This window comes from Lynx rufus, unplaced genomic scaffold, assembly GCF_022079265.1.
Source record: "Lynx rufus isolate CCGP_SWC_20201006 ecotype Redwood Valley unplaced genomic scaffold, mLynRuf1.p SCAF_9, whole genome shotgun sequence".
Classification (NCBI taxonomy): Eukaryota; Metazoa; Chordata; class Mammalia; order Carnivora; family Felidae; genus Lynx; species Lynx rufus.
Window position 1 is genome coordinate 14,362,171 of NW_025814897.1, and position 71,720 is coordinate 14,433,890.

Consider the following 71,720-nt stretch of genomic DNA (forward strand, 5'->3'; position numbering starts at 1 on the left):
ACCCACTTAGCTGGGAAAAGCAGGGCAAGGATGCTCAATTTGAGAATGTGTTGTCTCTGACTGATTCAGCCTCCTGGGTCAGCCCTTTCCTGCCATTTGGGGCCTGGTTAGGGCCTTTGCAGCTAGAACCACCAGCTCCCCAGGAATATGCCCCTGGCCCCTCACCCAAAATAGTTCTCAAAACCACTGGGGTCAGAGTAGGAAATAATGCCACAATGCTACAGACTAAATGTTTGTGTCCCCTGCAAAATTCATATATTGAAATCCTAACCCTCAATGTGATGTGTTAGGTGGGGCCTTTGGGACGTGCTTAGGTCATGCGGATGGAGCCTCATGAATGGAATTAGTGTCCTGGTGAAAGAAGCCCCAGAGAGCTCCCTCTCCCCTTCGGCCAAGTGAGGACACAGCAGGAAAATAGCCATCTATGAAGCAGGAAGTGTCTCTCACCAGACACAAAATCAGCCAGTACCTTGACCCTGGGCTTCCCAGCCTCCAGCACTGTGAGAAATAAATGTTGTCTAAGTCCCTCAGTCTATGATATCTTTGTTACAGTATCCCTAATAAATTAAGACTACATGGAGCTAACACCTTTATTCTACATTACCTACTGAACTCAAAGTTCAAGGACAGGAAAGCTCCATTCATTAGTGGTACCACCATCATTTTTGTCAACCACCATTTATGGACACAGTGGGCAAATGGCCCCGAGTCAGATACTGGCTCACCTACTCCCAATGACAGCATACACAGGTGCATACAAGTGTGTGGGAAGGGGGTGTGGGGTGTGTGTGTGTGTGTGTGTGTGTGTGTGTGTTGAAGCCCCCATGGGGTTGGAAACAGAGGCCCCTGGTATTATTCCTTGGTTTCCATCTCTTGTTGATTAAATCTTTGCTTATCTACCTCTTCTGTGGACAAAGGGGTTTGAGGCCAGAGATTTAACCATTAAGTTAAACAATAAGGCAATGGATCTTAAGCAAAAATACTTCAGGAGTTCCTCCAAAGAATGTGTGAGTATTGAGAGCCAAGGAATTGGGAATTATTCTTGCCAAGTTTTTGGCATAGGCCTGAGCGGTGATGCTATCTGTCCACAGCGTGGAGTAGGAACAAGGAAGGGATAAGGAAGAAGGAGAAGAAAATTTGACCCTCTTAGATAACTGTCTATCTCCTCATTAGTCAGATTCTCTCAAGTAGTTTGGAATCATGGCAATTTCCACCCTTAATCATCCTTCACTTAATAGAACTTTAGAAGTATATGCTAATAGCAAACAAAGGTGGATTTGGGCATGTCAGGTGTTTGGGACTGGACAGAGAGCAGCATCTTTCTCTTGGGGTATCAGACAGTAGCCAGTGCCCAGCAGATCCACAGAGCTGTATACAGTAAACACAGAGCAAGACCACACGGATAGGCAGGTGATGATGTACTGAACAAATCTAGGGGGCACCGTTCACCTTGTGCTCCTGCAGAGTTGCATATTCATTGTGACAGTTTTCCAGCAGATGGCAGTGATGTGTCTTAAGGAAGGAGCCCTTATTTATAATTTGCACCAAGCCCCGCATAAGCTAGGGGCCATGCTGCAATACCCAGAGTGTGTGGTTCACCTACTTGACCTTGACTTCTTTTCTTTAGAGAAATGGTACCGGGAATACAAAAACGGCCAGAAGGCCACGCCATCCCAACCTGCATCCATGTGACATGCCCACTGTCCTGGCCTCGATTTGAGATAGAAAAGTGGCCTGGACTGTTAGCAACTGAGTAGCCGAGAGTGTTCTAACCTCCATCCTGGTTCCTGACTACATCCTGGTGTGGAGGAAAGAGCGGGGAATAAATGTCTTTCTCACTGCTCTGTCCCCAGAACCCAGCATATTGCCTGACACAGAAAGGGTGCACAATACAAGTTAGTCCAGGGAATGGATGAATGAACGAATGAATTCTTCAACAGATACCTGCGGAATGCATGGGTGAGTATGTGCTCTCCTATCATTTGGTGCATTTACTTCACCAGTCCTTAGAGAGAGACAGCAAAAGCAATGCCCAGGGACTTCTCTGAAGGAAGGCAGAAGCTGCCAAAGTGAATTCACTTAAAAGATCTCTCACCAGGAAGCAGCCCCTAGAGAGTCCCCTTTCTGGGGGAGCAAATCTCTTCCTTAATCACCACGTGCTGCTCACTGTTACTGCTCACTCAGTCCAGCTGTCTGTCCCACCTCTCAGCAAAGCCTATTTACCAAACCCATTTGCAAGTCTAAAATGTAATCACTGGCTTCCTCCTCAGAATGTTAATCTTCCAGCAGGCCTTCCCAGAGCCAGGCTGGAACCCTGGGCTGGCTAGCTGGGTGTGGTCCTGCCTTCCTCCCTCCCCGCCCCCCCTCCCCCCCCCCCCCCCCCCCACTGCTGCTGCTCAGCATTAGAAATCCACACGGACCGGGCAGAAATAGCGATCAGGCAAAAGTCTGGGCTGGGGCCGAAACACCTCCGCTGGGGATTGCCAAGGGCAGACTGGCCTTGGGCCAGGCAGCTGGCGGGGTTTAGGGAGAAAGGCTGGGGGACCCTGGGTCAGGCCTCCGGTGCAGAGGGCTCCATCCTGCTCTGCCTGACGCGATGCCTGCCCACACAGTGCGCGCAGGGCTGCAGGCAGATCTGCAGCCCAGGAGCAGCCCAGGCGCAGGGGACAGCCTGGCTCACAGAGGTACTCCGCAGACACTCAGTGAACCGAAAGGCTACAGGCAAAGTTGCTAGGGTGGAACCGAACTCATTCTTTTGTCCTGGACCAGCCAGCCTACTGTTCCTTCCAGTAGCAAGTGTTTATGGGGCACCTGCCATACATCAGGCACTGTGCTGGGTGTGGAACATACCAAAGAACAAACAGACATGGGCCCCCGTCTCATGGCACTTGTGGTCACGTGGGAAATATAAACAAGAAGTTAAATGCACTGCCAGGTGCCAGATCAAGGGCACCCAACCTGATCCAAAAGATTCCTGCAGGAAGTAGCAATTAAGCCAGGACTTGAGGGACGGGGATAGGAGTTAGCAGGCAGGGGACACTGCCAGGAGACCACAGCAGGCACCACACTTTCTAACAAGTCAAAATTCAGACTGGTTGGATTTGTGAAGGGGAGAATGGCCAGACAGGAGGGCGGGGGAGCCAGGTCCCCGAGAGCCTCCTTTGTCAGCCAGGCATGGAGTCTGCACTTCCAGGGGGGTGTGGTGTCAATAGGGAGCAATGGCAGGGTTGGGGGGAAGGGATATTGGATATTGGAGGCCAAGGCAAGTTAGGGATAAGTGATTCTGGAGGCCTATAAACCATTTCTTAGCGTACATGGCAAATTGGATCCCATTCCTTCCTTATGTGATACATACATTTGGGTATAGAAGAAGGTTACACACAACCATCCCTTACACTCCATACTTCAGAAAGGATTTTCATGTCCATCTCCCCATGTGACTCTTTTTTTTTTTTTTACCTTTTTTTAAGAAGTTTGTTTGTTTGTTTGTTTGTTTGTTTACAGTGATCAAGTGAACAGGAGAGGGGCAGAGAGAGAGAATCCCAAGCAGGCTCCATGCTATCAGCACAGAGCCTGACACAGGGTTTAGTCTCACGAATGTGAGATCGTGACCTGAGTGGAAATCAAGAGTCAGACACTTAACCGACTAAGCCACCCAGGAACCCCTCCTCATGTGATTCCATAATAAGGTGGCAGGTAAGATCACCCTCTACACTACAGATGAGGAAACTGAGGTCCGTGAGGTAAAACGACTTGTCCAAAGCTGCATAATAAATACAGTTGTATGGAGAGCTTTCTATTTTCCTAATATTATGTTGTAACACAGATTATGGACGATCTAGGATTGGGCCAGTTGCCCGGCGCTCACCCCCAGCGAGTGACGGCACAGACCCGTGCATCTTTACACCCTATTTCCAACTCGGCACAGAAGGAGCAAATGGCCATGCCAGGAGAGGACCCCCAAGGCTCTGAGGGCTAGCCCAATGCCCTCGGCATGGAAGGCTGAGAAAAGAGACCTCAGAAACCACCCTGCTTGAGGTCTGGAGGAATCCAGCAGAACCCCGACAACATACTAAACACTGGGGCCTGACTTGGGTAGGTGTGGGCACATGCCATGCCAGGCCATTAGCACCATATGGAGATCGCTGGGAATTCCAAAATCTGCACTATTTTCCCATCCCTCCCCACTCCCTGCCTCCCAGATCTGAGTCCTATGGCAAACTATGGGAGTGTACTTATGGGGCCTCCCAGAGACCCAGCTTCTGGAAACTCGACCTGTCCTGCTGTTAGACACCCTGCCCCCCACCCCCACACACACCAAGGCCAGGAGCCAGCTCTCTTGGGCGTGCTGCTTAAGTAGGAGAATAGATAATCCCACTTGGAACAGCAGTGGCAAACAAAGCCTTCTGTCTGAGGACCCTTCTGCCCCTCTTCCAGTTCCTGGGTATCCTCTCTACTAGAAATGTTTTTCTGGGCAGGGGGAAGAGACAGGGAGGGGAGGGTGAAGATGGCACTATTCTTAAGAGGGTCTTTGTTGCTGTAATTTCCATCTTTTTCCGAGGCCTGAGAGCCCCGCGGAGCCGTGAGGGCTGCTAGTGCTATGGAGACAATTGTGATATCAAAGGGAGAGGATTATGGCTCCATTGGGGAGAGAGGAGCTGGAGACAGCCAAGAGAAGATGACAAGTCACTTAGGCCCCAGGTTGAGAGCCTGTGGCAGACTGAAAGATGCAGAGACAGGTCTTGTCAATTCTGAAGGATTGTCAGTGTCACAGGAAACAATACTCTCTTTAAAAAGGAGCCGTCCCCCTGATGATTTCCAGGGAACCCAGAAAGCAGCAGCTGGTGGTGGGGCTTGGGGCAGGAGCAGGATCATGCAAATGGCAGAAGGCTGTCCTGGTCACAGCAGGTTAGCTAAGGCAGAAAGAATGGGCCTTCAGAAATGCCCGGATGAGGCCCACAAGACCTGGGTGCTCCCAGGGCCAGATGATATGCATAGACCCGCACATACTAAGGGCTCCATAAGCAATTGCTATAGAGGACAGTCACCTCCAAGGTGACTCTCAGGGCCCGAGCAATTGACCAGATTGTACTGTGGGCTCACCTTATGCGTAACACCATGCAAGGCAACTTGTAGGGCACAGAAAAATATTAGACATGGCCCTGCCTTCCAGATTGGCTGCAAATACATTTATCAACATATTTCATGAGGAATGGGTGGGCAGGGAATGGCCTGTTGGAAGGCACCCCTCGGGAGAGTTGGCAGCAGGAAAGAAGAGCAGGGAGCTAGGTGATTCCATGGAAACAATCTATTTGAATTCTCTGGGCCACAGTTTCCTCAAACATACAACAGGGCACCTTGTACCCCGGGCTCGCTCTCTAGGGTGCTGCACCAAAGGCCCTGGCCCCACCTTTCAACCAGTGTCTAGTTTCTTATCCTCCTAGAGTGGCAGGAAACAGTCCCTGGTACCCCTATCTCTCAGAATAGAAATAATGTGGGCCATGATTTATTACCAAGCAGAAGGAGAAAGCAAGCCATGTCAGTATCTTTGAGGCAGCTGGTGACATCTTCCAGAGCCCCCACCATCACCACCACTATCCCAGTCCACCACACCCAAAATAAATAGGGGAGACACATTTTCCCGGCTCTCCCCTGACACATCTAATGGATATCAGATGGGAGCGTCCGCATAGCAAATAGGAATCTAATCTATCCCCTCGTTCAGCCAAATGGAAACAGCAGGATATCCATGGCTGAGCCTCTAGCTTCTGGCGGGGGACACGTAAAAGGAAAATGGAAACAGATTACAGTCAGTCTGATATCCAAATAACAAATAGGTATCCCGGAGAGAAATTTGTTTTATTGATGTTCGGGAAGAGATCCACTGATTTCCTTGTCTGCTCTGCCTTGCCACTTTAATTGAGGAAGGTGCTAGTTAAAAGCCAAAGGAAAAATAAAACGAAAGGAGGTGCTTAACGGCTGGCAGGCATCTGCTCCCATGCACACACAATCACATGCGCACATCTCCACACACTCTCTGCAATAAATGCTCCCAACAACCCAAAGTCAGTTGGAACTGGCCACTGATTGGGCACAGTTCATTTTCCCAGGGGTTGACAGGTGTTCCAGGCTTCAGGGCAGATGGATTGCACAGGAAGGAATCAGCCACTGGGCCCGGCACAGGGGGGCTGGGGGCTGGGGACTGTTCCTTTCGGCAGGGAGTTGCTGAGACTGACTGGGGATTCAGGCAGAGAAGGGGTGTGACCTCCCAGAGGCTAGGGAGCGCCAATGGAATCTTAACACCCACCCTCACAAAAATCTCCGCTCTGGACCTCCCAAACAGGAAGGGAAAACACAGCCAAACCGTGGACAGAAGACAATCAGCGCCAGGGAAAAGAAAGAAGAAAAGGTAGAAAAAGAGCTCCAGCCCTGGATGCCTCATGCTCATCAGGGTCACAGTCTACCTCTGAAGATGCCAGGTAGGAGGGGAGATTTCTGTGATACTATCAATATAGCTTATAGGCTTTGGTTTATCTTTATGACAGACCCCATAAATAATTTACTGGTCAGTAAAAGATCAAAGAGACTACTAGAACTGCAACCTGAAACACCAAAACCTCTAATGTTTATATCACAGTTATGCCAACCATGCAAATTTCCTATTTGATGAGATAAGTTTATGGTCCTGTGCCCTAGTCCCCAAAAGGTACAATTTTCAAGAAAACAGAATAAACAAACACTGGGGCCAACAGACATAGGAACAGACATAAAAACAGAGCTGGAGTAACCAGGCAGCTGACCCCACGGGGTTAGCCATTGTAACCATGGGAAGCTGAAGTGACCCAGTCACATCCTACCCCTCACCTGCCCCAAAGAATCTCAGAGGGGATGTGCATACTTGTAAGAGCCAACAAAATGCATGGAATTAAGCTTCTGAGAACTCACTGCAGAGAAACCAATGATCTGAGTGAGTGAAGAGTGAATGGTCCCCAATCCACTTAAGGCAACACAAACATTTTCCCAGGATTGGATGTGCTTATAGTTAGGCCTGGGAATCCCTGAGGGGAAAGGCTGTAATAATTGCAGAAGGTGCCAGGCTTGGATCCTGGAAAAGGAGGCCACAGTAGGCCCTGCCCGTTCTCTTCCTGCCCAGCTCTACGCTTGTGCCCAGGTTACATGTCCAAGCTCTGTCTCCCTGCCCCCTGGAAAACAGCCGCTCCTTGGCCATCCTCTCCCTCAGGATGCACATGCTGGCAATGGGCCTGGAGTAGAGGCCCTGGGAGCCAGCTTGGGGCTGTCTGGACAGGGAATTTCAAGGTCCCAGTTACAGGGAGGGCCAGAGGGAGGCTCTCTGAAGCACAAGCTCAGGGCAAGGGCTTTGTTACCTAGGTCTGAAATGATAGCAGCCTGTAGAACAAGCGTTTGTTGGGGTTTATGCAGCACTGGCTAAAAGGGAGAGACACGGACCCACCAACAGTGACGAGGGGTCGTTAGTTCATTGGGCCTCACTGTTCACGGGCTTCCACAAGCCCTCAATCCATGTTCCTTTCGGCTGCTGGGTCATTTCCCTATTGTTCTAGTACAAGGAGAAGCTCCAAAAGCAGACAGAAGTCTCTGTCCACAGAAAGGAACAGCCCCTCTGTAAATCACCCCACTGTAATTCTCCTCTCTCAATCTCTTGTGCATTAGCAAGAATCAATTCCCCTGAGCCCAACTGCCTCCGAGCACCCTTGTCCTTGTTGCCTTACACCTTTCACAGGGCCACCAACTGGCATTTGTGGTGGGATGAGGTTGTATGGGACTGTCCTGCTCACTGCAGGATATTTAGCATACCTGGTGCCAAACCACTGACAGAGACCCAGTAGCTGCCTTGGGCACGGACACAACCAAAGTCCCCCTGCCCCGCAGTTCTAAGCATTGCCTCTCCAGTGTGCAATCCAGCCGCCTAGTTGGAACCACTGCTCAAACTACAAGTTGGGAAGAAACACATGGAACCAGACATGAAGGGTCATCCAACTGGGAGACGTGGACCTGGGAATAGATAGACACCACAGATCAGACAGAAATGGGGACAGATAAACAGTCGGGGATGGGGGGGCAGCCCGGACAATTTACTATAAACCTCACATACTCTTGCAGATTGATACAATCAACCAATTGGCATTTTATTTTCTTTAATGAGGGAGAGAAGTAAAGACACCTTTGAACCCAGCTGCCACCGTGAAAGAGACAATCAGCCATTGGCCTGTCTACCAAGGCTCCCTCCCCCTAGAATCCCTTTGGGATCTGGAAACCTGATGAGATTAAACAAATAGAGCTGTCTTTGCTCCCTTTACTCCCTCCCAGCCTGCCCTTCTCCCACCTTACGGGCTGTCCTATCCCTAATGGAAGCCAATTGCTGATGAATTGGTGGCAGGTTGCTTTGCTGTCTTCCTAAGTGGCTTCCTCCCACTTAGGGTAGGAGGCAGCTGCTGGCAGGGTCAGCAAGAATGTCAGACTGTAAATGAGCTGGCCAGCAGCTCCATTCATTAGAGAAACTCAATGCAGTGCTTTAGACCCGGGCAGCAGGCCGGGCTGGGATGAGTCAAAATGGAGGGTCTCTGGGCCTACACTCACCCATTCTCTGCCTGGTAGCACTCTGACCATTTCCCCCACTTCAAGGGAGTCCTATTCAAGAGGAGGGCTGAGGCAGGGCACTTCAGGGTCCCAGGCAGGAGGACTCTCTCCTTCCACCGAAGAGAGGGAATACAGGATTGCAGAAGAAGGTCCAACTCTCTGTGCCCTGCTTTGCCAGCTTTGTTTTTCTGTAGCATGAACCCCCCCATGGTGCATGTATTACAAGCCCAATCTCTGCATCCCTGAACACATCTGATCCAGTTGGTCATGGGGCCCAGGGCCCGGAATTCCCAAAGGATGCTCAGTGGAGGCCCCAGGTGGCATGTAGCGTGTGACAAACACCCAAGCTACTCTGGGTCCTCTCCCTCATTGTCATCTAACATTAAGGGAGAAGGCCCTTTCTCCTGTGGGGTCCACGAGAAGCCAGTTCTGCTTCCACAGCCTCTGTTCTCCTGCTCTACTCTGAAACAAATCACTTGTGACATATTCTGTGCAGCCAAGTACATCACTGAGCCTCTGGAACCGTGGGGTATGGGCCAATAAAGTATACGGCACACAGATTGACAATGACTATCCTCACCATTTACTGAGTGCCTACCAGCCAGTGTTAGCCTCTCTACCAAGCTCTTTAGATACATTATCTTACTTGATCCTAATAGCAATCCCACGAGTTAGGTATTATGATTATCCCACAGTTTTTAAAGCTAGGGCAACTTAGGCTCAGACAGGCTAAATAACTTGCCAAGGGCCACACGCGGGCAATGCTCTACTCCATGGAGCGCGGTACCTAGAACAGAGACATAATAAATACTTGCCAAATGAAACAGTGAATTAAATGCTCAACTTTGTCTTCAGTGATTCAACTTTCTAACCCCACCCTGCAGCCAAACCCGGCCAGCCAAACTATTTTGTTCACCCAATAAATACTTATTGAGCACTTACTCAATTTTGTTCACTGCTGTGAGGGGGTACAAAGAAGCAGCCACTGGAAAAGTTAATGGAAACATTCAACTAATAAAAAGTTAGCAACATTTAGCACTAACTTGAATTAATTTCAAGGTTATCTGTTTCCCCCTTCAGCTAATTAAACGTTAGTGAAATGATGCATAACTAGTTGACTACAGAGTAATGTAGCAAAAAGAACACTGGATCTAAAGTCAGGGGTCCTGGGTTCCAAAACCTTCCCAGTTCCTCAGCACGTGAACACCGGCAAGAGCCCAGACCTTTCAGAGCCTCTGTCTCCATTGCTACCTGAGACGGTGTCTCTCAACACAATCAGCACGGTCATAGCATTTAGAGAGAAAAGGCACAGGAACAAGACTTATAAATCTTAAAGCTCCAGAAACACATGAGATGGTGTTCTGGTTGTTTTTTGTTTGCTTTTTTTTTTTTTTTTTTTTTTTGAAGGTTGAAAATTAGTCCGTTGACAGTGTTTAAATTTTTTTTTTGAAAGCAATAATGGGCAATTTGTCCATAAGCTCATAAATTTGCTTGAAACTTTCCCTGAAAACAATTTGTTCTTTCCACATAATTTGCAGAGTGACAATATAACAATGTTGCTAGACGACCATGTCAAGAAGTTTTTAATCTGGTGACAGCAGAGAAGGGAAACTGTAATTAAAATAAGGCAGGACAGTGACATGGTTTAGTGCCAGTCGTTGGGTTTGCTTCTCGTTCTCAACAGCGTTCACACCTGGGGGTGTTTTATAGAAGTGGAGCACCTTTCTTTTATTATTTTTGTTTAGATTTTATCTTTTTAAAAGATTGTTTTGCTTAGATTTTATCTTTTTAAAAGTAATCTCCACACCCAGTGTGGGGCTTGAGCTCACAACCCTGACATCAAGGGCCACAAGTTCTACCGACTGAACCAACAAGTTGCCCCAGAGATCCTTCTTTTAGTCCAACCAGACTACACGTCCCCTGAAGGCAAGGATGGTGTCTCTACTATCTTTTCACCAGAGTCTCAGCACAGCACCTCGCTGGAAAGAAATGGCATAGAACTAAAAATTTCACGTTTAGGTTCGAGTTTGGATTGAGGGATTCTTTGGGGAAAAGAAGCAAAGAAAGGAGGCTAACATCTTTGGGGTAAGGTGGTTACAGCAGGTGAGCTGGGCCTGCCACATCACCACTGGCAGTTCTGATTCCAATAAGTGACCCTCACTGAGTACACTTCCTTGTCTGATGCTATGCTAGGCTCATCAAATTCTCTCAACAACCAAGAAGTACAAGGATTAGTCTTGCTTTACAGATGAGGAAGCAAAGGCACAGCCAGGTCATGACATTTGACCACCCTCCACCACCGCGTCCCCACAAGACAAAACCCGAAAACCTAAAGGGGCTGCTGAGATTTGCACTGATGACGAAAGCCCCGTGTTCCTGACCACTGTGTAATCTGCCTCTGGATGCAGCAAGCAGAGCAAGAGTCATCTTGGTTTCTACTCCAGATGAGATCGTTCTCCAACTTTCCAAAAAGGAAGAGAGCCAAAAAGAACGATATGGTTTCGTTTTTTGTTTTTGTTTTGTTTTGTTTTGTTTTTTTTCCCATTCAGGTAAGTCCACATTTGTGCAGAGAATGGCAAAGCTGAGCAACACTTGGCTTTTGGCCAGTCCGTGTGGTTGTCTTTCCACTGACTGTGACTGATCCAAGTTGGGACATTGCTGACTTAATTTTGCAAACTTACAATTGTACTAGAGACAAGGTGGGTGCCAGTGCTGCTGACGTGCAGACTCACAAGAGGTTTTCCTTGGTTAGGAATGTCCATCCCTCCCAGTCATGAAGAGAGTGCAGTGTGGAAGTTGAAAGCAGGGGGAATTACTTGGCCTGTTACCAAGTATTTTTAATAGCAGCATCCTTCAATTTGTCTCCCGTGGCTTGACCTAACCACAGGAGGAGACGGATGCCTGGCAAGCCATGAATCTTGCTCAGAAAGCCACTCTCTACAGCTGTAAATGGAACCATGCACATCAAGACCTTCGTCCGTTGACTGGCAATCGAAGGGACTCAGCAAACAGGACACGTGTGCACATGCAGACACATACCCCAGCAGTCCTAACAGCACTAAGGACCTATGGCATCTGTGGTTCCTAATTGATCCAATCTCAGTGGGGGACTTATACCCTCAAACTCTCAAACAAGGTTTTCAAAAGAAAAAAACATTATTCCACACTGACAAAGTTGAATTAATGAATGAATATTTATCATTTGTAAGCTCCCCAAGAAATCTAGTTCTCAAAACATTTCAAAAGTCTCTAGCACCCTTTTAAGCATCTTTAAGCCCTTTTAAATGGTTAAAATTTAAGTGTTGACCGTTACTTAGCTACAATGATGTCATAGATAAGACATGAACCTTTTAGCTCACGAATTACTGGCTTATCCATACCCTCCCAGTTATGAAATATTGCCTCTGCCCACAAGGAGTTTGGGCCTGGTAGGAAAGATGAGACACGTACATAAATAATCTCAATTCAAGGCATCATGTGATCAGTGCCACATGTACAGTATAAATAAGAAAGGGAGCATCTGCTTCTTGGTGGGCAATTAGAGGAGACATCCTGTAGGAGTCTCCCGGGAGAGGTAGTTGAAGAACGAGCAGGACTGTACTAGGTAGATTTGGAGGGAAAAGCGGGAAAAGGAGAAAGACTCCGAACTGGGTTAATGGAATGAAAAGTGGGCCAGTTTAACTTAAGCATGAGGTTTATGTGGGGTGACAAGTGGGAGATAGATTTGGGAATGTAAATTGGGACGAGATTATGCTGAGTTTTGAGTGTCAAGGTAAGGCTTGTGGGTTTATTTGGGACACAATGGGGAGCCGTTGAAGGTTATTGAGCAGGGAAGACAAATGATCAAATTAGTTTGTTCCCAGTCCCTGTTTTCTGAGATCATATGATTCTTTCTGGCAGATACTATGTACAGCCTAGACTGAAGCCAAAACTACTCTCCCAGGCAGCGGCTACCCTGGCTGTGCTTCCCGCCTGCTCTCATGCCCAGAAAGCTCTTGAACAAGGCCCCTTTCTGGGCATGCAGCCTGGGTCAGCTTCCCTGAGCTTCCCTCTCTAACTCCTGCTTTACTGAACACACTCCACAATTCTTAGATGAGGCTCCAGATTCCTCGGCAGCTATGATTCAGTAACCACAAACCTTTCTCTATTCCCAGAAAAATAAGTTAATTGATGATTGCCTTAATTATAAATTTTTCAACTACAAATTTATTTTTAAATGTTGGCCTCTGCTACAGCTTGCCTTTAATAGAATCTTGTATGCGATGCTACTTGATTTAGTACAAAATTATATTTTTAATTAGCCCGGGCTTTGAAGTTGGGCCCATCTGGATCGGAATCCTTGGTCTACCACGTACTAACTCTGTGACCTTCAGCAAATCAATTGCCATTTCTGGGCCTCAGTACACTCATCTGCAAAATGTGGGCAATTATGCCTTTCCCACCCGGGTTTTATAAACACTAAATGAAATTAAATACACATGGAGCGCCTACCCAAGTGGCAGGCGCTTTGAAGTACTCAGCAAGTACCCTATCTCCCACTCCTTCACCCACCCTTTCCCCGTCCTCCTCCCCTGCCCTTGGGGGTTAGAAGTGTGCTTTATACCAAGGTTGGACGTATCAGCATTTGGCGATGTTCTACAAAGAGAGAGGCAGTGCTGGTGTGTGGAACCAGCATGAAAGTTAGGTGCGGGACAGAACTGTGTTCAAAGTGTGGCAGTTCTCACCAGCAGTGTGACTTGGGTAGAGAATTTATCCTCTCCAGGCTTCAGTCGCTTCCTATGAGAAAACCTCCCGCCATGTGCAATTACCAGGACGTTCCCGCCAACTGGCACATTCAGTGCTCCTCAGCACCACGTCTCCCACTTAGTAGGGCTCAATACATGTTAGCATCAGAGGCCTCCAGCGGCCAGTCTCCACAAGTTTGAGGACCACTGGACTCAAACCTTTCCCCTCTCAAACCCACCATTAGTAGTTCCCTCTTTCTTCTTCTTTTCTCAATATTTTCCATCCTCCTGCATTCACCCTTCCTCCTAGAATAGGTGAGCAGAGTAAATGAGAAGACGCAGGGAACACACTTACCTCTGGAGGGTGAGCTACACTAAGTGCCCGAGGTATGTCATGTGTCTCTCTCCTGACTGCAGGAGCTTCATCAGCTCTGCCATCGTTGCCTCTTCCCAGGCATCTTGGGTCCCTCTCCAAATCCACACTCACAGAGCCCACAGCAGTACTGATCCTCTCATCTGCAACAACAACAAAACCCAGGGTCTTCGTAATGCACAAAAGGGCAGGGGGACTCATTTCCTAGGGGAACCCAGAGGGGTCAGCAGTCAGGACAGACGAAAGCCAGGACAGTGGGCCCAGCAAAGAAAACCCAATGGATGATTTGCTATCCCAGCTTTGTCCATTTTGCTGAAATCAAAGCTCATAGCCCTCTCTCTCCCTTAATCAAAGCAGTTGTTATTTCTGCTAACTCGCCCTGCAGACATTAATTAACTCTCTACCAACCATGGCCAGATCCCACAGAATTTGGTCCCCCAAGTAGTGCCCCTCCATGCATCGGGAAGGAGTAGCTGTTTGTCCTCTGACCCTGCATTCCCTGCCAGCCGGGGAGAGCTGGGGACTTTGGCCCCAGAATCCCAGCCTCCAAGAAGGGAATTATCTTGTCTTCCTAAAAACCAGAGAAATGCCCCTGCTAAGGGAAGGATCTAAAGTATGAAAATAATCAACAGCCATGCCGTACAAGGCTCCTCCGTGGTCCATGCAGGTCTTTGGACGCAAGAAGATGGCCATGACCGTGGTGCACAGCAAAGGGGGAACAGTCTCATCAAGGTGAATGGGTGGCCCCTGGAGACGATTGAGCCACACACACTGTAGCACAAGTTATGGCAACCTGTTCTGCTTCCGGACAAGGAGCGATTTGCCTGGGTGGATGTCCAAGTCCGTGTAGTGGTCATGTGGCCCAGATTTAGGCAATCTGCTAGTCCCTCTCCAAAGCCCCGGTGGCCTATTATCAGAAATACATGGATGAGGCTTCCAAGAAGGAGGTCAAAGACATGCTCATCCAGCACAACCTGACCTTGCTGGTAGCTGATCCCCTGCACTGCAAATCCAAAAAGTTTGGTGGTCCTGGTGCCTGTTCTCCTACTGTTAAGGAGCAGTGTTTGCCTTTATAATGAACAATTGCCATGGGACAAGAAAGAGAAAAGAAAAGAAAAGAAAAGAAAAGAAAAGAAAAGAAAAGAAAAGAAAAGAAAAGAAAAGAAAAGAAAAGAAAAGAAAAGAAAAGAAAAGAAAAGGAAAGGAAAGGAAAGGAAAGGGAAAAGGAAAGAGAAAAGGAAAGAGAAAAGGAAAGAGAAAAGGAAAGAGGAAGGAAAGGGAGGGTGGAAGGAAGGAAGGAAGGAAGGGGAAGGAAAGAAGGAGGGAAGAAAAAAAACCCTCCCAGTTTTATTCACTTTGCTGTTTACCACTCATTGACCCCCCACCTCTTAAAATCAGAAAGACCTTAGAAAAAAACATCATCTGGTTTTTTCATTTCACTGTGAGGAAATGGGGTTGGAGAGGCTGAGAGATTTGCTCAAGGACATCATAACTGCATTTAGCTGAGGCTTCCTTCCACAGCTCCCTGGGGTCACACACAGCCACTATTCTGGAAGCAAACACTGGTGCAGAAGTAGACCCTGAGTCGATCCATTACTCAGGGAGATTTATACTGAGCACCTATTGTGTGCCAGACACTGTGCTAGTCACTTTCATGTATTTTCTTTCATGGGATTGGCCTGTTCAGTTTTGGACTCCTGCCAGCATGAGCACATAGTAGTTGCTCAATAAGGTGGGCTTTCTTCTTTGTCTCAGGAGCTGGATTGTAGAATAGAGAGAAAATGGGTTTAGACTTAGTCTGGGTTTGAACCTCATCCCAGCCACTTGTCACCTTTTTGGTCTTTACCTCTCTAAGCCTCTGTTCTCATATCTCTAAAATAGAGGTGATAAGCAAATCAGAGTATGGTGATAAGTTTTAAAGTCATTGTATATGAAGGACCTCTTACTCATAGTAGGTGCTCAGTCAATTATAGCAGTTCCTGTCATTGAACATTCTGTTACTGACATCATTACCTGCCTTCAAGGAGCTGATAATCTCAGAAGTTAAGACATGCATATAGATAACCACAAAGCAAAGCAGAGAAGAGACCAGAGGTGGGCCATGGAGATTCCAAGGGTGCCCTTAAGTCTGGGGATGATGGAAGGCTTCCTGGAACAGGTGTCATTGTAGTTGAAGGTGGTGGACAGTTTGAAGGGAAGCAGTAATGTTGAGATAAGAGCAAAGATAAGGATGAGGAAGCAAGAGAATGCCCCAAGTGTTCAGCTCCAAGAGCATAGGGATCTAGAATTTTGGGAACACTGAAAGCTTAGGAGAGTGAAGGTAAATCTGGAAAAGTAAGTAGGGGTCAATTTGTGGAGGCTAAAAATTGCAGATCTCATTCTGCTGACAGTGTGGAGTCAGAAAAACATTTCGAATAGGGTAATGGTAGGAAAAGAGCTAAGACTTAAAATGAACAACTGGGCCAAGTGTCCAGCATAATTTGGAGGGCAGACATTAGAGTAGAAGCTATTTTAGTGGACCCAACTTGAGCAAATGAAGGTCTGGCATAGGCAGTCATGCGAAGAAGGAAAGATAAAAATGGCTCTAAGACAAAGATCAGAGGTAAAAGAAAGAGGACTGAGCCACAGACTGGATGCAGAAGTGAGGGAGAGGGAGGGTGGGAGGAAGTGAGAAGTGGAGATGCCATGAATCCAAGTGAAGAGTAGCAAAAGTTGGCAAGAGACATGGAGAAAGAAAGACCAGAAGGTTACCTTGAAAGGAGGGCTGGGGCAAGCTGGGAATGTAGAAGGAGCCGTGGAAAGAAAGGCACCGAAGACACACAAGATAGAGCAAGGGAGGAGGAAGGTCCTGCGTGAGGCGAGAAGCCCTCCAGAGACCCTTGGTCAGGATACACGGTGGGGAGTGGGAAGACAAAGGAAGACGCAAAAGAACTTTAAGTTGGGGAGAAGGAAAAGCGAATCTACTCATGGATATTCTCATTCATTCATAAACATCCACAGAGGGCCTACTACCTGCCAATCAGAAAGACGACCCTTCTGAGCCTGCATTAGGCTCCCCAGCAAGGTAGAGGCAAGGCCATCGGCTAAGGGGAAGGGTTCAGGGTCCTCGGGAACTTACTAAAAATGCTAATTCTTTGGCCCAACCCCCAAAGATTACCAGCTCAGCATCATTCTGCAGGTGGTTCTTTGGGAGACCACAGTGGGAGAGGCTGAATTAGAAAGTTTGTGGAAGTTTTGGGGTCTTGGCTGAAGTCCCAGATGTGTCGAGGACCCAGGCTGCACTTTACATTCAGCCCAGGAGTTTGGGGGAGGCAGTATGTGGGGCTCACTATCACTGGCATAAACCGGAAGGGAAGAGCTGGGGAAGGGAATCACTAAGGGAGCATTGCAAACAGTCCAGCTCTAATCTCCATGAGCCCTGGCACACTCCTGTTTCTGATCTCACCTTCCAACTCTTCCCAATCCCTGAAACACCTTCCAGGAGTTCCAGGGAACTAGACACCCTAAGGCGATTCCTTCGGCTCTGATATTTAATTACAATTGTATTTAACACATCCAGCAATCAGATCTGTTCAGAGGAGGAGACCGTCCTCATGATAATGCCTAATGTTTGGGGTGAATGTTACAGCTTTCAGAGCAATTTCATGCATATTACTGTACATTATATTATATCAGCTTTCCTCCAAGTATGATCCATAGACCACCAGCGTCAACATTACCTGGGAGCATGTGAGAAATGCAAATTTGTAGGTCTCTGCCCAGACCTATTGTTATCCATCACCTGGAGAGCCAGGACCCTGGAAGCTGAACTTTTAATATGCTCTGGGGTGATTCTGAATAAAACTGTAACTTGACAACTGGAGATACAGCAAAACAAAATGTTTGATCTCTGTCCCTAGTTCCTGGCACAGAGCTTCAAAAACCCTTGGAATTTCCCAGATAGGAGTGTCTGTCGTTATTCATAACAAGCTCCTTCTATTCGTACCTGAGTTTGTGCTAATAGCAGGCCCTTAAATAGTTCCAAGGGAAGGGCTGGCCAAGCCAGAATAGCCAAGAACTGGACTTTCAGTCCCACCCCACAACCTCTGTGGAGGGCAGAGGGATTGGAGATTGAATTCCATCATATGGGCATTGATTTAATCAACCATGTCTACATAATGAAACTCCTCAAACCTCCAGATACTGAAGCTCAGTGGACCTTCCTGTTGGTGAGCATATTGACGTGCTAAGGGTGATCTGACCTGATTCCACAAGGAGAGAGAATGGAAAGTCTGTGCCGCTCCCCACCCTGAGGCCATTGGGCTATTTCTGAGGTGTAGCCTTTATAATAAAATTGTAATTATAAGTATAGTGTTTTCAGAGAGTTCAAACAAATCATCAAACCCAAAGGGAGGTGGTGGGAACCCCTGGATTTGTAGCCACATCAGACAGGAGTGCAGGTAGGACAGGGACCCCATTTGTGGCTGAAATCAGGGCAGTCTTGTTGGGGACCTTGGCCTTCAAGTTGGGATCTGACCCTAATTCTGGATAGTACCAAAATTAAGTTGAATTGCAGGAAACTCAGTTGGTGTCAGAGAATTGGTGTCAAAACAAAGGAACCATAGTCTCATGTAAGCCAAACCATAATCTTGCAAGTTACACATAAATATCCTCATGTTACATATGTGGAAATGGAGACACAGGGAGGGAAAGTGACCTACCCACAGGCAAACAGCCATTCTGGAGCAAAGTGGGAATATGCATTTAGGTCCCTGGCCCCGGGACATGCTTCTTCTCTCCAGGGCACAGCTGGCTCATGGGCTACCATGCCCCCAAGTTGGAGGTAGAATCACAAAGCTTAGGGGCTGGAACCCGCCCTGTGATAGGGGAGGGGAAGGGTTACCTAATTCAACCCACCAGGGCCAACTGCCAGGGAGGTAATGAAAAAGAGCTGAGGCCCTCAGACCTCTGAAAGTTTAAATTATACCTTTCTGAACGTGCGTGACTTGTGTAATCCTCAAAGATTTGTAATTGTGACAGCCTAGGAAAATTACAGGTGACTTGAAGCAATTTAATGATAATAAAAATAAAATAAAAACAGTAAACAGCACTGCTGCTCCCTCTAATTTCCCAGCATCTTTATCATATAAATGCCTCCATTCTTCTCCCTGCGGACGATTAATGAATCTGCAATTGCCACAACGGGATGGCAGGCTCACTTCCCTAATTCTTTCTGCTGCTGCTCCTGCACCGGGGGAAGCCCCTCCCAGCTCCCCGTGCCAGGGCTCTCCCAGGCCCAGCCAGATTCCAGAAACAGCCCTGGGAGAGGCACCAGGACCTCCTCCCAATGCCAGGCTTTCCTCCCCTGCTCCTCACCCCAGCGGCCCAGAGCTGTCTTCTGCAGCCAAGTGTGTGCGGGAGCCCTGCTGATCTGAGCAAGCACAAATTGACCTTCTCTCCGGGCATCTCCTTGCCTCCCTCCTGGTGTTAATATGCGCCTTAAAGAGCTACGCGCTCAACAAGTCTCTGTTATGCAGGTTAATTCAGAGCGCAGCCAGGCTGTGATCAAATGACCTTTCCCCACTTCCCTGCTAATTTTGATGGGCAGCTCCATTTTCCTTCTCCCTCCCAGTCCCCCCTTGCTCTAAATTGGAAATCTATCAATTTTCTAGGTAAATGGAAAATAAAGACACACAGGCACAAGCAACACACTCACCTGCATACACACTAACGCTAACACTCACACTAACATGCAGTTGTTGACGCAGAGGCTAGATGGGACCTGCTTCTGCTTTTTTTTTTTTTTTTAATTCTTAATTTCCAGGCCTCAGGAGAATGTGGGAGCTGGGTCCTGAGCTGATGCCAAAAGAACATAAAGGTGCTGAAAGAGGGGTGCCTGGGTGGCTCAGTTGGTTAAGCGTCCGACTCTTGATTTCGGCTCAGGTCATAATCTCGTGGTTTTGAGTTCGAGCCCTGAGTCAGGCTCTGCGCTGACAGCATGGAGCCTACTTGGGATTCTCTGTCTCTCTCCCTCTCTCTCTGCCCCTCCCCTGCTCACTCACTCTCTCAATAATTAATAAATATTTAAATAAATATTTAAATAAATAAATAAGCGCTGAAAGAGAATCCCTTACCCACAATTTTTATTCTTTGCTTCACCAGGAGGTACAATAACAGTAACAAATGGGGGGAGCAAATAACAACAATAAAAACTAACATTTATCAAGTGCTTACTATGTACCAGTCACTTCCCTAGAATTAGCTCAATGAATTTTCTCAATACCTCTATGAAATGAGAATTATTACTCCCATTTTATTTAAAAAGAAATTGAGGCTTCAAGAGATGAATGCTTAAGGATGCACCTAAAGAGTCAGAGCAAACATTTGAACCTGGATAGTCTGGTTCCAAGGTCAAGTTCTTGCTTTGTTGCCAGTAGCACGACCTGGGACCTGTCACATGATCACGGCAAGCCTCAGTTTCCTCATCTGCACCATGAGGATAATAAGATTTACCTCATCATGGAAGATGAATTAAGTGGTGACCATCCTTTGAAAGCTGCAAATCACCATCATTTCACCATTATTATAATTATTGTGAATTCAATTAGTTAATTCCTTGCACAAATATTTCCTGACCACCTACTATGCGCCAGCCTTGCTCTAGGTCCAGGAATACGGCAGTGATCAAGACAGATAAATATCCCTGTCTCCGAGGAGGCATTCAAGTGGGGAAAACTGACAAAACACAAGTAAAGTACATAATAGATGCGGCTTACTACTATAGAGAAAATTAAGTTGGAGAGGGGGTCTAAGGAGTGACAGTAGGAGGGCTGCAATTTTAGGTTGGTCAGGAAGACGTCACATAACAGGTGTCATTGGACAAAGGTCAAAGGGAATGTGGGGAGCAAAACAGGCAGTTATCAGAGAAAGAGCATTCCAAGCAGTGGAAACAGCAAGTGCAAAGACTCTGAGGCTGAAGGAGTAAGGAGGCCAGAGTTGAGGGCAGAGGGAGGGAGGAGGAAGAGTAAGAGATGAGTCCGGAGGTGATGGGCCATGTAAAGCTCTGCAGGCTCTGATTCTACGTGCTAGGGAATGCACGAGTGCGTGGGAGAGTTTGAGCAGAGCAGTGAGATAATCTAACATTTTTAAAGGGTCAGTGTGGCTATCACAGGAGGGCAGGGACAGAAGCAGGGAGTCCAGTTAGGAGGCTGGTGCCACTAACCTACGTGACAAAAGATAGTGGCTTGAACCAGGAGGTAGCAGTGGAGGTGATGAGATGCATTTGGATTCTGAATATATTTGAAGGTAGAACCAACCAGACATGCTGATGGTCAGTATGTAAGAAAGCAAGAAGTCACCAATGACTCCAAGATTTCCCACCTGAGAAGATGGAAGAATGGAGTTGCCTCTTAGCAAAATGGGGTACAGCAGGAGGTGCAGGTGTTATGGTTTGCATTGTGTCCCTCACAAGAAACGTGTTCAAGCCCCAACCCTTAATACCTAAGAATATGGTCTTATTTGGAAATAGGGTCTTTGCAGAGGTAGTCAAGTTGAGATAAGGTCATTAGACTAGGTTCTAATAAGACTGGCATCCTTATAAAAATGGAAAATTTGGACACGGATTCACAAACACAGGTTGGAGTTGGCATGAAGGTTGGAGCCACACTGCCAATAAGCCAAGGAACTGCCAACACCTAGGACAGAGACATGGACCAGATCCTTCCCTAATTCCTCAGAGGGACCGGGGCCCTGACAGCACATTGATTCAGACTTCCAGCCTCCAGGACTGCCAGACAAGAACTTTCTGCTACTCAAGCCACTCAGTTTGCCATACTTTGTTATGGCAGGTTTGGAGGGCAGGGCCAGCAGGCCAAGCGGAGATGTGGAATAGGCAGCTAGGTAGGAGTCTGGAGTTCAAGGGTGAGGGCTGAACTGGACACATACATTCGAGAGTCATCTTCCCTGCTAGGAACTTGCAGCTAGGGCACTGGCTGTGATTGCGTAGGGCAGATAGAGAAAGGGTGTGAGGACTGAGCTCTGGGACACTCCACCAGTGAGAGGACAGGGAGGTAAAAGGCAGTTGACAAGTAGAAGAGAATCAGGAGAGGTGATGTCCTGAAAGGCAAATGAAGGAAATATTTGGGGAAGGAAAAGTCAACAGCTCTGTCAAATGTCGGCCATGAGCCAAATTTGATGAATACAAAGAAGTGACCATTGGATATAGCCACTCGGAGCTCATTTGTGACCTTGACAAGGGCAGTTTCAGAGGTGTAGTGAAGCCTAATTGGAATGGGTTGAAGAGAAAGCTGGAGGAGAGAAATTGGAGGCAGAGGCATAGACAACTCTTTGAGGGGTTTGCTAAGGGGAGACATGGGGTCAAGACCGAAGTTTTTTCAAGGTAGGAGGAGAGGTAACAGTACTTCTCATGCTGACAGAAGTGATGCTGCAGAGAGGCGGGTATTGATAAGACAGAAGACAACAGGAAGAACTGCAGGGTAACGTCCCTGGAAATCTGGTGGGGGTGGGAGAAAGTATGCACTTGACCAGGAGCATGGGGGATACACCCCAAACAGGAGAGAGGCAGGTTTATGGGCAGGTGCGTGGGTGGGTCAAAACGGTGGTGGCGACGTAGAAGGTAAAGTCAGTTGAGAGCGAGGAGGGGGAAAGGATGAACAGTCATGGGGGACAGTGGAAGACCGAGAGGTGGGAAGATACAGTGAGGTTGTTGGCAGCAGGCAGGGCCACTTGAGGTCTGGTTGGTGACTAGGGAGTAACATCAGTCACATGAGGATAGGTTTCTTCTCCCGCCATGTGCAGCTGCCCACACATAAGCTGAAAATCAGCAGAGTTGGACTTCATCAGAGCTGGGAGTTTGCTCCTCAAATGCAAAGAGAGAAGGAGCAAAGGACCTGAGCGGTATGTCAAAGAGGGACTGTAAAGATGGAGTCTGGAATTTAAGCTGGATAGGGATGAAAGGAAGGGCCTGAGAAGGGCAGGAATCCCAAAGGGTGTTTGGATCAAGGGATTGTATGTTCCAATAGGGGAAGGAGTGTTAGAGTCAGAGTGCTAGAGCTTGTGTGCTAGAATAGTGGGGGTCAGGGAATAAAAATGGGGGCTCCTCAACATGCATATCTTGGAGGCATGGCCATGACTGGCATTGACAAGGTGTAGGGTAAGGCCAAGGGAGAAGGCGGCTAGCATAGGGTGGACAACAAGAACACTGGATGAGGAGGTCAAAAGACTGGAAAGCCAAGGTACTAGAGGGCTCATATATATTGAACCCACTAAGATTTTTCAGAGAGGTGGTATTGGGGAGTGACGGTGAGCCAGGAGCTAAAATCCAGAAGAAATTAGAGCAAGCCACCAAGAGTCATAAGGTAACCACAACTCCGGAGGACATGAGTCTCCACTCTGGGGGTTCTTAGAGAGGGGGTTGACAATAGCATGAAAGCAGCAGTGTGAAGCAAGGAAGGGTCCCAGGTCACCTTCAGGCCCAGCTCTCCAGAAAATGGTGTCCTTGGGGTAGAAGCAGGGAATTTCAAAGAAGAGACTGAGAAAAGCAGGATTGCTGATGGCTGCCTGTGAGTCCCAGAGGGGCAGTAGTGAGGCTGGGGAGGAAGAGGAAATTCAGGCAGAAGAGGAGGTGTGCAGAGCCCAATGGAGGGCAGAGCCAAAGGTGAGAGGCTTCAGTGAGGTTGAAAGTGTCCAAAGCCATGAAGTCAGGACAGACGCCTAAGCTCACTGTGGGTGGTCTCCTGGGAAACCACCCCCTCCCTTTGCCTCTATCTGATGCCAGAAGCCATCCTCAGACAAACAAACAACACATGCGCCTGTAAACCAGTCCCCCTGAGCCAGGCCACCTGCCCCCACCAGCCATCGGCTCTCAAAGCGTGTGTCCATGGACGAGTCTCATTGGCTCAGACTCAGCCATGAACCGGGCCTCACCCAGAAAGAAAGCGGACAGTGCAAGTCTCGCGGCCTCTACCCTAGGAAGAATTGTCAAAATTTATGTGAAGTACCCAAATCTAAGGAGGGTGTTCAAAGATCCTGGCAACCAAAAATGTCAGGCATTTATTAGATAACAACGATAGTAGTAATTTTTATTATTATTTTGTCTAAGCTTTCAAGAAAGAGATGGGGAGGATTCCATGAAGCCACTTCATCACCAGGACCTCAGATGAGGTTTCTAACCTTCCAGCAGCAGTTGAGAACACTATTTCTATTGATTAGTGCCAAGGACTCAATAAGGCACGTGCATGTTCTCAGGTAAGACTTTAGGCCTGAGCCTTCCCAGATAAGATCAGACCCATTTAGAGCTCACTCCACAGCAAAGCACACTCTTGACTCTGCAAAGACAAGATGATAGAGGTTCCTATTTACTCAGCAGCCCCTGTGTGCCAGACACTATAATCTTCACTCAGCATGCATGATCTCCTTTAATCCTCAAGGCGACTCTGTGAGGAAGGTAGTGGGATTACCATATTATAGATAAGGAAATAGAACTTGAAAGAAAATTAGTAAGTTGCTTATGCCACCTTCCATCCTCACTTCCCCCACTACCCCCAGCTGCTACAAGGTCACCACGCATAGTTGTGCAGGTCGTGCACTGCACATCTCCACAGAGCATAATTGCCTCCGATGCAGATGACACGACCTGGAGTTGTGCAGTGCCCAACCTGTGCGTTCAAACGTAGCCACTGCTCATTTGGCTCCAAACTCCATCTCCTCACAACTATATTATAGAGTTCAGTCATCAGTCTTTTGAGTTAGAGCCCCCTTAAGGTCAGGGAAGATTTCTTCTGTGTCCCCACAGAGAGCAACACAGGGCCTGGCACATAGCAGGTGCACAATAAATAGCTGCAAGATTAAAGACTATCAAAGATGAGCATGAATGTGCTCATCAGCTCCCGAATCACGGCATCTACAGAGGCACCACTTGAAGCCGGAAATAGGTAGTTTAGAACAACCGAAAGGGAGGACAGCTACCTGGCACAGCTGGCTGTCAGCTTATAAAACTCATTAACCCCAGAGGTGGTACAGATGGCAAATACTAACGGACTCCAGGTGCGTGTAGGCACGTTCAAGGTTTCTACAACCAGAGTGGACTATTAAGGAGAGTGGCCCAGAAGGGGACCACTGACATTGTTTGAACACCCACTATATCCCTGGCACTGGGCTACATTGAACACCTTACCTTACAGACCTCTCCAGGTCTGTTTCCTTCTGTGTAAAGAAATAATATCATTACCTATGGTGGTGGGGGTCGTGGTCATTAAGTAACGTCAGTCCTTAGCACACGCCTGGGACAGTGTCAACGTCCCACATAAGTTAACTATTATTCCCGCAAGTAATAATAGCAAATGGAATTGTGTTGACAATTCACTAGTAGGAAAGAATTTCACAAAACTTCCATCTCTTACCAAGAAACTAGGTTCAATTATCCTCTTATATGGACACTTCACTGATCAAGACTTTTAAAAAAAAACCTAACCTTCAGCCTTTGGGATTGCGCATAAATAGAAGAACAATTTGATTGTTTTCCTCCCTTGTGATTTTCAGCCAGGGCGATCTTTAAATAAAGCAGCAATAGAATGATAATCTGCTCTGTGCATCCCCCACCTCCTGTCATTTCTACCAAGAGCTTTCAGGGGACCAACACAGTGTCAGACACCAAATAAAATATTTGCATAAGACTTCTGCCTTCCAATATAGAGATCTTTTGCAGAGTCTGTGGCTATCATGGTATACAGCCAACATGAAAACAGATTACTATCACTAGAAGCCGGATCACAGAGAAAACCATCCCAAATTTTCCAGCTTAGTCATGCTTGGAACCAGCTTCCTTTCCTACAAAGTTGAACGTGGCCCCTTGGAAGTCTGTCTTGCTGTACTGTGTACCCCTTGAAGGCAATGATCATTTATTTATGTGTCATTTTTTTCCTCTGGATGCATAAGACCATCATGGTGCCTGGTCCACAGAGTGAATTTTGCCTGAGAGACGATGAGAGAGAGGGAGGGAGGGAATGTATAGATACATGATGGCAAGATGGCTGGATGAAGTGGCATAGCTTAATTGACCAGAGTATCGGCTCTAAATTGATACTAGTTTCCAAAATCGGCTCTGCCATCATTTAGTTGTGCGGCCTTGAAAAACCTGCTTAATCTCTCTGGGCATCAGTTTCTTTAACTGTAACATAAGGATAACGATAGTACCTATCTTGTAAGTTTGTTGTAAGTATTAAGTAAGAGAATACATATAAAGCACTTATCCATCCACATGTTTCTTGAGCTCCTACCATGTGCCAGGCACTGGTGTAAGAACGGGGACTATTAAGCAAAACAGATAAAAATCTCTGCCTTCATAGAGTTTATATTCCAATTGGGAAAGCAGGCAAAACACAATATATTAGACAATTATCTGGTATGTTGGAAGGTGTTTTTATGGGGAACGTAGAGCAGAGTAAGGTGGTGGGAAAAGGTTTGCAATTTAACTTCAAATGGTCAGGGCGGTCTTCACAGAGATGGGAACACTTGAGCAATGACTCAAACGAGTGAGGGAGGGAGCCACGGGGACATCTAGGGGAGAACATTCCAGGCACAGGAAACAGCCAACGTCAAGGCCCTGAGGCGGGAGTGTGCCTGGCATGTTCGCGGTACAGAGACATCCGGTGTGGCTGGAGCGGGAAGGAGAGGGGGGAAGAGTAACAAGAGATGAAGTCCAAGGCGGGGTCAGATCCCCTAGGACATTATGGGACACAGTATGGCTTTGGCTTTTTTCTTTTCTTACATTTAGTGATACGGGACCCTTTTTGAGCATCAGAGGGACACGGTCTGATTTGCCCTTTGATGGGGTCACTTTGACTATTGGGTGGAGGGCCTCCCCCCTAGCCGGGGCCCAGTGGTAGCTGTTACAATCTCGGCAAACACAGTTCCCTTCTTGGGGGTCTTAGCAAAGCTGTTTGGCTCTCTAATTGCTTACACCATCTGTTTCCAGAGACGGCGGCAAAGGGCTCTGCAGCTTGAATTGACAGAGCCGGAAGCTGGCAGCTCTGCCTGACTCACCGTCAAGGTGCTCCCCAGAGCGGAGGCGGGTGGGCGTGCGTGCGCACACACGGGGACCCCCACGGGGGGAATACGGAAACTGCTCCTAGCCTTGCACATCCGCTAAGGGATGCTCGCCCCGTGGCTGTCAGGAAGGCTCTTCTGGGCCAGAGAGATGAGCATATTGTCCCCAGAGCCGGCCCTGAGGACATTCCCAGGGCTCCTCAAAACAGGCCTGACCTCTTTTCCTCCTCCTCTTCCTCCTCCTCCCCCTCCTCTCCTTCCTCCTCCTCCTCCCTCTCCTTCCTCCTCCTCCTCCTCCCCCTCCTCTCCTTCCTCCTCCTCCTCCTCTCCTTCCTCCTCCTCCTCCTCTCCTTCCTCCTCCTCCTCCTCCTCCCTCTCCTTCCTCCTCCTCCCCTCCTCTCCTTCCTCCTCCTCCTCCTCCCCCTCGTCTCCTTCCTCCTCCCCCTCCTCTCCTTCCTTCTCCTCCTCTCCTTCCTCCTCCTCCTCCTCCCTCTCCTTCCTCCTCCTCCCCCTCCTCTCCTTCCTCCTCCTCCTCCTCCCTCTCCTTCCTCCTCCTCCCCTCCTCTCCTTCCTCCTCCTCCTCCCCCTCCTCTCCTTCCTCCTTCCCCTCCTCTCCTTCCTCCTCCTCCTCTCCTTCCTCCTCCTCTTCCTCTCCTTCCTCCTCCTTCTCCTCTTCTTCCTCCTCCTCCCCCTCCTCTCCTTCCTCCTCCTCCCCCTCCTCTCCTTCCTCCTCTTCTTCCTCCTCCTCCCCCTCCTCTCCTTCCTCCTCCTCCTCTTCTTCCTCTTCCCCCTCCTCTCCTTCCTCCTCCTCCTCCCCCTCTTCTCCTTCCTCCTCCTCCTCCTCTCCCTCCTCCTCCTCCTTCTCCTCTTCTTCCTCCTCCCCCTCCTCTACTTCCTCTTCTTCCTCCTCCTACCCTTCCTCTTCCTCCTCCTCTTCCACTTCTTCTCCCATTTCCTCCTTCTCCTTCTTCCTCCATACTCCTCTTCCTCTTCCTCCTCCTCCCCCTGCTTCTTTTCCTCCTCCTCCTCCCCCCTTCCTCCTCCTCCTTTTCCTCCTCCTCCTCCTCACTCTCCTCCTTCTCCCCTCTCTCCTCCTCCTCCTCCCTCTCCACCTCCTCTTCCTCCTCTTCCTTCTCCTCTTCCTCCTCCTCCTTCCCCTCTTCTTCTTCATCATCATCACCCTTACCACTGCTTGTTCATCATTATTCTGCCTGCATCTGCGCCAGGCACTTTGCATGCATTACCCACCTTAATCTCCACAATTAACTGTCTGGGACGAGGACTACCCCTATCTCTATCTAACCAGGGAGAACCTGAGGCCTGGAGAGCTGACGTAACTTGCTGGAGGTCCCACGGCCGGCACATGGCACAGCGGGACTGTGAACACATCAAGGATGGCTTCAGAGCCTAAGCTCACAGCCATAAGGCTACCTGCCTACAACTGCTTTCTTTCTGGAGGCCAGTGTTCTTTTGGCCCATGTGGAGTGTTGTTAACACGGCCCTCAGTCCACAGAGAAGGGCAACTAGCGAGGGAGAGTGTAAAGGACAACGAGCCCTGTGCGGGGTCAATCTGGATCCCCACCACAGTGTATCCGTACAGGTCCAGACTGTGTCCTGCTACTCAATTAGGCGTGAGCATGTGCAGACAGGGAGAAAAAGAGAAGGGAGATTAGGTAAGGGTGCAAAGGTGCACCGGCCATGGACAAGGCTTACCTTATCTCAGGAGGAAGGCAGTGGAAGTGGTCAAGAGCACCAGCTCCAGAACTGAAGCCTCACTCTGCCCTTCACCAGCTGGGAGACCTTTACCTCTTCACACCCCAGTTTTCTCATCCATAAAATGGAGACAATGGTAGCACCCATCTCGCAGGCTTGTTATGGAGATTAAATGTGCTCATGCGCAATGTCATAAGAAAACCTCAAAATACCGTGAATTACAAAGTCTGTAGAGGTGTGGCTAACTTCTTATACTCAGCCCAGACAAGGCCGTCCACTTGCCGGCGTCTTTTTTTTTAAATTTTTTAATGTTTATTTATTTTTGAGAAAGAGACAGAACATGAGTGAGGGAGGAGCGGAGAGAGAGAGGGAGACACAAAATCCAAAGCAGGCTCTGGGCTCTGAGCTGTCAGCACAGAGCCCCACATAGGGCTCAACCTCACGAGCTGTGAGATCATGACCTGAGCTGAAGTTGGATGCTCAACCGACTGAGCCACCCAGACGCCCCTCACCAGCATCTTTTAAGGAGAGTTTGGGCTGTGGATCAAACAGAAAGGACACCTTGGAAGCATGGTCCCCACCTTTGGAATTAAAAGGCATGGGCCCGGGAGGTGAGGCACATCCAGGATTGACCGTATCCCAGGTTAGAGGCCTGCAACCACCATTTGGCACAGGCAAGCCCAGACTCCTGCCCCATGCGAGCTCCTTGAGGAAAAGCCTCCCAATCATTCTGGGATTGTACTGGGAATGATTCGCTCACTCTCCCCAACAAGGTCTGCTGATACAGAGGAGGCATCTATCAAGCGGCCAGCATGGTTGGGTCTGCCCTGGAGTCAAGTTGCTACAAAACACCCTGCAGAAATAATCTGGTTTCCTCCACTGAGCATGCAGGAACAGGCTAAACAAAGCTGCCCTTTTAGGGCTACCTCACTGCATAGAAGACAGCCACTACTCTCTGAAGGCCAGGGTGGGATCTATGGCATTCGCTGCTGGCTCCCCAGTTCCTGTCACAGTGCCCAGACTTTCAGCATCCGTGGAAGGAGGGAATAAAGAAATAACAAAGGAGAGGAGGAAAAACTGAGCCTTTTAATAAGTAATACCTTTGGTTTTCACCAGACCAAACAAATTTGCCAACCCCGTGGGGGCACTGACACTGGTTTCCTGGTCAGGAGAGGAGTGCAGGACACAACCTGGGGAAAGGGAAGTTGCCACTAGGGTCCCCGTCCAAGATGACTCATCTTCCCTCATGCCCGTTAACCCAGCCCTCCCCCCAGTCCAGGCAGTTCCCAAATCTCCAGGCGCTTCTCCAGAAACCCACCACTGTCAAGTATAAATAAAGCAAACCACATTATTGCATGTGCCTCCATCTGTTAATTAACAGATAAATCAGGCCCGTCTCACCAATTAAGGAAAGATATCTGGGACCACAAAACGTGACTGACTCCTCTCAGCGAAAATGAAAGGTGTTTGTCACAGGCTTTGAGGTGATGGGAGCTGCCTGCCTGTCCCTACAGCCCCTGCCTCCTTCACGCAGCCATAATTGTCTCCCCAGGACCTGTGAGAAGACCCGGGGAGCATGTATAGTGCAGAGCCTCCCCTGCCATGGGTCTCTCTGGATGTCATTGCAACTAAGACCTGGGCAGTGGGTCCAAGGTGCCGAGGGCTACCTTCGGCTTGCTCTTCCCCCCCTGCCCCCACCCTCCCAGAGTCTATGTGCATCTCTTAGGTGGGGACAGTACCTGAGGCTGGACCAAGAGGCAAAGTGGCGTTTCTTTTCTTCCCCCCATCTTTACTGAGGTATAATCAACACATTCAGATTGTATATATTTAAAGCGTCTGACTCGATACTTTGATATATGTATACATTGTGAAAAACAGAATTTAAACTGTGGTCTGAGGACCACCAGCATCAGAGTCCTGGGGATCCTATAAAAATGCAATCTAGAAAACTCAGATCGAACCCGAGCCAATCCCACTGGGTCAGAATCTCTGGCAGTGGGATCAGAATGCAGAACGTTGCCACTTTCACTTGTGCGCCTCCCCACTGGGGGTCTCAGAATTTGACAACTGCTGATACAAAACCTTTCTTTTCCTCTGCTTGGGAACTTAGATTTTCCATCATTTACAGTGGTAATAGAAAAGAAGGAACAGGGGCACCTGGGTGGCTCAGTCAGTTAAGCATCCGACTTCGGCTCAGGTCATGATCTCACAGCCGGTGGGTGGGTTTGAGCCCCGCGTCGGGCTCTGTGCTGACAGCTCAGAGCCTGGAGCCTGCTTTGGATTCTGTGTCTCCCTCTCTCTTTGCCTCTTCTCAGCTTCTGTTCTGTCTCAATAATAAATGAACTTAAAAATTAAAAAAAAAAAAAAAAGGAAAGGGAGGGGGAAGGTTTCCAGCAAGTGGAACAGGATTATAAGAGGTCCATGGTGGAGGGACTCTGGTCCCACTTCCACTGTGCAGGTAAGGGAACCAAGGCCCATGTTAGGGGTTCATTTGTTCCCCTCAGCAGAGATTTGCAGAAGTTGTCACCCCCTGGTGCCTCAGAAGGTGACGTTATTTGCAAATTGAGTCTTTACAGAGGCAATCAAGTTAAAATGAGGGCTTGAAGGTGGGTCCTCATCCATAGAACAGATGTTCTTATGAGAAGGAGAAATGTGGACACAGAGACAGACATGCACAGAGGGAAGGGTGGAAGAGACACAGGAAAACGCCATGCGAAGATTGGAGCTATGTTGTTACAGCCAAGGAACATCTGGAGCTACCAGGATCTGGGTGAAGCAAGGAAGGATCCTCTCCTACAGGTTTAGAGGGCGAATGGCCCTGCCAATACCTTGATTTCAGACTTCTAGTCTCCAGTCGTGAAACAAGAAGTTTCTACTGCGCTAAGCCACCCAGTTTGTGGAACTTTATTATAGCAGCCCAAGCCAACTAATATAGTCCATAAAGGAACACGACTTGCCTGAGGTCACCCCCCACATTGCCACCACACTGCCACATAGTCTAATTCTCACCCCTCATCTCTACAAAGCATGACCCCAAGCCCTCTAGAAATGCAGATCAGGTGCCCTCTCTAAAGCATTTTCCAGATGCAGAAAACAGAAGGGTATAGTCACTCAATGTCCAACACACAGACTTCAGAATCAATCAATTTTGCACAGACCATCAGGCCAGGCAAGTTCCCGCAGGGCAGAAGCCAAAGTGCTAAAATGGGGGGCCATCGGCACTAAATATGAGTGTCACTGGCACCTGCCACATACTCTGTTATTTCTGACCCTACTGAAATCCAAACTGGTGGTTAGCAAACACACCAAAGATCTTCCCATGGGGTCTTTCCAGAAGGACTACATATGGCAGGCTTCTCAGGCTGCCCAAGGAAGTCTGTTTGTGGGGAGAAGAAGGAATCCAGAATCCAGAAAGCTCCCCTTCTACCTTGTAGCCTCAGTGAGGCCAGCTCTGAGGAGACAGTGACAAAGGACCACTGGGGGCTCACCCAGTAGCCAATACTGTTAGTACAGAGGCATGACAACAAGCCTCATGTTGTCCTCACGACATGTACCCTCACCTACAGATCCTTCCCTCTGAAGCAAGGCCACTGGTAGGGTGTCTGTGGTTTCCAACACCCTGACACCCACTTCTACCCCTCCGTGGTATGCAGGTTACCCCGTGGCCCTTATCAACCTGCCTTGCCAGCCTCTGGTCTACAAAGCCTGGACTGGGTGGGTGGGGAGTCCACTATCAGGATGGAGAATTCCACGTGCTTTAAGAACTCTGCATTGAGGAGCAGAACAAAATTCTTTGAGCTATTGCCCCTAAATTGTGTTGTGGCTGATGGGAATAGGACACTGGATTTCTTAGTTCTGTAGGGAGATACAACCAAACAGAAGGCTAGCAGCCTTTTGTGATCCTCTCCAACCCCAGGGCCCCAAGAGCAAGAGAAGCTGGTGTCCAGAAGGAAGAGGTCTCTGCAGCTCTGAGTGAGCAAGAGCTCTCGTATGCTGCCATCATGGCCTCAAAGGTCCCAACAGGAGCAAAGTTGTCATGCCCTAGGGTAACATATCCTCGAGGAAAGTCATTGTGATGACAAAGGAGAGAGAGAGAGAGAAGAGGGAGAATGTGCAATCAAATTAATTCTAATGACATTGATAAGGAGATGTGGAAGCACAGCCAAGACTCCATTAAAATAATGACTTTGGGTCTCTACTGTCATCACCTAGGGTCTTCCCCCCGCTCTCTCGCCACTGTAGCTTGAGAGTGCTGGCACTGGCCACTGTGTGGGGAGACAGGCAGGATGGCAAGGATGGCAATCCAGAGGAGCAAACCCCTCTCTACCCACCACCTCCCAATAATCAGTGGTCAGTCCTTTGATTGGCAGCTACAGGGCGGAAAAGAAATCACATCGTGTAATCAAAAGACACGGATGAAGGGGCTCCTGGGTGGCTCAGTCAGTTAAGTGTCTGCCTTCAGTTCAGGTCATAATCTCACAGTTCATGAATTTGAGCCCCACATCAGGCTCTCTGCTGTCCATACAGGGCCCGCTTTAGATCTTCTGTCCCCCTCTCTCTCTCTCTGCCCCTTCCCGACTCTCTCTCTCTCTCTCTCTCGCTCTCAAAAATAAATAAATAAGTGAAACTTAAAAGAAAGATTTTTTTAAAAGACATGGATGAAGGAGGCTGGCCGAGAGCCTCTGCCATCCCCCCCTCTTTTGGCCAGAGGTCCCATGACACTCCAGGGAGGACACAGCTCCATCTGCTCTGCATGGACCATCCTGTCACCTTTGTCCCCTGGCCTTGTGTAGAGTGACAGCTCTGGTAGACACCCACACATCTGCACAGGCAGCTTCATGAGACAACTCAGGGTGACAGGAAAGATGTCCAGTAGAATTTCCCCAGATCCCCCAGGATGAAATCTATATCCCCTTTGTGTGTGCTTGTTTTCAATTATTTTTATTGAGATGAAATTCACATAAAGTAGACAATTTAATACACTCACAGTGTTGTACAACCACTACCTCTGTCTAGTTCCAAAGTATTTTCATCACCCCAAAAGGAAACCCCATACCTCGACTCCCTCCTCCCAGCCTCTGGCAACCGCTAATCTACTTCCTGTCTCTACATACTTACCTACTCTGGACACTTCATACAAATAGAATCATACAATAGAGGAGCCCTATGCCTGCCTCTTTCACTTGGCATCATGTTTTTGAGGTTCATCCCAGGGCACCACGTATCAGTAGTCCGTTCCTTATTGTGGCCAAATAATAGTCCATCGTATTGTACCACAATTTGTTTACCTGTTTGTGTGTTGACGGACATCTGGGCTAAATCTACATTTCTGACTGGACCTAGAGCTCTCAGAGACACCTTCCCCTAGAATGAATGGCAGCCCTTACTTCCCTTCCCGGCTCTGTTCTGCCTCACCCCCACTCCATGGAGTACTCTCTCCCCATCAGGTGGTCAGGCTGTCTTCAGCTGAGGGAGGTAAAGACACCTTAAACTGAACCCTCCCTCTGGGCCTCTAAGAAAGAGGGGAAGATGATGTCAGCAGACCTTCTGTCTTTAGTTTGTCTCAATGTCACAATCCCAAACTCTCACTCAAGGAGAATTTGGACAACATTATTTAGGTTGAACTACTATATTTGATGTATTCCTTCCACCCGGGGAAATCAGGTAAGTGTGTGTGCATTCTGACCCTCCCAACCCCCGGGGTGGGTTACTGGTCAAACTGAGCCTGGCATGTCCCAGAAGACCATTCTATGGGCCAGGATTTGATTTCATCCAATGTGTCCTCACTGAGTATCTGCCCAAGGATATATGAAGATCAACGAGACATGGCTTGAGAAGCTCTTGGTCTGGAAGAAGAATGTGCAGGAATTGCAGTAAGTCAGGGAAGATAGACCCTGAGTCATTTGGTGGTCTGGGAGCCCAGAGGAGGGGAGCTGTCTTCTGGCAGAGCTGCAAAGGGAAGGTTTCTGAGAAGATGTGACCTCAGAGACCCAAGAAGGGTAAGTACTGTTTGACCAGGGCAAGAACTTCCTGAGTGGACTTCCAGAGCAAAAGCATGAGAAGGGTATGGTTTGCTCTGGAGTGCTTGCACCCACTGTCCTCCATTGCTTGCCATGATGGAGATGCCCCAGGCAAGCAATGGAGGACAGCTGGGGAGTGACACGAGAGCGAGGGCCACTGGGTTGTGGAGGGCCTGGGCATCAGAGTCAGGCACCTGTCCTCAAGTATCTGCAGGTTTGTGACCCAAGAAGAAAGGATGTGAGGGGGCAAAGGCTGGAGGCTGGGAGGCTGAGTAGGAGACTGTGGCCGGGGCCCTGCCCAGATCCTGAGGACCTGACCCAGCAGCACCTGCAGTACTCAGAGGCAGCAACCCAGAAAGGTGGTGGGCAGGTCCTGCAGGCATTAGCATGGTAATTTATGCAAGATTAGGAAAACCAGTGGGGAGCTAATGGAGACTGGGAGGCTGGAGCCCTTGGCCAGCTCCTCCACCCTGCCCCCACCCAGCACAGCTGCTGTCTGAATTTGGGCAGCCACAGAAGTGTGAAAAGAAAGGAATGGTTTCAAGAAAATATTTCAGAAGGGGACGAATGGGGCATTCAAAATAAACTGCTGTGCCCCTCTTATGTCCAAACCAGGAAATTATCAAAGAGCAGTTTCCCACAGAGTCCAGACATGTAAGGGAGGGTCCTATCCTGCTTGACACCCTCTTTGCCATTCTGACCCGGCGAAGAATCTCCCAAGTCAAAACCCAGCTCTGAGCAGAAGGTGTCTCCAGCCGCTGGCAGGAACAGCCCGGTGCTCTTCAGCTCCTGTAGCTGCCTGCCCTGTCTGCCCCGACAGAGTGACTGGACTGCCCAGGCAGGGTCCAGCGAAGCAGCTACCTCCTCCCTGTGCTGCCACTTGTCAGAGCCAGGCAAGAGAGATGCTGGCCTCATCCCCGGCCTGAAAGCCCATTCGGGGCGCTGGAAGATGAATTATGTTTCATTTATATCAAAGAAGCAATCTCGGAGCCCATTTGTGATCAAATTTGCTGTCAGAGAAACTTTGCTTTATCTCATTACATCTGATATCTCTTGGCTTCTTGTCCTTGAGACTATTAAAGTTTAATGTCAAATTCAAGATGAAATGAAATCTTTGCTGTATCATCTCATCAAGACCTGAGTGTTCCCCCTTCCATCTAAAATTTTTTGACAACTAATTACAATGGGGGGGTGGTGGAAAGACCCACTTCCCCTCCATTTGCTGAAAATGCCATCATTGGAAGGGGTTGCCGATGAGCAAGGTGGCCCTGTAGTGGCCAAGAGCAAGGAGAGGCACCTGTCACCCTTCAGCCCCTCTCTGTCATCCCTTCACCCCGAATTCACCATCCCTGGGATCAGTGACATCTGTTTCCGTCCCTGTTCTTACAAGGCATTCCCGCCCAGGGCACATGGTCACAGAGAAAGCACTGTGGTCTGGGAGGCAGATTGGCACTTGATTCCAGGCTCTTCCAGTGAAAAGAACAGCTTTAAATCCAAATGACAGCCCTGCCTTAGTTTAAAGCTAAAGTTCTCTTTTCTGCTTATTATGGATCTTTGATAAGAAATACAATTGCTGAGAAGTCTGTTTTGCTTGCTGTTTGCTACGAGCATTGTGAGGCCTTTCCTGAATGTAACCCGCTGTGTAGTAGAATGGGTTGTAAACCTTCCTAAATGTAGTCTGATATGTAATGGAATGAGTGATTATACATAAACTAACCGGCATTTCTCGCTTCTGTAAACCTGCTTGCTTAGCACATTCCCCACCTACCCTACCCCCTTCCCCCTTCCCCCTTTTTTCCTCCCGCCACAAGTAACGGACAAAGCCTTCCCGCCAAAGGACAGACAAAGGACGCCCAATCAGAGAACAACAAATGTCCTTACTTTAAAATCAACTAATCAGGCCCCTCATAATTTGAAACCTCCCCTGTGCTATTTGTCTCTGTCTATAAAAACGCTGTACCAACCCTGATCGTGGCCTCTTGCGTCACCGGCGACGAGTGCGCAGAGGACCAGGTTCGAACCTGCAATAAACGACCCTTGCCGCTTGGCTTTGACTTACGACTCTGGTGGACTTTTGTGGGAGGTTTCGGAACTTCGGGCATTACATTTGGAGGTCCCACCGAGATCCCCCCCGAGCCCACCAGACTTCTGGTCAACGGGTCGTATCTGATTCCGATCGGTAAGTAAGCCGGCTCTAATGTTCTTCCTTTTCTCTCTGATCTGTCTTTCTTCTCTGGAGAACCGGTTCTGTCTGGAAGCTGGTGTGACCCTGGCGGACGCGCTATAGGGCACCCAGCCGGGGTCAGTTGGAGACGTCCACTGACATCTGGGGGCCTTCTTGGCCCGTCTGGGGGCCTTCTTGGCCCGTCTGGGGCCTTCTTGGCCCGTCTGGGGGCCTTCTTGGCCCGTCTGGGGGCCTTCTTGGCCCGTCTGGGGCCTTCTTGGCCCATCTGGGGGCCTTCTTGGCCCGTCTGGGGGCCTTCTTGGCCCGTCTGGGGCCTTCTTGGCCCATCTGGGGGCCTTCTTGGCCCGTCTGGGGGCCTTCTTGGCCCATCTGGGGACCTTCTTGGTCCATCGGGGGACCTTTTTGGCCCATCAGGATTCTTTTCTGTGGGCTGCTTACGCCCAACGCGCCTGCGAACTAAATACTTTCATTTTCTCTATGAACTACCAGAGTGCTAAGAAATATCTCTACGCGTCTAAAAGAAAAACCATCTAGGCATGCCAATTGTTACCCGTATTTTGATGTGATGTGTGTCTGTGTGTCTGTCTGTTAAACTGACTGGAATGATTGTTGGGAGTCAGGGGCACGCGCCTGACTTACCCTATGTGTAGTCCCACGGCATAAGCTACGGGATTCGAGTGGGCTCTAACCCGACTTCCGCGGTGATCCTCATACGGCTTAAGGCGGTCAAAATTTATTTTGATCCAAGCAGGGGGATTATACCTGCCCGCCCATGCTAAGAGGCACCTAAGTTCCCGAGAGGGACGCGGACGGGCGAGTACGCGAGTGCTTCTATGTCAGTCTAAATGTATTGTCACCCCTGGGCCCTTGTAATTACCGCCGTCCTAGCCACAACCCTCTCTGTTGGGCTGGCCGAGACGGCACCAGAAAGTTGGAACCGCTGCGAAAGATTCTTGTTAGTTCTTGTTTTTCTTTCATGGGTCGGATGTTTTATTGGAATTGAGTGTTTTATCGGCTGATCAGAATTAATTATTCCATCCTTTGTTCCTCTCTCCTCCTTCCTCAGCTCCCTGCGGCTTTCCCTCCCGCCCCCTGGCCAGCGGCGCCCCTTCCCCCACGTCCGTGCTGCCCGCGCCCCCTTCTCTTCTCCTCTTCCTCAGAATCATAACATGGGCCAAACGCAGAGCACCCCTCTCTCCCTCCTTCTCGCCAACTTCAGGGACGTAAAAGCTAGGGGACACAACTTAAGCCTAGACATTCGCAAAAGGAAGTTGATCACCTCTTGCCGCTCTGAATGGCCCACCTTTGGGGTCAATTGGCCTACAGAGAGAACCTTCTGCCTCCCTGTGGTCCTTAAAGTAAAATCAATAATTTTCCTACCAGGGAAAGAAGGTCACTCGGATCAGATTCCCTATATTCTGGAGTGGCAAGATTTCGTAGAAAACCCACCTCCCTGGATGGCCTTTTTTTTTAACAACAGGGCCATGCAAAATTCTAGCGGCTAAACCTATCAACCCTCCCAAGCCGCCAACTCCAACTGCACCCCCTGTTCTCCCCGACAGCCAAGATTTACTTTCCCTTGACCCTCCCTCTTACCAGGTTCCTCCTCTTATTCCGCAAGCTGCCCCTATCCCTGCTGCGCCGGCAGAGCCTCCTGTAGCCCAGCCCATAGGAGAACTAGAGAATAAGGAGGCTCAACCCGCGCCCATGCCTAGTGGGGGCGAAGTCCAAAGGCCGGCTGGACGCACCTGTAGGCGGGCCCCTCATGAGCCAGGACTCCGCCTTCCTGACTCCACCGTAGCTTTACCCTTACGGGAAATAGGGCCTCCTGATGGTACGGGGAATCCCAGACTTCAATACTGGCCCTTCTCTACCAGTGACCTATATAACTGGAAAACCCAGAATGCCCGATTTTCTGACAACCCTAAAGATTTAATAAGTCTCTTAGACAGTGTTATGTTTACCCACCAACCCACCTGGGATTATTGTCAGCAGCTCCTCCGACTCCTGTTCACCACCGAGGAGCGAGAAAGAATTCAATCGGAAGCAAGAAAGCTGGTTCCTGGAGATGACGGCCAACCCACTGCTAACCTTGATCTCATTAATGCAGCTTTTCCCTTGACCCGACCCCCACAGGATGGCTGGGACTACACGGCAGAAGGTAGGGGACGGCTGCGCATTTATCGCCAGACTCTAATGGCGGGTCTCCGGGCTGCTGCACGCAAGCCCACTAATTTGGCAAAAGTGTATTCAGTAATACAAGGTAAGACAGAGAGCCCTGCCACTTATTTAGAAAGATTAATGGAAACCTTCAGACAGTATACCCCCATGAACCCCGAGGCCCCCGAAAATCAAGCTGCTGTTGTAATGGCCTTTGTAAATCAGGCAGCCACTGATATTAAAAAGAAACTCCAGAAACTAGAGGACCTGGAGGGAAAACAGATTCAGGACTTACTCCGCATTGCCCAGCGTGTCTATAATAATAGAGAGACTCCAGAGGACAGGCAACTTAAAGCCACCGAGGAAATGACCAAAGTCCTGGCCGCTGTTGTCCAAAAGCCCCTGGATAAACAAAAGCCCCTAGATAAGGACCAATGTGCCTATTGCAAAGAAAAAGGCCATTGGGCCCGAGAATGCCCTAAGAAGAAAAAGCCACGTCATGATCAAAAACCGTGGCAGCCAAAAACCACACCCGCCCTCTTCACTCAAGATGCAGAAAAGGGGGTTGGGGTTCGGATCCCCTCCCCGAACCTAGGGTAACGCTACAAGTGGAGGGGAACCCAGTTCAATTCCTAGTCGACACAGGGGCACAACATTCGGTCTTGATCAGACCCCATGGAAAAATTTCTGAAAAATCTTCCTGGGTCCAAGGGGCTACCGGAATAAAAAAAATATCCCTGGACCACCCAGAGGACTGTGGACCTAGGAAATGGAGAGGTCACCCATTCCTTCCTAGTCATCCCCGACAGCCCCTGCCCCTTATTAGGAAGAGACTTACTCACTAAAATGGGGGCCCAGATTCATTTTATGCCAGGGGGGCCCCCCCAAGTGACTGGCCCTCACAACCAACCCATGACCATACTTACTCTAAGATTAGAAGATGAATATCGACTCCATCAGGAGCCACCCTCACAAAGTCAAAACATAGAGCCCTGGCTCCAGCAGTTTCCAGAAGCATGGGCTGAAACCGTGGGTATGGGGTTGGCTAAACATCGCCCAGCTCTATTCATAGAGCTGAAACCGGGGGCAGATCCAGTTCGGGTCCGACAATACCCGATGTCAATGGAGGCCAGAAATGGCATCACGCCACATATCCGTCGCCTCCTAGACTTAGGCATCTTGCGTCCCTGCCATTCAGCCTGGAACACCCCCCTGCTGCCTGTACGAAAACCTAACAGTGCGGACTACCGTCCGGTACAAGATCTGAGAGAAGTTAACCGCCGAGTCATGGACATACACCCAACAGTACCCAACCCCTATACCCTCCTAAGTGCCCTCAGCCCAGAAAGACAATGGTATACTGTCCTTGATTTAAAAGATGCTTTTTTCAGCCTGCCTCTGGCCCCCAAAAGCCAAGAGCTCTTCGCCTTCGAGTGGTCCGACCCTGAGAGAGGCATAAATGGGCAACTCACCTGGACCCGGCTCCCCCAAGGATTTAAAAACTCACCCACCTTGTTCGATGAGGCACTTCACGAGGATCTGGATCCGAGGTAACCTACTTGGGGTATCTGTTAAGAGAAGGCCAACGATGGCTCACTGATGCACAGAAGGAAACCGTCCTCCGCATCCCCCGACCCACAACGCGAAGGCAGGTAAGAGAATTCCTGGGATCGGCCGGGTTCTGCCGCTTGTGGATACCTCGGTTCGCCGAGATGGCTAAGCCTCTTTACCTGGTCACCCGAGAACAGGTGCCCTTTGAATGGACAGAGGAAACTGAGCAGGCTTTCCAGCAAATTAAACTCGCCCTGTTGTCGGCACCAGCCTTAGGGCTCCCCGATGTCTCCAAACCCTTTCATCTCTTCATAGATGAAAATAAAGGGGTAGCCAAAGCAGTGCTGACGCAACTCCTTGGCCCATGGCCCAGGCCCATTGCCTATCTTTCAAAAAAGACTGGACCCAGTAGCGGCTGGCTGGCCCCCTTGCCTCCATATGATCGCTGCTACAGCTCTAATGGTAAAGGATGCTGATAAATTAACTATGGGACAAGAGTTACATGTTACAGCCCCTCATGCCATCGAGGGAGTCCTCAAACAACCTCTTGACCGATGGATAAGTAATGCCCGACTGGTTCACTACCAGGGACTATTATTAAATCCCCTCAGAATCATTTATGCTCCCGCCCCCGAACACTAAACCCTGCCTCCCTGTTACCAGACCCGGACTTGGATACCCCCCTCCATGACTGCGCTGAGAAATTGGCACAGGTTCATGGAGTTCGGGAAGATTTACAGGATGACCCTCTACCAGACGCCGAGGTTACCTGGTTCACTGACAGCAGCAGCTTTGTACATCAGGGTCAAAGGTATGCGGGGGCAGCAGTCACAACTGAAACTGAGACTGTTTGGGCAGAGCCTTTGTCAGCTGGCACCTCTGCCCAACGGGCTGAACTTGTGGCCTTAACCAAGGCACTGACTTTGGGAAAAGACAAGAGACTAAACGTGTATACCGATAGCAGATATGCTTTTGCTACGGCCCACATACATGGAGCTATATACAGAGAGAGGGGACTGTTAACTGCAGAGGGGAAAACTATCAAAAATAAAGAAGAAATATTGGCTCTTTTAAAGGCACTCTGGCTGCCTAAACGACTAGCCATCATACATTGCCCAGGCCACCAAAAACCGGTCACACCGGTGGCCAGAGGAAATAATTTGGCTGACCAGGTGGCCCGAGAGGTGGCCTTACAGGTGGACTGTGCTTTAACGACCACCCTACCAGACCCCGGTCCAGCTAGTTTACCAGAAAGTCCCACCTACACTAAAGAAGACCTAAACTGGATCCAAAAATTGCCTATGACTCAGTGCCTTAATGGATGGTGGAGAGCAGCAGACTGTAGCATAATCCTCCCAGAAGAAATGGGAAATAAAGTCTTATCCAAGATGCACCGAGCCACTCATATGGGCACAAGAAAAATGCAAGACTTAATAAGACATGCTAGGATCACCATTAAAGACTCTAGGACAAAAATTGAACAGATAGTTACTAGCTGTAAAGCTTGCCAAACTAACTAACGCCACCAACCACGGGAAAAACCCTGGCTCCAGAACCCACGGAACCAGGCTGGGAGCCTATTGGGAAGTAGACTTCACCGAGGTAAAGTCTGGAAAATATGGGTACAAATATTTGTTAGTGTTTATAGATACCTTTTCAGGATGGACAGAGGCCTTCCCCACCAAGCATGAGACTGCGCAAGTAGTAGCAAAGAAAATGTTGGAAGACATCATGCCCAGGTACGGATTCCCTACCCTAATAGGATCAGACAACGGACCAGCATTCGTTTCAAAGGTAATACAAGGGATAGTGTAGTTTATTGGGGCCGATTGGAAACTACATTGTGCATATAGACCCCAAAGTTCAGGACAGGTAGAAAGAATGAATAGAACCCTAAAAGAGACCCTAACCAAATTGACCATGGAGACTGGCGCTAACTGGGTAGTCTTACTCCTCTACGCTCTGTTCAGGGTGTGGAACTCCCCTTACAAACTGGGATTAACCCCCTTTGAAATCATGTATGGAGTGCCCCCCCCTATAATTCCCAACCTACAGTCTAATGTGTTAACTGAATTTGATGATCATAAACTTCTTATTTCCCTGAGGGAACTCCAGCGCACCCACCAGAAAGCTTGGCCCAGACTGAGAGCCGTTTACGAGACCGGGCCCCCTCCTGAGCCGCATCACTACCGACCCGGAGACTGGGTATACGTGAGGAGACATGAGCGAAAAAAGAAAGAACAGGAGGCAGGATGGTTTGAATCCTGGTTCAGTGCATCCCCATGGTTAACTACCCTGCTCTCTACTTTACTCGGGCCTCTAGCCATCCTACTTCTCGCTCTCACATTAGGCCTCTGCATCATAAACAAAATTATTAATTTTGTCCAAGACAGGTTCAATGCTGTACAATTAATGGTCTTACGAACTCAGTACCTACTGCTCGAGACATTACAAACAGAGGCTTAAAAGACCCAAGATTGGCTCTTTAGGCACAAGGAAAAGGGGGGAATGAAAAGAACAGCTTTAAATCCAAATGACAGCCCTGCCTTAGTTTAAAGCTAAAGTTCTCTTTTCTGCTTATTATGGATCTTTGATAAGAAATACAATTGCTGAGAAGTCTGTTTTGCTTGCTGTTTGCTACGAGCATTGTGAGGCCTTTCCTGAATGTAACCCGCTGTGTAGTAGAATGGGTTGTAAACCTTCCTAAATGTAGTCTGATATGTAATGGAATGAGTGATTATACATAAACTAACCGGCATTTCTCGCTTCTGTAAACCTGCTTGCTTAGCACATTCCCCACCTACCCTACCCCCTTCCCCCTTCCCCCTTTTTTCCTCCCGCCACAAGTAACGGACAAAGCCTTCCCGCCAAAGGACAGACAAAGGACGCCCAATCAGAGAACAACAAATGTCCTTACTTTAAAATCAACTAATCAGGCCCCTCATAATTTGAAACCTCCCCTGTGCTATTTGTCTCTGTCTATAAAAACGCTGTACCAACCCTGATCGTGGCCTCTTGCGTCACCGGCGACGAGTGCGCAGAGGACCAGGTTCGAACCTGCAATAAACGACCCTTGCCGCTTGGCTTTGACTTACGACTCTGGTGGACTTTTGTGGGAGGTTTCGGAACTTCGGGCATTACACCAGCTGTGTGACCATGAGCAAGGAAACAATCTCAGGCCTCGGTTTCCTCCGCTGTAATACAAGGGGGTTCGACTGGAATCATGTAACCCCACATGGGCACCAGGAGGCAAAGTGGATAACTGAACAGCAGTGCATTTAAACAACAGGCGTAGGGGACTGTGGCAAAGAGAAGAATGTAAGAATTAAACAGCAGAACACTGGGTCTGCAGGCCTTATTTATCATGACGACACAGAGACAAGTTGATTTTCGAAGCTTATGATTGCCTCTAAAGAAGAAAAGTGCCCACAGAAAACAGCCTTTAGACTGGGAATATGCTTTCCCTGAAATAGAGTTGGTACACTGATTAATAACACTGATTGAAATCCACCTGTACCATACAGAGCTCTCAGAAGGTGTAGGGATGCACAGTTCAGAATTCCTAAAGAGCAATGTGCTTAAAAAAGGTGGGGCGGAGGGGGAGGGCGGCGGCAGGGAGGGCAGGTGGGGAGAGGACAGGTTTAAAAAAAGCAATCTATTGCAAATGTATTAAGAAGTTCATTTATTCAACAAATATCTATTAAGCATCCCTGATGTGTGCTTCCACTTGTTCTAGGCACTAGGGATTCAGAAGTTAATAAGAAAGACAAAAATCCTTGACCCCACAGAGCCTAAACGCCAGGAGGACAAACAATAAATGTGATAAAGAAGTAATTAATTCATTGAAACAAATCTACAAATTCTTCAGGTAGATAGCGTCAAAGAGTGATGTGGATGCTGGAATGTCAAGAGCGCTCGAATCCTGGCTCTGCCCCTGACTAGCTATGTGACCACGGTCAGTCTGCTACCCTCTCAAGGCCTTTGCTTCCTCACCCATAAAACAGCGACCATGATGCTACTACCTCTTTGAGTTAAGTTAGTGGGTTTGTGTGAAATGCCCAGCACATAGAAACGCACCATATCTACTGGCACAATCATCTGGGAAGGCCTTCTAGAAAGGTTGAGCTCTGACCAGCAGGCTCTCGAGCCCTCTGCCTGGAGAAGGAGAGCAGCTGGCTTACATGGAGCAGAGCCCACAGCTCAGCAGAAGGTCCCAACTGTCTTCCAAATAGCTACTCTGCTGGAAGACATCCGCAATTACTCTGATGCACTCAGCCAAGCTAGGATCCTGCTTCTTAATAAATGATTTCTTGGTCTTCTTTATTTGCCCATCCCTCTGCCTAACCATATTAGGGGAAGTTCGGCATGGGCTCCGAACTTTGGCTTTCTACCAAATGCCAGGACTTCTACAGTTTTCTTCAGAGGAATCAGAGAGTATTGTAAAGCCCAGTCTGTAATCTAAGTCTCTAAAAGTAAGTGTGAAGACAGCAATTTATTCCTTACCCCTTCTGTTCTCTGGGGGAAGGAGAAATAATAATCCAAAATGTTGGTAGGTATTTTCTTTGAAACCAGAACATCTGGATGCCACAGCCAACCCTCATCTTTCCCTATCAAGTAGATACCACCGCCACCACACCCACTCATCATCAAGGGGAGTAACTACCAGAAATATTTAATGACAACCCAAGGTAGCCCAGCTGATCGGTGACACGGCAGAGACATAGACTCTGTCCTTTGGCTTCAGATGCCATAATCTAACCACATACAGTGTGGACTCATTGTTCTCTGAATGACACATTCCTGTACAAGGTGTGACATAAGCCAGGGAGACTGCTTCCTTTAAACAAACAGTCCAGAGTTTACACATCCAAGTTAATGTTGGCCCTTGCAAGGCAGTACTTTGGGAAGCTCTGCATTTATTCCAGTGATGTTGCCACTCACTGTTTTTGTTTGTTTAAGTTTTGTTTTTCGCAGTTTTATATGCTTTCCTTTCATTGTTGTGAATCTGCTCCAAGACAGTAAACCTTTAATGTTTTGAGGGTAGATTCGATTTCTGGAAAAAGACCAAACTTATTTGGAGCCAAATCTTGCCAATAAGGTAGACAAGTAGTTTATATTAAAAAAAAAAAAACCAGCTATGTGCCTGGGGCTCAATAAATATGTGTTGACTAGCAATGACAACAAAATGAAAATTAAATACAAGTTGTTTGATTCTAAAGAAAAGAGACTAGGTTTATTCTTTGGCTTATAAACCTTCTCTGAAAGTAATTCCAGAAAAGGAATTCTGAAATATTTTGAACAGCAGTTGGGTCATTGGAACAAGAGCAGCATTATCAAGTGGCGGGGGGGGGGGGGGGGAGAGTACGCTTGGGGGACAATCTATGGTTACAGAAGCTCTAGATTTCAGATCAACAACTAAGGGGGCCAAAGTACATGTAAAACAAGTTCTAGACACTGCATCTGACTGAACAAGAACAAAACTCTCAAAGACCTTCCAATCCTTTGGGGGAGGGAAGCGGGAAAGATGCCTATAGAAAAGCAATAAGTACTCATGATACAAAGCAGACTATTCCAGAAGGACTAGGGGAGGCATCCAAGGGAGGCAGGGAAACTTCTGGCTGTGGGGTCAGGAAGAGGCTTTGTGGGGGAGGCAGCAGTGAGCTGGGCCTTAAAGCAGTGCTTCCCAATCTTTTCACAACATGGCATACACAGAAAGTGGTAGCAGCCGACTGATTCACTGGGACAAAAGGACGATGATTGCTGCCCGTGGATGGGAATGCTGGCCAGGAGGGCTTCTGGTGACTCCAGCCCCATCTGGCTGCCCTCAGGGCTGAGGAGAATGAATACCTCACAGTCCATGAGTTGGGAAGACCTGCCTTCAAGAAGGAACAGAACTTTAGCAACTAGGTTGGGAGAAAAGGCGTTTGCAAGTTCACAGGCACAGGGCTGAGAGGAATGAAGTGCTGGGTGTGTTCAGACAGCATGCTAATATCCTGTTGGCAGAAGGGTAGAAACCCAAGTGGGGGGTTGATGAGGTTTTTTGTGGGGGTGACAGTGGGGTTCAAAAAGGTGATTTTATTGAAGGACCATGACAGGATCCGTAGGCAGGAAGAGCTGCCCCAGGACCATGAGGAGAGACTGGTTTTATACTATGGGGTGGGGGGTGAGGTAAAGTCCAGGGGAAGTTTCCAGTGAGATTTTCATATGCTAAAGAAGACTCATAGGCAAGTGGAGGCCTAGCTATTGTCAAGCTAAGGTTGTTTTTCCCTCTAGCAAAGCATTAATATTAAGACAGTAGGGAGTTCCTGGAGGAACATTCTACTCTGCCAGCCTCAAGTAGCTGTCAATGGGCTGCAGGTTATAAGGAAATTTGTTTCTATTTGCCATTTCCTTCTGACTTTGTTTTCCACAGCACTATGGAAGGGTGATGGAAACTTAGGTCCTGCAGAACTATGATCTCTATCAGTTAACCACTTGTTTTTCCCCTTTCCTTTGTTTTTGGGCAGCCAGGAGTGTCTGAGGAATATCACACTAATCCCATGGGAGGGGGCAGTGGGGAGGGAGTGTTTGCAGCCTGTCAGCTTGGTTTATGCTCCCTCATCAGGGGTGAGGGAGTTAAGACCAGGGAAGCAGGTTGAGGCCAATGAATTGGGGGCCTTGAGTGTCATGCTATTCTTGAGTTTAGAAGTGATTCCACAAACAACAAAGATCCATACAGAGTAACTGAAGGGGAGGTGAGCATTACGTTTGGGGGCAGGGGGTGGGGAGGGAAGAAACCCTCACACTTCCTACGGTTTACTTTAAAACAGCCATAAATAATAAACTTTAAACAAACAGACAAATCCCCAAAGCTAGGATTTGGCCTTTCTCCTGTTTGGAGCTTAGCAGGGTGCCTCGCTTAGAGAAAAAGGCCCAGTGGATTCAGAAACAAGATGAAAACCTCCAATCCCCAGCTTAAAAAATATATATATATATGCTGTGAAGCTGAAAAGTAAACAGCCGTTTCCTCAGGAGCCCAGGGTCCCCAGGAACTAAAACCAGGCAGACTCCTTCATGTATCTTCTGTCTCTCCCCTTAGTAGTTTGAGTCACTGCTGCTGTGGTCCATCTTGACTACAAGGAGTATAAACACACACATGACTCATAACCAAGCAAACCACCACACTGTGGTGGCACTGTACTGCCCCAGGGCTGGGGGACAGTACTCTAAAGATGGTTGCCAGCGTCGCTATGGAAACTTAATTCCCCACTAGAAGCAAATCCCATTCTCAAGGCCAAGCATGGCCATGTTAGGTCGAGAATGAAACATGAACTGGGGGACAAGATTGCTTTTCAAGAGAACCAGACAATTAATTTAGCAGAGGAACCGCCCTACAAAGAGAAAATTGCAGATACCTAATGTAAGGGATCTTCATTCTGTTCAAGCGCAGTTTCTAAGAGTGCCGACACGGGATATGGTGCCAAGGAACATTCTCTGTTTCATCAGAGGAGAAGTTTACATGGTGGCCAGAGGGATGGAGGTGAAAGGTCAGGAAAAACTTCCCCGGCAGAAGGGTTGTAAGACACCGATCTGTGTTCCTGGAGACAGTTGTGAATCTGCTTCTCTAGGAATTCCAAAGAAAACTAAAATTAGGTACATGTCCCGGGTGGTTTGGGTTAATGCCTTCCAACTTTATTCTAGTCTAAAACCCCTGGAAGAGTCCAAAACTCCATTTCCACAGTGGAACCCTAACTCAAGACTGGGGACCCATGGTCTCTCCACTCCCCCAACGTCACTGTCTGCGCACGCAGTAAAACATATGGGTGAGTACGTGTGAGCTGAACCACGAGTAGAAAGCAGCTGCCTAAAAAGGCAGGTGTGGAAACCCCACTCCTATCCCGGGCACTGTCTTCTCCTCCCTCCCCTATCACCCTCCAGCCCCCAGTGCAGAGCTTATGAAGGGAAGTGATGATTCAGTCTGCAAACATTAATTAAACCACTATTATGTTGGAGGCACTGTGTTAGGTGCCACAGGGAAAATAAAGAAAGGAAGTTCAGTGACACAGAAAAAGGTAGCAGGTCACTTTAGGGGCCTAGCCATAGAAAGTGCAAAGCTCATTAGAGGCTCTGAAAAGGGGCAGCTCCTTCCTTGCTAAGCTGACCAGAGAAGGCAGAAAGAAAATATATATATTTTTAATGATGGTTAAAACACACACACACACACACACAACATAAAATTCACCATCTTAAACACTTTTAAGTGTATAATTCAGTAGTTGAGTACATTTACACAGCTGTGCTACACATCTCCAAAACTCCTCATCCTGCAGAACAAGCCTTATAGCTGTTAAGCAACAGCTCTCCATTTCTCTCTCTCCCCAGCTCCTGGTAACCCCCGTCCCACTGTTGTCTCCAGGAAATTGACTACTTTAGATACCTTACAAAAATGGAATCACACAGTGCTTGTCTTTTTGTGACTGGCTTATTTTGCTGAGCACAACATTCTCAAGGTTCATCCAAGTTATGGCATGTATCAGAATTTCCTTCCTTTTCAAGGCTGAATAATATTCTATTGTATGGAGTAACCTCATTTGGTTTATCTATTCATCCATCAATCGACATTTGGCTTCCTTCTCCCCTTGGATATGCCGGATAATACTGCTATCAACATGGATATGCAAATATCTCTGAGACCCGGTTTTCTTTTGGACACACATCCAGAAGTGAAATTGCTGGATCATATGGCAGCTTTATTTTATTTTATTTTATTTTATTTTATTTTATTTTATTTTATTTTATTTATCTATTTATTTATTTAGCTATCTATCTAGCTATCTATCTACCTGTCTATCTATCTGTCTATCTGTCTTGGAACCACCAAACCATTTTCCACACTGGCTGTGCCGTTTTTCAATCCCACGAAAAGTACATGAGGCTTTCAAATTCTCCAAGTCCTCCTCAACACGTGTCATTTTCTGCTTTGTTAACAGTGGCCATCCTAATGGGTGTGAGGTCATATCTCATCGTGGTTTTGATTTGCATCTCTTTAATAATTAGCGATGGTGAGCATCTTTTCATGTGTCTCTTGGCCATCTGTATGTCATCTATTCAAGTATTTTGCCCATTTTTCAATCAGGTTATTTAGGGCTTTTTTGTTGTTGTTAGAGGAAGAATGTCTTGAGTGGAGTCTGAAGAGAGAATAATGTCCGGGTGTTGGAGAAGTGAATACAGTACTGCGCCAAAGATGGCCCACGGGACTAAAACCAGCTCTGGTCTCTAGCTTAGAGACCCCTCTTCCGGGTTCTTCTTGCCCTGTTTGCCGCGCTCTGAAAACCCCCACAGATGTGGAAGTTGACAGCTATAAATTACCCTTCCCCCTTTCATTCGGAGCTCACATCTTTGGAGAAACGGTCTCCTCTGAGCCCGCCGGTGTTAAATAAATCTCCGATCCACCAAGATCTCCAAGTGCTGCTTGGTTTCTCCGCCAGCGTTCCAGCCTGGTTCTCTAACATGGGCATGCAGCGAGGAGGCAGGCTTCTGTCGAGTCAGGAGTCAGATGGCCCAGGCAGAAAGCTTTAAGGAAGGTGGAGCTGGTGTCGTGCGCCGGGTCTCCAGACCAAGATCCCGAAGCAACTTGCCGGGCATCTGGAGGGGCTGAGGACCACGCACGCACACTCCGTTAACTAAAGGAAAGCTCTGTAGTTCAACGGGACCGGCTTCCTTGTTACTGTGGTTTCTGCAGCATGGCTCTCTGGGAAGGGGGCTCTCGACTCCGCCCTCACTCCCAGTGCCTTCCATGTCTAGTGCTATTTTGAGCTTCCAAGTGACTGGCACCTGGGCCCTCTCCCTTCCTCCCACTGGCCTGCTGGGCTGGATCAAGAACCCACAGAGGAAAGAAGCTGAGGCTTCCTCTTGGGCTACCCCTCCAGCCAGTGGATCGTGTGGTCCTCTGCCTTCACTGGAAGCAGGAGAGAGCCCTACCTGTCAGTGCCGAGATCCCCTCTGAGAGCCCACCGTCCCATGCTTCCCAGACCAAACGCCTGGCTACACTTTTTGTGGAGCGTCTGTTGTGTGGGCAACTGCCCCCCACATGCTGTTATGAAGTGAGAGACAGAAGAAGTATTGCTGTGTGAGATTCCTATTGAAAGACAGAGAGAAAGAGTCAGAGAGAAAGAAAAGGACACTGAGGTGATACGCCGCAAATATTAATAGTGGTTGCTTCTGGGGTAGTAGAATATGGATGAATTTTTTTTCTTTGTGCTTTTCTGTATTTTCCAAATTTTTGACCATGAATATGTATTACTTTTGTAATCAGAGAAAGGACAGCACATGGTGATTTTAAAAAGCCTCTGTTGGCCTTCGAGCCCACTTGGGCTTGGTGCTCTTACAGATTCCACACAGAGAATTGTAGTCTTTGCCCTTTGGAGCTCCTCACCCCAAATGCATCTGCTGGTCCTCCCAAAGGGCTGAGGACATTTCCTGGGGTACTGCGGAAACGCCCATGTCGCCAGACCAGTCAGGGAAGAGAAGGCACGGCGCGGTGGATGGCCCCGGGCGTGGATGAAACATGATGGGTCTATAAAGGGAAGCGGACATTCCCTGGGAATAGGGCTCATCTCTCCTCAGATCACCCCAGAACACCCTCAGCCTTCCTGAAGGAAGAGGCGACAACAGGGCTCTTTTAGAAACCAGAGGACAGCATCCCTCTGCAGGGAGCCAGGAAGGCCTCAGCGGGGTGTACAGGGCTGCCCCCAACAAGGCCCGGCTCCCCACTGCTCGGCCCTCCCTGACCAGAGAAATCACATTTTCAAGGACCAACTCTCTCTCCATCCAGATGGACTTGGTAAGGGAAACCGGAAGGAGTTCAGCCAGATGGAGGGGAGACTGAAAGACAGTATCTTGATTTGAATCAGTGGTACCAAAAAATGGCTGGTCTCTGGATTCTAATATCACCCATTTTCCCTTCCTCCCCAAGGAGGGGAAGCATCATGGGTCCTAAAGATAGCCCTGTGACAGAAAGGGGTCTGTGTGGCAGCACCAGACAGGGGTGCAGATAAAGTCCTCCCTCTGCACTGCCCTTTGGAAGATAAGGCTGGGCTGCTGCCTGTTTTTATGCATGAGAGATGAAAGTTGTAACTATGATCCTTTGATTGATAGAGCATTTCTCCATCCTCAGAGCCCTTGTGCAATACATCCTATCAGGCAGGAGGGGAAACTGAGACTCAGAGGAAAGAGCAGCATGCCCAAGGGCATGGAGTGGCGCAACGAGGACTGCAGCCTCGAGCTCTGGATCCAGAATCACATGTGTCTCCCCCAGTACCTGCTAAGTAATTTACACACATCCATTTGCCTTTCTGAGCTCCAGGGGGGTCTACCAGGGAGAGGGGTTGTCGGTGTTCTGGGACCAGTTGTCTGAGAGTCCAGACACCCCCTCAGCCCTCACTTCTGCGGGCTGACTCCTAGCATTGTCCGGTCACCTGCAAAGTTTCCAGTCTTACCATGTCAAGTTTGAACACAGCCATTCCTTACAAGCCAAAAGACACCATTACTGAGAGGGAAATCTCTGATGGGGGTCCTGTTTGTCTACAAGCCAGATAAGACAACTGTACAACCACTCACCACAAGCCTTCTCAGAGCCTCAGTTTACACACAATGCCTTTGTTAAGATTAGAATAGGGCTCCCCCCTCTCGGCAAACGAATTAAACACAAGGCCTCTGGTGCCCAAGTGAGCTGCTAGGGTCTGTGGATTTCAGTTCTCACTCAATCCAGGGGTGGGGAGCCACTGTTCAAGGCATGCTATGGGCCTCATCCCCAAGGATCTAAAAGGCCCACCCTCTTTCTCCTCAACCCCCACTTCCCAGCATGCCCTCCCCACACTCAATTTTCTCTCAAGCTCCCCACTTGGTGATCACAAAGGCTCCCCATCCCACACCCCGCCCCTGCCAATGGTCTGGATTGGATTTCTAACTCCCTACGTACAGCTGATGAGGTCTCATTCCCAGGAGGAACCAAGCATTTTCCTCGTCCTCTGCCCACACCCCCCCTCCACCCCCTTTGGAGAGCTCCTTTATGCTCTATTTTTAGTTTCTTGATTGCAAGTGAGAAGTCAGAATCAGAGTGTGCCAGGGAAATTGCCGCAGTAACCAACCCGGAAAAATGGACAGCAACTGGGGAGGGAGGAGGGGCTCAGAGCAGAGGTGGCAAAGGGGCATCTGGGCAGCAGCGAATCTCAGGTTTTGGGTTGGAAAGGAGGGCAGAGGGTGTGTGATGCAGCCCTCCTCCAGACCAGCATGGAAAAGTAGCTTCAGGAAAGCCACAGAGCCAGAAGGCCCCCTAGAGACTGCCAGCCCAGCCCCCTCCTCTTCAGAGATGGAAACTGAGTCACACAGCTGGGCAGGGCAGGGCCTCAAGAAGCAGCCTGATTCAGAGGCTTCCCTCTCTTGGCCCTGCACAAGGAGATCCCACTGCTTGGCCAGGAAACGTTTCCATCTCAGACTCGTCCTCAAAGCGGGTGCCATCCGCGTGCCAGCACGGGTGGGACAGCCAGGGAGGCCTCCCCTGGCCCATTGGGCCAGCCCAGGCCGGATTCTGCTCCCTCAGGCCCACAGGTGCTCGCTTTCCCTTGCCGGCAAAGGTCGGTGGTGGCCCTCCGCCTGTGCCAGATGCACCGTCACCGTGGGGAACACGGACATGGACACGCAGAAAAGACGCAGGCAGGGAGCTCTTCCCCCGACGTGCTGCCGTGCTCCCTAAATGAATGAACCGGCAGTTCCAAAACGGCAGCACAATTGGCAGTTATTGCTGGCAGTTTATCAGTATTAACTGATTAGGCCCGGGATGATGGATCCCCTGTCTCGCTAAGCCCGCCGCCCCGCGGGCCGCGCTCAGACCTCCGCACCCCCACCCCCCCTGCCAGCCAGGTCCATCGGGGCCTCAGAGTCCCCCCTGCCAGGCACCTGCCTCCCGCCCTGTCCCCAGCCCCAGGCTCACCAGCTCCCCACTCCCGACATTCTCCTCTCCCCCCAAAAGAGACATTTAAATAAATAAAACAAAATTCAAATGAGGACACTAAATCTCCCCGGCGTTTAATTGATGATCATTATGCTTGGGAACCTAAACTCTTTTAATTTCACTGCGGTGCAGGGAGATGAATTATAGAATTACAGTCGCCAATTATCAATCACGCCTTTGCTCTGAGTCTCTTGGCCGCCCGGCCGCCTAGTCCTCCCTCCCATAGGCCAGGGGTTGAAGAGGCGGGATATAATAGCTTTGGAATTATGAGCTCAGCCTGGAAACCGGGTGAATTCCCAGTTTTGGGGTGCCCCATGTCTCCCTCCCTATCACCCCTTTCTAGTGCACCACCTTTTCCACTTTAAAAAAAGAAAAGAAAAGAAAACAGTAGAGAAGAGAAAACCTTTTTCATTTAGAGCTCGGCATTTAATTCATTTTGTTCAGGGTAAGATGTACTTGTAGCTTCAGTCCCCACACTGGGCAGGATTCCAACAGCAACTTCTGCCCCAGCCCAGGCAGCTGCTGTCAGGCCCACCCCTGGAGGGAGGAGGTAGCCCGTGCTTGGGGAGGATTTAAAGGGGCTCCCAGGCAGGCTTGGGAGTGCTGCCCCTGTGCTGGGCTGCGGAGCCTGGGCTCCCACCACTGGGGACTGATTCTATTGCCCTCTCCTTCCCGTCCTCCTTTACAGTGAAAATAATAATAATAATTTGAATAATAATTTCCACCAAAGCTGCGAATGATTTGCATTTGTATAGAGCTCTGCAATTTACAAAGTGCTTTCATGTGCATTATCTCATTTGATCCTCCCAATAATCCTGAGAGAGGTCGGTAGAGCAGGTATTTCTGTTATTCAAACGTTGATTCATTCATTCAACTAACATTTATTGAGTTTCTACTTTGTGCCAGACCCTGGGGATACAAAGGCAGGAAAAAAGGAGGCCTCCTTTCTCAAGGAATTCAGGGTCTACTGGGGAGTCCTACTAAGTGAACAGAAAATTATAAGGCCTAGGAGGCCAAGTGTCCCCTGCACAGGGAGGCGGGGACACTCAGCTGAGTAACAGGGCCAGGGTGAGCCTCAGACCTGCTGCACGAAGTCCCAAGTATGTACTTTCCACCAACATACCACACACACACACACACACACACACACACACACACACACACACACATGTGTTTATATTGTCACGACTGTCTTCATCTGGTCCACTGTTTTTAAGTACCCATATAAACCTATTTCTAGTCTTGGTCCCCCCAAATAATCCTCATTGGTAAACAATCGTGGGTCGGGAGAAAACAGCTGGAAGCCTCTGACCCCAAATGTCTCAAGGCCAAGTGTACTCCACAGCCCGGAGAGATGAGGGCTGTGAATGGAGCCAGGTCCTGGTCCTCACTGGGCACCTGACTCCTGGGCTTCCTTCCTGTGAGGTGCTGTGTGGAAGCTTCTGGTCAACTTTTCCTGGTAGATTGATTGGTTGGCTGACGGTTGGTTGGTTGTAGTACTCTGTTTCATTCCAAAAAGGATCTGAGGTGGACCAAGACAATGCATTCTCTCCCAGAGGGGTGAAAGGTGTGAGTGTGGCTGTCTGGGAGTCACTGATGTATTCACTCAACTATCCCATCCCCAGGTTTCATCTTCAGATGGAGGTCTAGTGCTCACCATCTGACTCTGGTCCACGGCTTCTTAATCATCCAGGTGCCCTGACTGCCGGGGCAGAGGGAGTGGAATTAGCTTTGGCCAGATGGCTTAGCTCAGCCCCCAAAAGAGGCCAGGTCCCCAGATTCCCTGTTGGTGACTGACACAAGGGAGACAGAGCAAGGGGGACACTTTTAAAACAGTGTCTTCGCTTCTTTGCAGAGCTAAATATCTCTAAGAGGAGGTCCTGCAGGGATCACAGCCTGGGTCAGAGCCCAGCAGTCTGCTTGGCCAAAGCCAGGACAACTCTATCCTGTCACCAGCTGGCTTCCCCGGGCTCTGGGCCACTGGCCTCCAGCCACGGGCCAGGCACCCAGCCATGCCAGGGAGCCAAGCAGTGCTGCCATGGAGAGCTCGGTAACATTCTCCTAGGCCTTGGAAGGCTGGGATGGAACCAGGACACTCGTTAGAAATTACGTCTCCATCCTGAAGTGGAGAGAGCATCCCAACCTTTCCCTGGTTCTGAGCACTTCCTTCCAAGCCACATCCCATCTCACCCCCACGCGGCAAGGGAAGGGAAAGTGTACCTTTCAGTTCTGTAGCCTCCTGTCCCACCACAGCCACCACACACTGTTTTGCTCCCAAGCTGAACTGGGTCCCTTTATATCTCTCTGAGCTCTGCCTCTTGTGCTCCAACCTCAGCCCTCCCTCTACCCTGCCTGGTAAACATCTCTTCAGTTTTCAAAAGTTTCAACTACTGCCTCTTCTGGGAAGACTTCCTGACTCACCCCCCCATCACCACCAACCCAGAGTTGGCCTCCCCTTCTCCAGGCCTCCTGGGTCCTGCACAGGCTTCTCACACACTGTAGGGCAATTAATTTGTCCGTTATGCTGCTTCTCCTCTGTGCTTTGAGCACCCCCAAAGGAAGGATTGTTTCTGTCATTACTGCATCCTTGTGCCTTGCCCAGAGTAGGGCACCAACTCACAAGGATAGAATCCAACTGGAGCCCTGTCCTAGGGTGCCCAATTCCTCCCAGTTTGCCCAGGAGGACTGAGAGACACTGTGGGGTAACAAAAGTGACACCGGACTGGGAGTCCTAGACCTTCTAGTCCTGGCTCTGCCGGCACACGGACTGCCCTGCTGAACGCATGCCTTTGCCTCTGAGACACAGCACGTTCCAGACGTCTCCTACCCCAGGCAGGGAGATGCGGGCTGGCACCTACTGAGTCCTGGGCTCTGGGGCACAAGATTTACATTCAACGTTTTATTTAATCATCCCGACAAGGCCCTGCCATTTCACAGACAAGAAAACTGAAACCTGGAGAGGTCACAAGTTTCCGAAGCTCACCCACCTAACAATGGCAGTGCTGGGTCTCCAACCAGCTTTCTCTGGCACCAAAGCCCAAACGCCTTCCGCTCCATCCCCCGGCCCCTGGTGTCTGTGGTCCAGGCCTCTCCAAATCTAACTTTCTGTGGATCTCAAGGAGGCGGATGTCAGGTCTGCCACTGCTGCTGGGTCAAGTGCTCAGCGCCAGGGAGAACCAGAGACCGTGAGCCATACATGGCTGAGGACATCCACCCTAGGAAAGAGACGGGGCGCAGCAGAGCATGAAGGAGCAGCACTCCTCTGAAACCCTGACCTCAGGGCCAGGACAAAGGGAGGTAGCTGCTGAACAATTAAAGCCGTCTTTGTTCAAAATGACATGTCGAGAAATACCGCCAGGGAGAAAAACACAGAAGAAAGAGGCCAAGGAGGAACAGAGCAGCCTTGGCGGAGGATTCGATGGCGTCATGGAGGGGCAAAGGTCAAGGCCTCCAGGAGGTGAGCCTCCAATGCCTGCTCATCTCCTCCATCCAGCGTCTCTTCCACAGCTACCGTGGATGCTGCATGGCTGCATGAATCAGACACAGGCCGGCTCCCCGAAGAAGCCCCCACCCCCTCGAGGAGCAGGGACCCGCCCTCATCTCTCCGGGGTCGTGTCTTTCTATAGCCACTGTGCAAGCGGCAAGGGATGAACGTTTTGCTTCGGGCTGGGCCCCAGAATGGCCTTTCCGCAGCTCCCGTCCTAGTCCCAGCGGATGGTCAGAGGCTTCCACGGAACACTGCTGCCCGGACCCTGCCCCTGCCCACAGCAGCCTGGCGGACCCACTGCTCGACTTCACCCGCTTCGGCGAATACGGGGGTGGTGGCAGCTGGTGGCAGGGACAGGGGAGCCTAAGGAAGGTTGGGACTCCTCTCTGGTTGTGAGCGAGCTTCACAGGTGACAGATGAGCTCATTAACCCCAGGAACCACCAGCCTGGCCCCGCCCCCGTCCTGCCCATCCCCCACTCCTCCCACCCTATCTTTCTGGCCCAGACCCTGTATCTTCCTTGCAGCCTCAAATAGCTGCGTTTCTGAAATGTAAAGTGCAGTTTCTCTTCTAATTACAAAAATAACAGCTGACAAACACGTGCCAAAGGCCCCCTCTTTTCCTCCTGAGCTAACAGCCCCATTAGGACAGATCCTGTTATCTTCTGTGCCCTCTCTATATATTTTATGGAACAGCCTCAAAAGTGCTCTGCAGCTCGTTCTCCCTCCCCACCCCCCTCTCTTTTTCAAGGCGATGGCTTTGTGAAAGCTGAGGGGAAAAATAAAGCCTTTTACTAAAATGTCACTCTGGGAAAAGGGGGGGAAATTTTCTAATAGGGCCATCGAAGGCTTGCCTTTTTTTTTTTTAAGTGTGATAAATTTGGCCTGTCTTTAAAAGACAGCTCAGTGTTGCTTATCAACCGTGATTTGACCAGATAGCCGTTTCAAAAAAAAAACAGACACTGGTCTTTTTATAATAAATGAAAGCAATAAAACCAAGAGCTGGGCCAGAACTATAATTAAGAATCAGGAGCTGAAAACAGTGGGTGTGTCCATGGAGGGCCGAGTCCAGTCTTGGGGAGGAATGGGCCAGACCCCACGGGAAGGGGAGGGTGACTCCTCTTGCTCCGGGTCAGGATGGTGCCCCTGATGTCCCCGCCCTCCCCTTCTTTCTCTCTCTCATTTTGGGAGAGCTCCTTCCCTGGACAGATGGGCCTGAGTGCAGGGAGGAGGGGACCAGGGAGGGGTTCATCACCAACCCCCAAAGCCAAATCGAATGCCTATTTGAAATTCAGCCAGAAATCCCCCTCCTTGCTCTGTCTGTGCACAATAAACATCCCAGACTCGGCTACTCCTAAAGAGCTATCTGTTTAACACAATCTCCATCTCAAGCGGCTGTTTTGCATTTCCTTTTGGCTTTATTAAAACTGATTTTCTATTTGCACTATAAAAACTGATCTGATTAAATTTCCATTTTTCCCCAAAGAAAAGACTCTCTTCTCTCTCCCTCTCCTTCTCTCTCTCTGCTGCTTCTCTCTCCTCTGTCTCCGCTTGCCGTCCTGTCTTTTCTCCCTCCCACTCTCCCTCTCCACTCCTTTTTGCTTTTCCCAAACAAATACTTCTTGATGATTCTCCTTCATCCCTCTCTTATCCCCCCCCCCAACTGGGTCCCCATGGCAGTTGCCATGGGGACAGCCATGGATAGTGTTCCTTCGGAAGGGAGCAGGAGAGAGCATCACCCTGGGACTCTGGAGAGAGGAGAATGAGGAGGCCTCTTCGGAGGGTAGGGGGTCATCTGTGAGACTTCAGCCACCTCCCACATACCCCTTATGAGGGGCCTCATACTCAGGGGGGGCCCATGTGGCTGGATGGTGTCAGGGCTGCGTACCAGCTCTGTGTGCCACGATTCTAACAAAGCCAAGGTTGTGGGTTCGATTTCCCATTGGCCACTTAGCTCCTTCATTGTGCTCAGGGCCCCAGTGTGAATTTCTCACCCTGACTAAGCTGTGTGTGACAAAGGCCACTGGAGGATGGGCCAAGAAGAGTACAGCAGACAGTATGCAAACCCACCTGCGCTATATGAATAACAGACAGCACCTTTCCTTTTGCTTGTGTACTTATCTCTCCTTCTTGACAACAGAGAACCCCATGTCTTTTGCATCTCTGTGTAATTATGATAGCTATCACTCATTAAAGACTCACTATGGTATGCACTGGGCCCTAGCAGGTCACACACAACCTTTGTCATTCTTCCACCTGTCCCCTGAGGGAGATGCCATCTAAGAGAGCTTAAGTAATTGGCTAATGGGTAGAGGCAAACCTCAGAGCCTGTGCGGGTTTTTTTTAAAATTTTTTTTAGTTTATTTTGAGAGAGAGAGAGAGAGAGAGAGAGAGAGAGAGAGAATCCCAAGCAGGCTCTAAACTGTCAGTGTAGAGCCCAATGTGGGGCTTGAACCCACAAACCATGAGATCATGACCTGAGCCAAAATCAAGAATTGGATGCTTAACCAACTGAGCCACCCATGTGCCCCACTCAGAGCCTGTATTTCAACCACCGCACAACACTGTCTCGTGAAAAGAAAGGACCCCTTATTAAAAACAAACCCAAAGTGCCCAGGGGTTGACAGAGAAGAGCTCAGGAAGTAGCATCTTGGACTAGAGGGTAGGCTAACAAAGTAGTTCACCTCGCCCCTTCTAAGGGCCCCCCCCGCCCCCGCCGTGCCCTGCTTCACTGGGATTCCCCTGCCTCCGAGCTTGTAAAACTCCAGCCAAAGCTTGGACACACATCCCTTCCTCATGACACAGTTGAGGCAGGGCACAGCAAATATAAGTGACAAGTACCACCTGATTTCCCACTGCCCCTGAGCATCTGTGCACGCATTATCATCAATCAATGGTTAGATGGATGAGTGAATGAATGAATGAATGAATGAATGAATGAAGAGCTTGTTTGCTCATTAGACAAAATCAAGAGGCACGGATTAAGTTTCCTACAAGGCTGGGGCGATCCACTTGGTGCCAGATTCCAGTCTAAGAGGTCACCACTGTACCTACTCCAGTTGGATGGCAGGTACTGACTTGCGCACAAAGAAAGCCCTCACCTATCCGATGAGACCCTGTTTCCCCACACTCAAAGGTGGCTTTGCTCGCCAGAGCTGCCCAGTGTAGTATCTTCTCCATACATTAACTACACCATGCATATGAGAGTACATACACGTTTGTAACAGTTAATCCATGGTTACCTCCCTCTCTGCATCTGAGCCAAAAGATTCAGACCCACCACATCCCCCCCATGCCAGGCTCAGCTCCCATCTCCACACTGTGGCTCACTGTGGCCTCCAGCATCAGGTGTTCTCTCTCTCTTTCAACCACCACGGGCTACCCACGGACTTCATGCCAGGCCCAGAGATCCACTGGGATGACTGGCAAAAGACCTGCCCTGCAGTGCAGCAGAAGAGGTGAGTTAAGCTCTAAAGCACCGTGATAGAGGTAATATGCAGGAGATGCAGAGAAGAACCCCAGCTATCAGGGAAAAGTGCTAGGGACACACAGGGGAAAGAGAGAGACCGTCTGTTGAGAGGGAGGGGTAAGTCTTCGTGGAAGAAGAGGCCTGTGAATCCCCAATCTTGAAGGATGGTTATGATCTTGACATTCAGAAACACAGAGAAGGCTCTTCCAAGATGCTGCTGGAAAGCATGGGAGTTGCAGGCCATCCCGTTTGCCCAGGGCACAGTATGAGCAGTGGGGCACCGGGAAAGAAAGCCAGAGGTTGGCTGGGACCAGAATGTGAAGGGTTTGCCTACCACAGTGCAACGGGAGCCCCTGAAAGCTCAGTGCCTTTCTCTTTCGTCCCCATAGTGCAAATCCTCCTTGCCCCTTCAGTGTGCCTTTGAAGGCACACTTCCTCCAGAAAGCCTTCGCTGATCTCTCCAGGAGAGCTCTCTCTGCAGCTGAATGAACCTGCCCTTACACTCACTACCACTTGCTTGACATTTAAGCCTTCCTAAGTACCAGCCGTGCTGAGCTGCTCAGTCACCAATGCTCATTACACATGTGCTGTTCCCTCTGAACTGCCCTCCCTGCCCCACCGACCACCGGCTCCTACTTGTTGATCCTGTGTGCCCGTCCTGAGGCCAGAGCGGCCATCCCCTTCTCCAGGAAGCCCTCCCTAACCTTGGCCCCTCATCAATGCCACCCACCCCCCGCGCGTCTCATGCTTCTTGCCTCCATTGCCCCTCTCTGCACTGATCCTTGTTTATGCATTTTTCCCCTCCACCAGAGCATGGGCTCCTTGAGGGCAGGGACTATTTCTTTTCTTTAATTTTTTTTTAATGTTTATTTATTTTTGAGAGAGACAGAGTGTGAATGGGGGAGGGGCAGAGAGAGAGAGGGAGAAAAAATACAATGCAGGCTCCAGGCTCTGAGCTATCCTTACAGAGCCCAACGTGGGGCTCAAACCCATGAACCGTGTGATCATGACCTGAGCTGGAGTTGGCCGCATAACCGACTGAGACACCCAGGCACCCCTGGACTATTTCTTTTTTCTTTTCATTCACTACAATCAGCACGGTGCCTGGCACATCTACAGTCTTTTTTTAGGCAGGGGAAGAGGGACAGAATGAGAGCAAGAAAGAGAGAGAAAGAGAGAGAGAGAGAAAGAAAGAGAGAGAATCACAAGCAGTCTCCACACTCAGCATGAGCTTGATGCAGGGATCACGACCATGACCTGAGCCGAAATCAAGAGTCTGAGGCTCAACTGACTGAGCCACCCTGGTGCCCCCGTTTTTGATCTTTAATAATTATCTGTTAAATGAATGGGTGGACCCCTGAATGAATAGAACACTCTCTTGTGAATATCCTACATATTGTTTTGGTTTGCTTCTTTAAAAAAAAAAGTTTATTTATTTTGAGAGAGAGAGAGAAAGCAAGCATGCATAGGAGCAGGGGAGGTGCAGAGACGGAGAGAGAGAATCCTAAGCAGCCTCCACGCCCTCTGTGCAGAATTCGATGCAGGGCGCGAACTGTGAGACCATGACCTGAGCCAAAATCAAGAGGTGGATGCTTAATGAACTGAGCCACCCAGATGTCCATTTTGGTTTGTTTCTTGAGTCTCTGTGTATACATTGTTCCTCCAGTTTGCAAGTTCCCTAAGGACTGGGACCCTATTTCACACCCTCAGCAATTAGTACAGTGCTATGCTTAGACAAAATGCCTCCCACATTTTGACCAAAAAAAAAAAAATATATATATATATATAATATATATAGGTTATATATATTATATATGTATGTATAATATATATATTATATATATGTATGTATAATATATATAATATATATTATATATTATACATTATATATATAAATTATATATATTATACATTATATATATTATATATATAATATATATTTTATGTATTATACATTATATATATAATATATATATGTATGTATATCTGTATCATGTGCCTTGAACCAAAATCTGTGCTTGAAGTCTCTGGAAGATTCCCAAGACAAGCAAAGCATGGTTTCTGTGCCCATGAACAAGCCACCCAGTCAGAGGCCTGGGGCAAAGAGAAACCACTGGAACTTAAGTCTCATGAGGGCAGGGAGCCGTGCCTGCTTTGCTCGTTCCTTTATCCTGCGCCTGGCAGATAATAGCTGTAAGAAATATAACCATGCACAGAAAGGTGCCTTAAAAACTGTAAACACCACACAAAGGTTTCTTCTGATAACTGCCTGGATATAGGAAACCACAGTGAGGAGAATGCAAAGAAGAAGGAGGAGGAGGAGGAGGAGGAGGAAGAGGAAGGGAAGGGGAAGGGGAAGGAGAAGGAGAAGGAGAAGGAGAAGGAGAAGGAGAAGAAGAAGAAGAAGAAGAAGAAGAAGAAGAAGAAGGAGAAAGGGGAGGAGGAGGAAGAGGAGGATGGGGGAGGGGGAGGAGAGGAGGAGGAGGAGGAGGGAGCAGTGGCGGCGGCCAGGGTCACAGGGGAAGCAGCGGTTTGTTAGAAAAGATGCGGAATGTGGTTTTGGACATTTTGTGGTGACAGCAAGACATTTAAGGAGAGATGTCCTACAGGCTGCTGGATTTATGAGACTAGAGTTCTGGGAAGAGGTCAAGACTGGAAATGAAAATCTGAGCATCTTGGAAAAAGAGAGGATAGCTGCAAAATGAGCTCATGCAGGAAGTAAATCTAGCAGCAGGAAAAGGCAGCATGGTGAGGCGGGGGGAATCCTTGGGGGGACAGCCCCAAGGATGGAGACAGAGGAGGCAAAACCAGGGAGATAAAGCAACCAGAGAACAGTAATGGATAAAAGGACAAGAAGGTTGAGTGCTATCTGACTTGCCTTTGGAGATTTGGGCCTTTTTTCTGACAGCTTTCATCTCTGTCTTTTCTCAGGGGCAATACAATCATGTCCTGCTCTGAATTCTGGCTTGGTCCCGGCCGCCTTCTGAAGGTTGTCCCCTCCCACCACACACGCACTCACCTTCCCCTCTCACCCTCTCTCCAATCAGACCATCAGTGGGGACCACAGAGTATCATGGGTCCCCACCAAATCATAGATAAAAAGGAAAGAAAACAAAGGCATTCACAAAACATCACATCCTTTGCTCTCATGCCACAGATGAGGCCCAGAGAGGGAATGTAACCTGCTTGAAGTCACACAGCTAGGAAGTGGCCAGCAGGACCAGACACCAGGCCTCCAGGGTCCCAGGTTAGTGCCCCTGGATTTCTGGCACAGTGCACCCTACAGAGGAAGCAGAAACCCAGGGGGAGAACACAGTCTGCCTAAGATTCACAGCTGGGCTAGGCTGTACGAGAATCCAGAGACTGAATTTCCTGTCCACACACTTCCCACTCCACAAGCTGCCTGCTGGTCTCCCAGATCTTCAGGCCAGCCTTCGGGCCCACAGTGCTCCCTAGAGCAAGCAGACACAACCTCGAAAGTTGAGACTGCAGGGTAAAGATCGGAGGCTCAAGCCCTCACTGCACCCTGCCTCTATATATCCCCTCTGCTCAGCAAAGTTCCCCAAAGATGGGCTGCCTTTAAGGGCTAGGGACTTTTGCTCCCAGAGCAGCGACTGTTAACCTCCCTTCATCCACACCTAGAATCTGGGCCATTCCAAAGACACAATTACACAGCCTTTACCATCCCAGCACCCAGGGCTGCTGGCTGCTTAGAAACCCCTGGCCCTCCTTGTCCTGAAGCTGCCAATTTCCTCATCAGTATTTTATTTGTCTGTTTTGCTCATTTTTAAGCTGGTGGCAATTGCTATTTAAATTGTTTTGTAAAGTGTCTTTGCATTTACAATGCCGGCTGTCAGCAGCCCCACAATAGGAAATGAGATTTGGCATCAAAGGCAAAGACGCTACTAAAATACATTTTAATAAATATGTAAATCAATTAATCAATCACCCATCCAGGGAAGGAGCTTCAGGAACACAGGCCGGCTGAGAGAGGAGTTGGAGAGAATGTGGGGTCCAAGGTGATAGAGGATATTCAGTGGTCAACGAGCCTAGAAATTACGGGCACATGTGGTCCTGGGGCCCTGGGCTGGCTTCCCACCCTCCCAACTCTGCCTAAATGGGGCCCCACAGGGTGTGGCACAGCAGCCCCACCAAAAAAGACAGGGTCCCATCAAGATAAAGAAAAAAATCAGCTCCGGGGCTGACTGAAAAACCCCCACCACCCCCAGTATCTTCCCCATTGATGCTGTTTCCTAGGAAGTCAAAGATTAGAAAGTTCTCGCAAGGCTTATGTCTGTAAAGAGGACCAGCCTAGGAGATTAGCATCAGAAGACATCAGGAAAAAATGACCAGCTGTTCTTTTCCTGAGATGCCACCAAAAAGAGAGGAGCTTAGCTGTAACAAGAAGCTTGAGTAGTTAGGGAGAGAGGGTTGCTGCCCCCCAGGAGAGGGTCCTTCCTAAGGAAAGTAAACAGGATGCAAGGGACAGTATTGAGGGGACAGAGAAGATGCCTACGAGTAAAGAGCTTTTAAAGCAGGAACCCAAATAAACACTGTAGCTGATGAGCAAGGCAGGGGTGTCTGGTGGCAAGGGCCTGGCCACATAGTCACAGAGCCTCCGCTTGTACGAAGGTGTGTTATCAGAGGCATCGTTCTGGCCAATAAGATCCGAGCTTGAGCTGGCGTGCATCTCCAAACCTTGGCTGGATAAACCCTATAGAGCCCCTCCCAGCCCATGGTGTGGGGTTTACTAAAGAGAGCATCTCAGACTTATGGGGAGGTGCACCCTCATGGGGCTTCGGTGTGACCTTGGGCAAGTCACTTGTCCCCTCTGGGCCTCTGTCCACTCATCTAAACAGTGTAAGAGCTGAGCAAAATGAACTCGAAACTCAAAAACTCTCTGACCCGATTTCCCCATCGCTGTGGAGGTGGAACCAGTATCCTCCCATTACAGCTGCCAGACCTTTGCGACCATCAGTGAAGACTGGCCTGACCCAGACAGGGAAGGGACTGACAATCTGGGGTCTGAAGACCAGGGTGGACCCGTCTGAAGGGCCAAAATATGCCTACCCCCCGCCAAGTGACCAGGATATGGGAAGAGTGATGTACACCCCCAGAGGAAGCTAAAGAACCCCGCTCAGCTTCTCGCCCACCCCTTACTCTGTACTCGCTCCCTACCCCACCCCCACTGCCTCCCCTGGAAGAGGTAAGCCCTCTGATTGAAGACCTGTCTGGCTCCCAAATTACCTCGTTTTTTAAACTGATGCCACCTGAACCAGAGGGCAAACATTCCCATTAGGGCTGAGAGTGTGCACACATATCCACCCTGAGTGCCCGGCTATGTATGCAAATGGCATACACGTGGGTGGTGTTTCAGTGAGCACACACAGATGCGTGACTTCGGGCACGTCTGCATATACTGCTGTGCCTATACATGTTGCTTAGTGTGCTCACATTCAGGCAGGCATGTGTGTTTGTTACATACACGTTCATTCCATTCACACACGTGTACCTTTCAGCGGTCTGCATGTGCGAACGGTGCTTAAGAGCCATGCTTTCAAAATACCCCTGTGGTCAAGACAGGCTGCAGGGTAGGCAGGGACTGGTGGACATTTCTTGCTTATCCTGCTCTCTTCTCCAGGACAGTCCACTTCACAGTGCTGCCCGACACTGCTACCAGGCAGGCTGCCACCAACCTGTGCCTACTTCTTCCCAAACCCACGGAAGCAGAGGCTTGGAATAAGGCAGTTTTGAGTACGGAGCTGTGGGGATCATTTGGCCACGGACCAGACTCTGCTCAACTGCCAGTGACCTGCTACATGCGACCAAACACAAGAGTGGGGACAGCAAGTGTCCAAGGAATCCCTCCGGCCTTTCCAGAAAGATCTAGGAATCATTCTAAAAGGTGCCAGGCAGTGTGTCTCTGAGCCTTCAGGGCCACACCAGGCTCCACCGTGCCACCCACACAACAACTGTTAGAACGAGCTCTCTCAAAAGCCAACTTGACATCTTCCATGGTACCCCTTCTGTAGCTTTCCACTCCCCACCTCCAGGTTGCTTTGCACAACCCAAACACCCTGATGTGATGTCTCCCTCTCCAAACTCTTCTCTCGCACCTCCTCTATACTCCAGTGGCCCCCAAAACATGCCCCAATGCTTCACATGTCCATGACGTTGCTCACACTGAGCCCCTCTGCCTGAGTGGGACCCTTCCAACTTCAACTTGTTCAACATCTACTCAGCCTTAAAGAGCAGCTTGCAGGAACCCCTCGCTCACCCATCCAGGCTCTTCTTCCGTGTTCCTGTAAGTCAGCATGGCTATGTTATAACACTGTGCTATACTTCCTTATTATCTGCTCACCACTTTTTCTTCCCTGCTGGTCTATAAAGATCCTGAGGCAGGGACTGCATCCTAGTCATTGTGGAGATGCAGGTAGGAATGCCTGCTGAATGACCTGATGGCTCTCTCTAGATGGTCTTGCAATGAGCTGGTTGAGGCTGGGGGCTCCTCATGGCTTCCAGAAGCTATAATGCTGGGCAGCTGGCATGCCCAGCCTCTGGTATGCATTCCCTCAAGAGCAGATGGCACCATGCTTAGATTGTTTTGCAAAGTTGCTCTCAATTTCTCCCTATAAAACAGTAGAACAACAGCAATGCATGGCAGTCCTCTCCTAGAGCACAACCCATATGCATCTAGCATGCCCAGCCCAAGCATGTATTAAGCATGTTTTTTTTATTCTGATGCTTTGACATCTAATTCTTATTGCCTTGTTAACACTGGAGGGATTGCCCCTCCTGAGACAAGCTAATTCCTAGAAACAGCAAACACATAGAGGGCACCTGTCATATGCAAACAAACCAATCCAGAGCCCAGACCCCAACTGCCTCCTTTATCGGGCCCTCACAGGGCTCTTACACTGCAGGCCACTATCACTCTGCCCTAATAACCCCAAGGCCAGGTATCAGACAACTAGGAACACCCCTATGCCCCAGAGCCCACTGAAACTATTCAAACTAGCCAAGGCCAAGCTTGCTCACCCCACCTTGTCCATTCCTGCCCTCGAAGACCACTCAGAGGGTCAAACTGGTTACACTTGATGACTGCCTGACCAGCTAACTGGTCACTCCACAGTCCCAAATATGCTGTCCCCCTTGCTCCCCATAACTCCATCATCCCCACCCTGAAGGTGACACCATTTCTGGGGACACTTCTGAAGTGCCAACTTCATTAAGATTGATTTGGCCTGCCCACCATTCTGACAGGTCCAAAAGCAAACACGGCGGGGCCATGGGGGAGATTTGGTCATAATTACCATCTTTAATTACTGCTAAAACATCAATTGCTCTTGTTCAATTAGCAGTGCGGTTTCAGGCATGAGAAACTTTGCAACACAAAATAAGCTGAAAATTGATTTCTGAACACTTAATGCAGATCTGAAATTGCTAACCTGATAAGGTTGTCATAGAAGAGCCAATGTGTCCGAGGAGGAACTTTGCAGGCTGTAATTGCCTCGCTAGGAAGATTAATAACTTGTATACTTACATCTTGTTCATCAAGTAGGAGGCACTGGTTGGGGGGAGCCAGAGCGGTGGGTGGGTGTGAGGCATGAAGGCAGAGGGAGGGTGTTAACAAGGACAACGGCAATTAGGCAGGAGAGAGCGGCAGCCTGCACCCAATGGTCCGTGAACGAGGACATGGCCCTCTGGGATGGCGTGCGGGAGGGGCCAGCTGCCTGGGATGGCTGCCAGGGAGAGCCGACCTCTGCAAAGATGGCAGGTATCGTCGCAGGCTGGTGGGGAGAGGGCGCCCGGGTCCCAGACATCTCCACTTTCTCTCCAAGCCGTGGAAAAAGACCTCAAGGTCAAACACCCAGGAAAGCTCAACTGGCTTATGAAAGAGCTTTGTCTGTTCAGGCCTCCAGGCAAGGAAAACAGTCCAATGTGACAGACAAGAGGAACCACAGCTGGGCCCGGTATGCAAAACTGCTGCCCCAACTGCTCTCATCATCTTCTCTCATTCAGATGCGAGGGTTTTCCTGCCGTGGAACTGAGTGCATTTCTTGGTGCCTATCACATAATGGCTTGGTGCATATCATCTGTGAGCTACCAGGTGCTCCACAGACTGTGCAATTGCTGTCGTCATCATCGTCATCATCATCATCACCATTATTATTCCTCTGGGCTTGTGGTTGATGTAATGGCAAAGGTCAAACATCTGAACCGTCTTAGGAAAGTCCCCTCTCTCTCCAAACCCTGTCATTGAAGCTGAGGAAAATGTCCCTTCTCGTCTTATGGAACTAACATCTACTGTGCACTGGTATGTGCCAGGAACCGGACAAAGCACTAGACAGAGAGTTGGGTCAATGGATCAAGAGATGGATGGATGAATGGGTAAATGGACAGATAGATGTTGGTAAGTAGAGCAGACTGGTAGGTAGGTAAATGATAGAGACAGGTTATTGCATTTAATCCTCTAAACACACTAGGGGGTAGGTGTTACTATCCCTATTTGATGGATGAGAAAAAATAGGACTTAGGGAGATGAAGTAACTTACCCTAAAGTCACATACCTACTAAGTGGTAGAGCTGAGATTCAAAGCTATACCTGTCTGAGGTAAGACACAATACTCTCAATCTCTACTCTCTGCCCCTGAAGTGTCCTTTAAACCTGTTTGGTGCTTTCCCCAAACTGTGCTGGCTCCCCTGACAGATATGACTGGGAACCAGAAACGTCCTTGCCCAAGTCAGTCTACATGTAAACTTGGAGACAGACATTTATCCGACCAGCTGTGCTATGTATGCAGTCAACAAATACCCGGTCCTGAGCAGCAAACCAAACACTCTTAGGAGACACACCTGCTAATGCCAGGCTTAGCTGGAGCCAGATTGTAACCAGTCCCCTCTCTTTTATTTTCTTAGAGCACAAGCCCATCCATGACCCCTGTAGATCCAAAATTCAACTCAATTCAACAAATGTTTATTGAAGACCTCTTGCCTACACCCAGAGATAGAAAGAAGAGTAGACTTTCCAAACACTCACTCTCTGGAAGAGGGATAGGAAAAGGGACGATTGTATCCATGTGATCTGTGCAGAACAGATGAATGAGGTGCCGAGTGCACAGGAGAGGGGGGGAGCAGTTGAAAAAGGCTTCCCAGGGGAGGTGATGTCTGAGCCGGCTTTACAGCTGGCCAGGAGTTAGCCAGGCAGACAAAAGAGCCAAAGGGATCTCCAGACAGAAACATAGCGATGTGAATGGCCATGGTCTGTTGGAGGAATGAGAATCTGCTTGACGTCTCTGGCCTTAATGCCTGAGGTTGGGTGTGGAGTATCATGGAGAGATGAGGCTGGGGAGGAGGAACCAGATGATGAAAGGGCTGTAGGCCACACTAGACTTTATCCAGTAGGTGTGAGGGGTCAGCATTGCATGGCAGAAGGCTCCCTCTGGCTGGAGGGGAAAGGTGGTATATTAGTTTGCCAGGGCTTCCACAACAAAGAACCACAAACTGGGTGGCTTAAACAACAAAGACTTATTTCCTGGAGGCTAGAAGTCCAAGATCAAGGTGTCAGCAGGGGTTGGCTTCTTCTGAGGCCTCCCTCCTCAGTTTCAGTTTGTTTCCCTGTGTCCTCATGCGGTCTTCCCTCTGTGCATGTCTATGTCCTAATATCTTCTTCTCATAAGGAGATTGGTCATATTGGATTAGGGTCCACCCACATGACCTCATTTTTACTTAATTGCCACTTTAAAGACCCGTCTCCAGATAAGGTCACATTCTGAAGCACTGGAGGTTAAGACTTCAACAAATAAATCTTGGGGAAACACAATTTGGTTCGTAATAGAGAGACAAGAGATAACTAGACCAATGGGAGCCTGTTGACACAAACAGGACAAGGAGGGGTGAGGCATGAATCCCCCAAAGCAAGGGGGGGGGGGAACTATGGTGTAGAGAGAAAATAAATAGGCTGTGTGGGTAACCAGATGGAAGGACTCCCTTAAAGTTGCAGATGCTCATCGGGTTAGAGGCTATGTCATGGGGCCACCTGCTCCAGAGAAGTCTCTCTAAAATGTTCATTTTCAGGACTCCTTGGGACAATATGGTGTGCATATCTGCAAAGCAAACCTACACTCAATGCAAACCATTGATACTGAGAAAACTATTACATGCTGGTTAGAGAGGTGGCCTACTCTGTGGACAGGACCCCAGACCAAAAGTCAGGAGGCCTGGGTTCTGGGACCCATTCTCTTTAAGAAAGTCATTTCTGTTGGGGACTCAGTTTTCTCCTCTGTAAAAGGAAAGGGTTGAACTAGATTGTCTTTTAAGTTAACCTTGCATCTTATTATTAAACTTACTGACCTTGCAGCTTATTATTGTAGAAGGAGCAGAGTGGGAATGAGTCACAGGAGTAAAGAGAGGCCAGAAGAATAGGGCAAAGTGGGAAAGAAGGAGCAAGCCCCCCACTCATCACACTGACCACACTCCAGGGACAGTCTTCATATGCTCAGATCCAAAGGCCAAGCCAAATCAGTGCCACCTTAGCCTGGAATGAGTGTTTCTACCAGTCACTTAAGAGAAAATATTAATTGTAATAAGTAAACACTGGTACAACAAACCAAAATGCTTTATAACCTAAACTACTTCAATGCTGATGACCTAAAAGTACTCCCCGACCCTCTCCCCCTGACCCCAGACTCCATATCTCCCTCTTGCTCCACATCTCCCTCCCACTTCCTGGTTTCAGTCAGTGGTACCATCTTTGACCGCCCTCCATCTGGCCCACATTACCAGTTAGCTCCTGAGTTCTATGGCTCTGTCTCAGCAGAGGATCTTCGCTCTATCCCTCCTCTTTCTTCCCTTCCAACACTACCCCGGTCTTGGAATTTTCCAGGTGCACAATTGTTCCAGTTTGTTCTCAGTTCCCAGGACTTGCTCCCATGCTGAGAGGCAAGAGCCTCCTAACTGGGTTCTTCCTCCAGCCTCACTTCTTGGTGCTTCTTGCATATTCTTACTATCAAGCCCCATCCCTCCTAGGGCCTGCCCAGGTGCTGACTCATGTGAATGCCACCCAGGTCCTGAGCCAATGAGAGCCACTGCTCTGTGGGGGGCTTCCCAGGTCAGTGGGGAAAGGAAAGGGAGAAGGGTGGAGGACCAAGTGCAACTGCCCCCCACTCTGCATATCCAGTCTCATGTGGTACTATTCCTCAGCATGCCCCACTCCATCCAGGTGTGGTTTAGGGGCTTCCCCCCAAGCTCTACAAACTCAGCCCCAACCACAAGTCATTGCCTAGGTTATGCTTGCCCATATAAACCCTCATGCCCACAGTCCCCTGCGAAGTAGACAGTCCAAGATTATAAATACTCTAGTGTGTTATTGAAGAGCCTTCAACCATAG

General features: G+C 49.0%; 1 protein-coding gene and 1 pseudogene across 1 annotated transcript; both read left to right on the forward strand.

Annotated features, from left to right (window-relative positions):
* The first annotated feature begins 14,347 nt into the window (after positions 1-14,347).
* LOC124505864 (40S ribosomal protein S16-like) lies at positions 14,348-38,335 on the forward strand (annotated as a pseudogene).
* Positions 37,024-42,969, forward strand: LOC124506133 (uncharacterized). The gene is made up of 2 exons (XM_047072148.1): positions 37,024-41,197; positions 42,047-42,969. Exon 1 carries the CDS (start codon positions 38,383-38,385, stop codon positions 39,433-39,435), a length of 1,053 nt encoding a protein of 350 aa, XP_046928104.1. The 5' UTR covers positions 37,024-38,382; the 3' UTR covers positions 39,436-41,197; positions 42,047-42,969.
* Positions 42,970-71,720: the final 28,751 nt, after the last annotated feature.

Bases quoted from the DNA above. Each gene is read 5' to 3' on its own strand.
- LOC124506133 (XM_047072148.1), top strand. From the start codon at position 38,383: ATGCCTAGTGGGGGCGAAGTCCAAAGGCCGGCTGGACGCACCTGTAGG.